The 72089-nt window shown below is 44.3% G+C and overlaps 3 protein-coding genes across 9 annotated transcripts in view; 1 reads left to right on the top strand and 2 right to left on the bottom strand.

The window, feature by feature from the left end:
- Positions 1 to 47748: 47748 nt before the first annotated feature.
- Positions 47749 to 50425, bottom strand: LOC110492209 (E3 ubiquitin/ISG15 ligase TRIM25-like). The gene has a single exon (XM_021566310.2). The coding sequence runs from the start codon at positions 50331 to 50333 to the stop codon at positions 48708 to 48710; it is 1626 nt and encodes a 541-aa protein (XP_021421985.2). The 5' UTR covers positions 50334 to 50425; the 3' UTR covers positions 47749 to 48707.
- A 5371-nt stretch (positions 50426 to 55796) lies between these two features.
- LOC110492208 (twist-related protein 2) lies at positions 55797 to 59654 on the top strand. Its single transcript, XM_021566309.2, has 2 exons — positions 55797 to 56806; positions 59251 to 59654. The coding sequence occupies exon 1, from the start codon at positions 56100 to 56102 to the stop codon at positions 56679 to 56681; it is 582 nt and encodes a 193-aa protein (XP_021421984.1). The 5' UTR covers positions 55797 to 56099; the 3' UTR covers positions 56682 to 56806; positions 59251 to 59654.
- A 3870-nt stretch (positions 59655 to 63524) lies between these two features.
- The window catches only part of LOC110492207 (histone deacetylase 7), a 69068-nt gene continuing 60503 nt past the window's right edge, over positions 63525 to 72089 (bottom strand). For 6 of the 7 annotated variants that reach the window (XM_036947168.1, XM_036947170.1, XM_036947169.1 and 3 more), the window contains exons 22-26: positions 70765 to 70883; positions 68679 to 68812; positions 67495 to 67576; positions 64972 to 65110; positions 63525 to 64824 (exon numbers count right to left, since the gene is read on the bottom strand). In XM_036947168.1, coding sequence (XP_036803063.1) covers positions 64782 to 64824; positions 64972 to 65110; positions 67495 to 67576; positions 68679 to 68812; positions 70765 to 70883 — 517 coding nt within the window. In that variant the 3' untranslated portion in view covers positions 63525 to 64781. The other variant, XM_036947174.1, reaches the window with a different exon arrangement.

The following is a 72089-nucleotide window of genomic DNA, read 5'->3' as shown; positions in this document are numbered from 1 at the left end:
GTTTTTTTCTGTGAGTTTGTGGTGACCTAACATAATCGTTAGTGGTGCTTTCGCTGTAAAGCCTATTTGAAATCGGAGACTGTGGTGGGATTAACAACAAGATTACCTTTAAAACGGTATAAGATACATGTATGTTTGAGGAATTTTAATTATGAGATTTATGTTGTTTTGAATTTGCTGCCCTGCACTTTCACTGGCTGTCGATCCCGTTAACAGGATTGCAGCCCTAAGAAGTTTTTATCAAGCTATATTTTGGCAAGTCGGTTAGGACATCTACTTTGTGCATGACACAAGTCATTTTTTGTTCTTTACAGACAGATTATTTCACTTACAATTCACTGTACCACATTTCCAGTGGGTCAGAAGTTTACATACACTAAGATGACTGTGCCTTTAACCTGTCTAGGACACACGTTCTGCTAACGGAACCCCCCACAACATTCCGCTGAAAAGGCAGCGCGGGAAATTTTTCCCAGCCAAAGATAGAGTCACAAATGCAGAATTAGAGATAAAATTAATCACTAACCTTTGATAATCTTCATCAGATGACACTCATATGACATCATGTTACACAATACATGTATGTTTTGTTCGATAATATGCATATTTATATCCACAAATCTCGATTTACATTGATGCCATGTTCAGAAATGCCTCCAAAATATCTGGAGTAATTACAGAGAGCTACGCCAGATAAAATAAATACTCATCATAAACTTTGACGAAAGATACATGTTTTACATAAAATTAAAGATACACTGGTTCTTAATGCAACCGCTGTGTCAGATTTTTTTTTTCCGTTACGAAAAAAGCATATCATGCAATAATCTAAAACGGCGCTAAGACGTAACAATATTTCTCGGCCATGTTGGAGTCAACAGAAATACGAAATGACATCATAAATATTCCCTTACCTTTGATGATCTTTCATCAGAATGCAGTGCAAGGAGTCCTAGTTCCACAATAAATCGTTGTTTTGTTCCATAATGTCCATTACTAGTGTCCAATTAGCTGCTTTTGCTTGCACGGTTAGTTCACATGTCCAAAAGCTGGCGCTGGTCCAGGCGAACTCGGACGAAAACTTCAAAAAGTTATATTCCAGGTCGAATAAACTGGTCAAACTAAGTAGAGAATCAATCTTCAGGATGTTATTTTCATATATATCCAATAACGTTCCAACCGGAGCATTCGTTTTTGTCTACAGAGTAATGGAACGCAGGCGATATCATGACTACATCTGCGTAACCAGGAAATGGCATTCTGACAGACCACTGACTCATTCCCTCCCATCAAGTCCCACATCACACTAGGGGCTTCATTCCACGTTCTACTGACTGTTGACATCTAGTGGAAGGCGTAGGAAGTGCGAACAGATCCATATCTTGTTTGGATGTGAATAGGCAATGACTTGAAATTCGACCAGCCCCAGAATTTCCACTTCCTGTTTGGAAGTTTGCCTGCCCTATGAGTTCTGTTATACTCACAGACATAATTCAAACTGTTTCAGAAACTTCACAGTGCTTTATATCCAATAGTAATAATAATATGCATATATTAGCATCTAGGACAGAGTAGGATGCAGTTCACTATGGGCACGCAATTCATCAAGTGAAAATGCTGCCCCCTATCCCTAACAGGTTTTAAACAGCTTGGAAAATTCCAGAAAATGATGTCATGGCTTTAGAAGCTTCTCATAGGCTAATTGACATAGTTTGAGTCAATTGGAGGTGTACCTGTGGATGTATTTCAAGGACTACCTTCAAACTCAGTGCCTCTTTGCTTGACATCATGGGAAAATCAAAAGAAATCAGCCAAGATCTCAGAAAAAAACGGTAGACCTCCACAAGTCTGGTTCATACTTGGGAGCAATTTCCAAACGCCTGAAGGTACCACGTTCATCTGAACAAACAATAGTACACATGTATAAACACCATGGGACCACGCAGCCGTCATACCGCTCAGGAAGGACACGCGTTCTGTCTGCTAGAGATGAATGTACTTTGATGCGAAAAGTGCAAATCAATCCCAGAACAACAGCAAAGGACCTTGTGAAGATGCTGGAGGAAACGGGTACATAAGTGTCTACTCTATATCCACAGTAAAACGAGTCCTATTTTGACATAACCTGAAAGGCCGCTCAGCAAGGAAGATGCCACTGCTCCAAAGCCGCCATAAAAAAGCCAGACTACAGTTTGCAACTGCACATGGGGACAAAGATCGTACTTTTTGGAGAAATGTTCTCTTTTCTGATGAAACAGAAATGGAACTGTTTGGCAATAATGACCATCGTTATGTTTGGAGGAAAAAGGGGGAGGCTTGCAAGCCGAAGAACACCATCCCAACTGTGAAGGATGGGGGTGCATTATCATGTTGTGGGGGTGCTTTGCTGCAGGAGGGGCTGGTGCACTTCACAAAATAGATGGCTTCATGAGGAAGGAAAATTATGTGGATATATTCCAAATGGACAATGACCCCAAGCATACTTCCAAAGTTGTGGCAAAATGACTTAAGGAAAGCAAAGTCAAGGTTTTGGAGTGGCCATCACAAAGCCCTGACCTCTGTCCTTGTACCTTCAAAAACGAATATGAACTATCACTTTTAGTACAGGGACACAGTCTTGGAAATTCATGTTTGCGTGCGCTATTAAGACAGGACACGCACCTGCTAAAATTGGTTTCCTATTGAACATTCTTCTTTCCGTAAGAAATGCTATAGTTTGATTACATTTTAGGGTATCTGAGGAGTAAACAGAAACTTATTTTCACATGTTGAAACAAAGTTTCGGGGTAGATTTTCGGGTTCCTTTCTCTACATGTTGAACGTGTGGATTACTCAAATTGATGGCGCCAACTAAACAGACTTTTTGGGATATAAAGAAGGATTTTATCTAACAAAATGACACTACATGTTATAGGTGGGACCCTTTGGATGACAAATCAGAGAAAGATTTTCAAAAAGTCAGTGAATATTTAATCGCTATTTGTGATTTTATGAAACCTGTGCCGGTGGGAAAATATTTTGATTTGCTGCGCCGTCCTCAAACAATCGCATGGCATGCTTTCGCTGTAATAGCTACTGTAAATCGAACAGTGCAGTTAGATGAAGAATTTAACCTTTCAACTGATATAAGACACTTACATGTACCTAAATGTTTAATATCCATAATTTTTATGATTATTTATTTGAATTGAGCGCCCTCCAGTTTCACCGGAAGTTGTCCCGCTAGCGGGACGCCTAGGCTTATTAACAAGAAATTTGAGGAGTGGTGGATTAAACAAGTTTTAACTCCAACCTAAGTGCATGTACTTCCGACTTCAACTGTATGTACAATACTGTTCAAAAGTTTGGGGTTACTTAGAAATGTCCTTGTTTTTGAAAGAAAAGCAAATTTTTGTCAATTAAAATATCAAATTGAACAGAAATACAGTGTAGACATTGTTAATGTTGTAAATGACTATTGTAGATGGAAACGGGCTGATTCTTTATGGAATATCTACATAGGCGTACATAGCCCCATTATCAGCAACCATCACTCCTGTGTTCCAATGGCACGTTGTGTTAGCTAATCAAAGTTTATCATTTTAAAAGGCTAATTGATCATTAGAAAAACCTTTTGCAATTATGTTAGCACAGCTGAAAACTGTTGTTTTGATTAAAGAAGCAATAAAACTGGCCTTCTTTAGACTAGTTGAGTATCTGGAGCATCTGCATTTGTGGGTTCGATTACAGGCTCAAAATGGCTAGAATCAAAGGCCTTGCTTTTGAAACTCGTCAGTCTATTCTTGTTCTGAGAATTGAAGGCTATTCCAGGCGAGAAATTGCCAAGAAACTGAAGATCTTGTATAACTGTGTACTGTGTACTACTCCTTTCAGAACAGCACAAACTGGCGCTAACCAGAATAGAAAGAGGATTGGAAGGCCCGGGTGCACAACTGAGCAAGAGGACAAGTACATTAGAGTGTCTAGTTTGAGAAACAGATGCCTCACAAGTCCTCAACTGGCAGCTTCATTAAATAGTACCCGCAAAACACCAGTCTCAATGTCAACAGTGAAGAGGCGACTCCAGGATGCTGGCCTTGATGTTATTTTAATGGACAAAAAAATGAGCTTTACTATCAAAAACATTAAACTTTTGAAAGGTACTGTATATTATTTTGACTGTTCTAGGGACTGTTCTAGGGACGTAATTATTGCTTGGATAATCGTATTTACTATTATGCATTGATAGATTTTTTTTTCACTCTTTATTCACTCTTTTTTTTCACTCTTAACGCCAGAAAAATAATTATAATTTAATTACCATAGTGAATTATTGTAATGTTTGTTTATGTGTCAATTAATCCCATAAGGGATGGGTTGCCAATTGGCGATTTGACACAAATAAAATTTCATTCATTCATTCATCTGATTAAACAGCATGATCATTACACAGTTGGACCTTGTGCTGGGAACAATAAAAGGCCACTCTAAAATGTGCAGTTTTGTCACGCAACACTATGCCACAGATGTCTCAAGTTTTGAGGGAGCGTGAAATTGGCATGCTGCCTCAAGAATGTCCACCAGAGGAGTTGTCAGTGAATGTAATGTTAATTTTAGGGAATTTGGCATTACGTCCAACCAGCCTCGCAGCCACAGACCACGCCAGCCCAGGACCTCCACATCCGGCTTCGAGACTTGCAGGATCGTCTGAGACCAGCCACCCGGACAACTGATGAAACTGAGGAGTATTTATGTCTGTAATAAAGCCCTTTTGACTACCCAGTCATGTGAAATACATAGATTAGGGCCTCATTTATTTATTGATTTATTTACTGATTTCCTTATATGAACTGTAACTCAGTAAAATTGTTGAAATTGTTGCATGTTTAGCAAAAACCTCATGGGAACCCTTTTAGCATGTTTTGATGTTAAAGTTAGCAGAACATTCACTTAATGTCAAGTAGAATTTATCTTGATCGTGATTACAGTGTTCTCAGAATATACAACATTAATGTTCTAGATGTGCTTTCTGGGATGTTGCAAGAACATTAATGTCTCCAGTAATGAGGGTTATGAGAATATTCCATCAGGCCTTATAACTGTTGCCAAGCCCATCAAGGCCCTGATTGGTGAACCACTGATCCATTCACAGCTCCTTTTGTCTGTTGGCAAGATTAGGGATTATCACACAAACACACAGACACAGAGTGCTTTTAACAGAGTGTTTTTTAATAACATATTTGACACACCATGACATATGATTAAATTGTGGCCACTCCCGAGCGGCGCAGTGGTCTAAGACACTGCATCTCAGTGCAAGTAGCGTCACTACAGTTCAAATCCAGGCTGTTTCACATCTGGCCGTGATTGGGAGTCCCATAGGGCAAAGCACAATTGGCCCAGCGTCGTCCGGGTTTGGCCAGGGTAGGCAGTCATTGTAAATAAGATTTTTTTTAACTGACTTGCCTAGTTAAATAAAGGTTAAATATATATATTTTTTTATATCATTTATACAGTAATTATTATTATCCTCACCTGGGAAATTAACTCACAACCTCTTGGTTCATGGCGTTCAGATCTTCCTGCTACACCACCATGTCTGTGTCAGTTATCAGTTAATTTGACAATTCTTTAACCATTGATTTAATTGACTTATGAAAACATGTAATGGCTTTCTGTATAGTGGTCTAATGTTGGTGGGGCATATTAACCTGTTTTAATGATACTCCTGAATCACTAGATTTTCTTGAGTGTACTTTTAACAGAGCTGAGATTTACTTTCAAGTGCATTCACCTTATTCCTTTCACCTATCAAGTTGTTTCAGATCTAGGGGTGAGCGGTTAGGGATTGTTCTGGACAGGGCCTAACTATACTGGCCCAAGAAGCAAATGCACTGGAGATATCTCTTATTGGGTTTGAGGCCAAAAAGAAGCAGGAAGAGGCGCTGTGCGCGTTTCTCCTTCGGAGGTCCTTTGAGGATGCCAGGGGGGACACCTTCCGGAAGGACGACAGGCGGAGTTCCGCCGGCTAAGTGGGCTACCCCAGGACCAGTCCCAGCACCAGGTTGGACTGGCCTAGTTCCCAGGCACGACGCAAGTGCGCCCGGCACAAGCACCGCCAACCAGGTGCGAGATGGTCCTGCCATGGTGCGGGGAAGGATACAGCCCCTGCGTACCTAGCTCGGGGATGGGGGGTGGCATGGGATCGGGTCCTTCCTTGCCAGCCGGCCTAAACACCCATGTTTACAACAGTACCCCAAACCCAGAGTGGACCGGGCTTCCGGCAAACGTTTGCCCCTAAACACATTGTTTCACTGTTTTTGGATTTCAAGAGTGTTGTGTATTCCGCGTGAGTCCAGTAAAACATGTAATGACAGACATGTCCCCCGAAGGGTGGGGTGCACTGTGCAAGGGTTACTCATTTTGGGGAGTATGGACTGTGCCAATTTGGGGAGTATTGAACTTCTGACGGTGCACTTAGCTCTCAGGCGCCTTCTCCCACGTTTGTCGGGCCAGCATGTGCTGTTCAGATCCGACAACATGACGAAGGTGGCATACATCAACAGACAGGAGGGAACTCGGCCCCCCCCCCCTCCTCACCTTAGCTCACTCCCTGTTGCTGTGAGTGAGTGCGCATTTGCTCTCACTTCAGCAGTGCACGTTTCCGGGCAGTGGATGTTTCCGGTTGCCTCAACCTGGTGCGGATCTGCTGGGTGGTTGCCCAGATATGGCAGCGGTTCGGCAGGGCCGGCGTAGGTCTTTACGCGTTGCGAGAAAACGCGAAGTGTCATCTATTTTTCTTGATTAGAGAACCGAGTTCTCCATTGGGAACGGATGCTCTGGCGCACCAGTGGCCTTGGACCCTCCTTTACGCATTTCCGCCAGTGGTTAGGATTCAGCCCACGTTGGAGAGGCCCGGGAGGGCTTATCATTCATTCTTGTAGCTCCCCTTGGTCCATGCAGCCTCGGTTCGCAGAGATCGTTCACTTCCTAGGCGGGAACTTGTGGCAACTCCCGTTGCGCAGAGACCTGTTGTCCCAGGCACATGGACAGGTTTGGTACGAGGCCAGAGATTTGGTTCCTATGGGCCTGGCCCCTGAGAGGGCTAATCTGATGGCTAGGGTTTTACCTCCAAATGTTATTGCTACCATTCAGTCTGCAAGGGCGCCCTCCACGAGAGGGCTGTATGCCTATAAATGGCAAGCTTTTGTGCCAAGATAAAGGAATTGTTCCTTTTCCGTGCTCTGTGAGGGAAATCCTCATGTTCCTACAGGAGCTTGTCGAGCAGGGCTACGCATTCTCCACGTTAAAAGTGTACATGTCTTAGAGTGTCATGTTGGAATTGAAGGTGCCTCACCGGGGGCTCACCTATTGCGCCCTCATGGAACTTGGCGCTGGTTTTGGAGGCATTGTGTGCGGGCCCGTTTGAGCCTCTGGAGTCGATACTCTCCTCCTCCCTGCTCATGGCTTTGGCTAAACATGTTGGGGAACTCCACGCATTATCCGTAAACCCTTCCTGTACTCAGTTCGACCTGGCATGATGACTTTGCCCCGAAAGTCAAGGTTCCTACAGGTTTTTAAGCTTTTGAGCCATTTCCCTTTTCACTTCCTCCCTTTGCTTCTGAAGAGCAACAGAGGTTACATGCCCTGTGTCAGGTGCAAGATTTATGCACGTATATTGAACAGACCAGGGAAGTCCAGTTATTTGACCAGCTTTTTATCTATTTTGCTAATTCAGTTCGCAGCAGGGTGCTCGCTAAGCAGTGTCTCTCCCACTGGATAGTTGAAGCTATCTCCCTGGCATATAGCAGAAAGGGGCGAGGGTTACCTAACGGTGTACACGCCCACTCCACCAAGGGTCTGGCAGTGTCTTAGGCGTTGTTTAAATGGTTGAATATAGGGGTTATTGTGCTGTGGCGAGTTGAGCATCACCACACACTTTTGTGAGGTTATATCACTTGGATGTCACAGCTGCCAGTGTAGTCCACAGTGTGCTTACTGCTGGGACAGGGGAAAGTCGCTAGGCAGCATGCAGTGTCCGCAATACCCAGACTACTGCATCTGGTGGGGTCAAGTCTGTGTGTTCTGCCATGGGCAGTTTCATTTAGTATCTGTTAGGGTGGGCTTGGCGTGTGATTATATTTCCCCATAGTATGTTGTACTGAAGTTGACTGACTGAAAGAGATCATACCGTTATGACTATTACTACTGTTCCCTGAAGGAGGGAAACGAGGTACAACACCTGTTTGGCCCCGCCCTGCCCGTTCCTGGGCTCGGTGAAGAGCTGTATTAAATTGAAGGAATAAATCCGAGCCTCAAACACATCACCTGTGGAAGGCAAGGCTTCCAGTGAGGCTCGGATTTCATTGGCCTTGTCAGGCGTGATTGTAGATCCTTCAACCGAAATCGATAGTATGTTCCTTCAGTGAACAGTAGTTATAGTCATAACGTTACGTTTACAGGAAGGGGCTCAGAACACACCCCTGGGGGTGCCAGTGTTGGTGATGACCAGTGGGGATGTTTTGCCTTCCAATCTGATGGCATGGGGTATGTGGTTGAGGAAACTGTGGATCCATTTAATGAGACGTGAATAGCCGTGAAGGTTGGTGGGGTTTTCCATCATTCTGTGCCTTTGTATGGTGTTAAATGCTGAGCTGAAGAACACGAAAAGGATCCTGGCTTAGTTCCCAGGGGCCTCCAGATGTTCAAGGAGTATGTGCAGCAGACAGGCCACAACATCATCTGCACCCCTGTTTGTTTAATAAGCAAATTGATGGTGACAACACAGTGCTTCATCAATGAAGCAATATAATAAGATGTGCAGAAAAAAATGACAGAGGCGCCAGAGTCTGCAAGTCTTCTAAAAGGTACACACAGGTTGGTGAGGGCCATTTGCCGCCCAATGCCAATAGATCCTTCCCTTCATTTCAAAAGGACCCTATTCCAAATCAACCAGTCCATTTGACAATGATAGCAGAATGCATGAGGAAACCATTTATTTTTCCTGTGTGTGATTGATAAGGAGGGAGAGAGAGAACAGACATTTTCTTCTCCCTCTCAGAAAAATGTTATCGCAAATCTTGGAGAATGGCCCTGACTCCATTAGCCAATAGCTCAAACACTGCAAGGTAAGCCCATTCCATTTAATGTCTCCCCTTCACATGTTGGAACGCCGATGTAGTGAATCAAGGAGCAGTACTGTAGGCCTGCTGAACAAAGACACGTCACTTAATGACCTCCCGTATGAAGCAGATGGACTTCCTCTAGCCACCTCAGGGAGATAATATGCTTAATTAGCTTTGTCGTTCACTGCCATCTGAGCACTTCACTACCTCGTACTAGAGCTCCTCAGAGTCACTATTAAAAAGGCTATTTAATCTGGGAAAACAGTCAGGCCTGGACCAGTCAGTCTGTGGCCAAGAGTGACAAGGTATATGTCATCATAAAGGTAGTAAGAGTGGTGTATCCTATTCAGCCAACATTGCTTCCACTTACATGAAATCCATTCAGTGTCCATTTCCGTAACTGGCATGCGTTGCCCTTTCAAGTTGAATCTCTCCCTGCCAGCAGCACAAGACAAACAGCATGCTAACTCCCAATGAGCCTTCCTACTGGCCTTACAGGACAGGACTGCCTCTGCTCTACTCTGCTTGGCCTGGGATATTAAAAATCCTCTCCATCGGTGCCTGGCCAGGGCGCTGCTTAGCGCTGCGCATCACAACTTTTATGTATTGGAAATGTCAGGGACACGCTGGGAAAATGATGGGAAATTAAAGATCCGTAAAACCCAGAAAAACAGCTTTTTCCCCTCTAAGGGCAATGTGTTTCTGGTCCCTACCACAATAAAGTGAAAGTATGGGACTACTCTCCTGCACGTGTGATGTGAGAAAGCTCATCACAACAGATGGGCAAAATTTCACCCACCACATTCAGTGAAGAGACTCAAAGAGAATGTTCACGCTTTAACGCCTGTCTTCCCCATTAGTTCGTAACGTTCTGTGTTTTTAAGAGCTTGGTTGTCCTATGGTTATTTTGCAGACAACCTCCCCACAACTTTCTAAGAATGATGCAGGATAGTTGCTTGGATTTGGAACATTCTCAACACATTTAAGGAACTTGACAAAAAACATAATTTTCTTGGCATTTTATTACCTTAACAGACGTTTCCTAAAAGTTCAAACATGGTTACATTTAAATAAAAAAAAATGTAATGTTCTAGGAATGTTTTTGAGCTGGTTTGATATTGGGAATGTTCTCAAATAGTTCAGAGAACATGAACCCTTTTACACTTGTATCCGTATCCGGGTCGTAAATGGCAGATTTGGACACTGATGAGCAACTAAATTGAAATGCAGTGGCTGTACAGTAACATGCTTGTAACGGTCTTCTAGGTGTGAAGGAGAGTCGGACCAAAATGCGGCGTGTAGATTGCGATCCATGTTTATTGTGACTATAGCAACATGAATCCAAATACAAACAGTGCAAAATAATAAACGTAATGAAAACCGAAACAGCCTAAACTGGTGCAAACTAACACTAAGGACAATCACCCACAAACACACAGTGAAACCCAGGCTACCTAAATATGGTTCCCAATCAGAGACAATGACTAACACCTGCCTCTGATTGAGAACCATATCAGGCCGGACATAGAAATAGACAAACAAGACATCCAACATAGAATGCCCACCCAGTTCACGTCCTGACCAACACTAAAACAAGGAAAACACACACGAACGACGGTCAGAACGTGACAGTACCCCCCCTCCAAGGTGCGGACTCCGGACGCACAACTTAAACCTATGGGGGAGGGTGTGGGTGGGCATCTGTCCGCGGTGGCGGCTCTGGCGCTGGACGTGGACCCCACTCCATAACAGTTTTAGTCCACCTCCTTAGCGTCCCTAGATAGGTGACCCTTCTTAATGACAGCTCGGGACAGAGGGTCAGCTCGAGACAGAGGGGCAGCTCGGGACAGAAGTAGCTCGGGACTGATGGGTAGCACAGCACTGAGAGGAAGCTCAGGCAGGTAGTTAGATCCGGCAGATCCTGGCTGGCTGGCGGTTCTGGCAGATCCTGGCCGGCTGGCGGTTCTGGCAGATCCTGGCCGACTGGCAGATCTGGAAGATCCTGGCCGACTGGCAGATCTGGAAGAGTCTGATCGACTGGCAGATCTGGAAGAGTCTGGTCGACTGGCAGATCTGGAAGAGTCTGGTCGACTGGCAGATCTGGAAGAGTCTGGTCGACTGGCAGATCTGGAAGAGTCTGGTCGACTGGCAGATCTGGAAGAGTCTGGTCGACTGGCAGATCTGGAAGAGTCTGGTCGACTGGCAGATCTGGAAGAGTCTGGTCGACTGGCAGATCTGGAAGAGTCTGGTCGACTGGCAGATCTGGAAGAGTCTGGTCGACTGGCAGATCTGGAAGAGTCTGGTCGACTGGCAGATCTGGAAGAGTCTGGTCGACTGGCAGATCTGGAAGAGTCTGGTCGACTGGCAGATCTGGAAGAGTCTGGTCGACTGGCAGATCTGGAAGAGTCTGGTCGACTGGCAGATCTGGCTGCTCCATGCTGACTGGCAGCACTGGCTGCTCCATGCTGACTGGCGGCCCTGGCTGCTCCATGCTGACTGGCGGCCCTGGCTGCTCCATGCTGACTGGCGGCCCTGGCTGCTCCATGCTGACTGGCGGCCCTGGCTGCTCCATGCTGACTGGCGGCCCTGGCTGCTCCATGCTGACTGGCGGCCCTGGCTGCTCCATGCTAACTGGCAGCTCTGGCGGCTCCTTGCAGACTAGCAGCTCTGGCGGCTCCTTGCAGACTAGCAGCTTTGGCGGCATCCTGCAGACAGGCAGCTCTGGCGGCTCCTTGCAGACTGGTAGCTCCTTGCAGACTGGCAGCTCTGGCGGCCCCTGGTTGACTGGCGGCGCTGGCGCTGGGCTGACTGACGGCACTGGCGGCCCCTGGCTGACTGGCGGCACTGGCGGCCCCTGGCTGACTGGCGGCACTGGCGGCCCCTGGCTGACTGGCGGCACTGGCGGCCCCTGGCTGACTGGCGGCACTGGCGGCCCCTGGCAGACGGGCGGCGCTGGCGGCTCCTGGCAGACGGGCGGCGCTGGCGGCGCTGGGCAGACGGGCGGCGCTGGCGGCGCTGGGCAGACGGGCGGCACTGGCGGCGCTGGGCAGACGGGCGGCACTGGCGGCGCTGGGCAGACGGGCGGCACTGGCGGCGCTGGGCAGACGGGCGGCACTGGCGGCGCTGGGCAGACGGGCGGCACTGGCGGCGCTGGGCAGACGGGCGGCACTGGCGGCGTTGGGCAGACGGGAAGCTCCGATGGCGCCGGGCAGACGGGAAGCTCCGGCAGAGGCGCCGGGCAGACGGGAAGCTCCGGCAGAGGCGCCGGGCAGACGGGAAGCTCCGGCAGAGGCGCCGGACAGGCGGGAGGCTCCGGCAGAGGCGCCGGACAGGCGGGAGGCTCCGGCAGAGGCGCCGGACAGGCGGGAGGCTCCGGCAGAGGCGCCGGACAGGCGGGAGGCTCCGGCAGAGGCGCCGGACAGGCGGGAGGCTCCGGCAGAGGCGCCGGACAGGCGGGAGGCTCCGGCAGCGCTGGAGAGGAGGAAGGCTCTGGACGGATGGGCCGGAGAGACAGCCTGGTACGGGGAGCTGCCACCGGAGGGCTGGGGTGTGGAGGTGGTGACGGATAGACCGGGCCGTGCAGGCGCACTGGAGCTCTTGAGCACCGAGCCTGTCCAACCTTACCCGGTTGAATGGTCCCGGTCGCCCTGCCAGTGCGGCGAGGTGGAATAGCCCGCACTGGGCTATGCAGGCGAACCGGGGACACCGTGCGCAAGGCTGGTGCCATGTAAGCCGGCCCAAGGAGACGCACTGGAGACCAGATGCGTAGAGCCGGCTTCATGGCACTTGGCTCGATGCCCACTCTAGCCCGGCCGATACGCGGAGCTGGAATGTACCGCACCGGGCTGTGCACCCGCACTGGGGACACCGTGCGCTCCACAGCATAACACGGTGCCTGCCCGGTCTCTCTAGCCCCCCCGGTAACCACAGGAAGTTGGCTCAGGTCTCCTACCTGGCGTAGCCATACTCCCTGTTAGCCCCCCCCCAAGAAATTTTTGGGGCTGACTCCCGGGCTTCCATCCACGACGCCGCGCTGCCTCCTCGTACCAACGCCTCTCCGCTTTCGCCGCCTCCCGTTCTTCCTTGGGGCGGCGATACTCTCCTGGCTGAGCCCAAGGTCCTTTACCGTCTAATTCGTCCTCCCATGTCCATACCTCCTCGCGCTGCTCCTGCTGCTGCTTTTTCCTTTGCCCATTACCACACCGCTTGGTCCTGTTGTGGTGGGTGATTCTGTCACGGTCTTCTAGGTGTGAAGGAGAGTCGGACCAAAATGCGGCGTGTAGATTGCGATCCATGTTTATTGTGACTATAGCAACATGAATCCAAATACAAACAGTGCAAAATAATAAACGTAATGAAAACCGAAACAGCCTAAACTGGTGCAAACTAACACTAAGGACAATCACCCACAAACACACAGTGAAACCCAGGCTACCTAAATATGGTTCCCAATCAGAGACAATGACTAACACCTGCCTCTGATTGAGAACCATATCAGGCCGGACATAGAAATAGACAAACAAGACATCCAACATAGAATGCCCACCCAGTTCACGTCCTGACCAACACTAAAACAAGGAAAACACACACGAACGATGGTCAGAACGTGACAATGCTATACATGACCTCAGGGTCTCCGCTTCACAGCATTGTATGGGTTTTGACTGACAGACTTTCTGAACTTGAGCACAGCACATAAAAATTCACAGCGGAACACCCATCTGAATTCCACCCTATGCACGCCAAAATTACAATCTGCTTCTCTGAATTGCCTTGTGGAGATCGTATTTATAACGTAGGTAGTCATGTTGACAGTAGAACAAGCCTTCACATGATGCCCACCTGACCCAGATTGTGGTTTATAATGGACCGTTTTTGGATTGTGTGAACAGCAGTAATTGTGTGAGGCGGGAATACAGGTCTGTGTTCCTAACAAAACAACCTCAAGTGTGCTTGCTCTAGTTCCTCAACAGCACAGCTAGGAGAGCTCAAAAAATAACCTCATTTACTAAACAAAAATATTAAAGCAACATGTAAAGTGTTGGTCCCATGTTTCATGAGCTGAAATAAAATATCCCAGAAATGTTCCATACACACAAAAAACGTATTTCCCTGTTAGTGAGCATTTCTCCTTTGCCAAGACAATCCATCCACCTGACAGGTGTGGCTTATCAAGAAGCTGATTAAACAGCATGATCATTATACAGGTGCACCTTTTGCTGGGGACACTCTAAAATGTGCAGTTTTGTCACATGCCACAATGCCACAGATGTCTCAAGTGAACGTGCAATTGGCATGCTGGCGGCAGGAATGTCCACCAGAGAATTGAATATTAGAGAATTTGGCAGTACATCTAACCGGACTCACAACCGCAGACCACACGAGCCCAGGACCTCTACATCTGGCTTCTTCACCTGTGGGATCGTTGGAGACCAGCCACCTGGACAGCTGAGGAAACTGGGTTTGCACAACCAAAGAAATTCTGCATAAATCATCTCAGGGAAGCTCATCATCCTCACTAGGATCTCGACCTGAGTGCAGTTTGGCATTGTGACTGACTTCAGAGGGCAAATACTCACCATCAATGGAGAAGTGTGCTCTGTTTTACCTTTATTAAACTAGGCAAGTCAGTAAAGACCAAATTCTTATTTTCAATAACAGCCTAGGAACAGTGGGTTAACTGCCTTGTTCAGGGAAGAACGACAGATTTGTACCTTGTCAGCTAAGGGATTTGAACTTGTAACCTTTCGGTTACTAGCCCAACGCTCTAACTACTAGGCTACCCTGCTGCCCTCTTCATGGATGAATCCTGGTTTCAACTGTACCGGGCAGATGTCAGACAGCGTGTATGGTGTTGTGTGGGAAAGCACTTTGCTGATGTCAACATTGTGAACAGAGTGCCCCATGGTGACGGTGGGGTTATGGTATGTGCAGGCAATAGCTACAGACAATACAATTGCTTTTTATCGATGACAATTTGAATGCACAGAGACACCATAATGAGATCTTGAGGCTCATTGTCGTGCCATTCATCTGCCGCCATCACCTCATTTGGGCTCTCGAGTAGTGCAGCGGTCTAAGGCACTGCATCTCAGTGCTAGAGGCATCACTACAGACCCTGGTTCAATTCCTGGCTGTATCAGAACTGGCTGTGATTGGGAGTCCCATAGGGTGGTGCACAATTTGCCCAGCCGCGACCCTGATGGCGCACATCCATAAGCTGCCAGGCTGTATAAGTAAGACGGTCATCGATGAGCCGAGGGGGTGGAGGAGCTGCTACAGGGGACTGGAGCAGACAGGGTAGATCCTGAGAGAGGCTGTGAGTTTCAGTTGCACAGCAGAGGGGTTAATGACACAATCAATGAATCGGGGGGGAAAGTTTCTTAGAAGCCACATTCAATGACAGGCACTTCGAAGAGAGCCATACCTTTTGGCCTGGGGTGTAGACTGGAGCTGAGGCACAGAGATGCTTGGCTTGGGACTGGGTCATTGCGGAGGCCACGAAGAAGGGCAGCCTGGGCCTTCCTTCAGGTACGATCTCAATGACGTATATGGTCATGGACAGAGGGGGGTTGGTAACCCAGAGCACACTCCAAAGGTGACATAACTCACGAGGCATTGGTGAGGGTGATGTGGGCATTTTCAAAACAGGGTAGCTGAGCACTCCAGGAGGAAGGGTTAGCAGAAGTCACGCAGCGTAGGGCAGAGGACAAAGCAGACCGGTAGTGGGTTTAGTGGAGGTTTTGTTCCGGGCACAGAACGAGCAGGCTGAGACAAACTCCCAGACATCTCTCTCCATAGTGGGCCACCAAAAGCGCTGACACAGGAAGGCGAGGGTCCGGTTCATACCAGGGTGACAGGTGAGGTGTGTAGAATGGGCCCACTGAACATCATAGCGAACAGAATCTGGAACAAACAGAGAATTTCTAGGACTGTTACCCGGGTCAGGCTGGTTCTCCTGAGCCTGGCGGATACGGGACTCGATCTCCCAGGAGACAGCGACAACGATGCAGGTGGATGGCACAATGGAATCTGGCTCGGAACCAGTGTTGTCGGCAGTGAACTGGCAGGAGACTGCGGCAGGCTTGGTATTCCTAGAACCGGGCAATAAGTGAGTGTGAAATTTAATCTACCGAAGAACAAGGCCCACCTGGCTTGCCGGGAATTCAGACGTTTGGTGGTCTGGATGTAGGACAGGTTTTTGTGGTCGGTCCACGCGATCAAGTGGAGTACAGAGCCCTCCAGCCAGTGAAGCCATTCGTCAAGAGGCAGCTTAATGCCAGGAGTTCCCGGTTACCGATGTCAACATTTCTCTCTGCAGGTGAGAGCTTACGGGAAAAGAATGCACGTGGGTGGAGCTTCTGATCAGAGGGGGAAAGTTAAGACAGAACAGCACCTACCCTGGTATCGGAGGCATCCACCTCCACGATGAACTGGAGTTCTCGGTCTGGCTGAGTGAGGACCGGAGCAGCAGTAAAGCGACGCTTGAGTTCTCAGAATGCTGCCTCTGCCTCAGGGGTCCAGTGGAACGGAGTGGATGTGAGAGGTGCTGCCAGACGGCTGTAGTTACAGATGAAACGTTGGTAAAAATGTGCAAACCCCAGGAAATGCTAGAGCTGCGTCAAGTTAGGCTACTCTGACCGCCATGACTTTGGCAGGGTCCATACATAACTGTCCCTGTGCAATAATATAACCTAGGAAAGACAGAGGCAGCATGGAACTCACCTTTCTCAGCTTTAACAATAAGCGTGTTCTCCCACAGCCGTTGGAGAATGTGTTGCTGATGAGCCTCAGAATCCTTAGAAAAAATCTGAATGTCATCCAAATAGACAAAAATGAAGCATCCAATCACATCCCTCAGCACATCATTGACTGGGTTCTGGTAATCAGCAGGGGTGTTAGTAAGAACAAAAGACATGACCAAATACTCAGTGTCCAAGAGGTGTGTTGAACGACATTTTCCACTCGTCCCCCTCTCTGATACGGACAAGGTGGTAGGCATTCCGGAGGTTGATTTGGTGAACACCGTGGCACCATGGAGGGGGGCAAAAGCAGAACTGATGAGTGGCAAGGTGTTCTTCACAGTACTATGATTCAACCCACGGAAGTCTATACACGGCCTCAGTAACCCATCCTTTTAATTTACAAAGTGTCCTGCAGCCAGGGAATCCTGGATGTACCCCTCCATAGCCTCCTGCCCGGGGCGAGAGAGGTTATACAACCGGGGAGAGGAGCTCCAGGTTGGAGGTCAATGGCACTGTCGCACGGCCGATGAGGCAGCAGCGACAAGGCGTGGTGCTTGTTGAACACAGGAGCTAGATCGTGATACTCGGGAGGAACTGATGACAGGTCCGGAGGTTTTGGAATGGGGCACAGACAAGGCAGGGGCAAGGGCAGACTGAAGACAATTTGAGTGACAAAATGAACTCCACCTTGCCGGCGGTCCAGTTGATCTGTGGATTGTGCAGCTTTAACCATGGATGGCCAAGAACCAGGGGAGAGTGAGGGCAGTCAATTACGTGGAAATTGATCCTTTCCTGGTGGTTTCCAGAGAGACACAGGATGACAGGGACGGTTCTCTCACAGACACAGGCGCGGAGCTGTCCGTTGAGGGAGTTGGCATCGAGGGGTGAATGGAGTGGAACAGTGTCCAGGCCCAACTGGGTAACGACACCATGGTCCAGGAAACTCTCGTCGGCGTCCGAGTCGATGAGGGCAGTCAGAGGAAAAGCCTGGCTCTGCCACACGAGGGTGCTATCAAGCAGGGGTCTGGGGGAGATGGGCAGGCAATTTGGCTCAACAGTATATGCCCCACTACTGTCAAGCCACCTCTTTTGCTGGACACAGGGAACAAGTGGAGACAAAGTGACCAACCTGACCACAGTATAGGCAGCTCCTAGTGCTGATTCGCTGTTGACTCTCCTCTGGAAAGAGACGGGCCAGGGCGAGCTGCATGGGTTCAGGTTCTGGAAGAGACTTGGGAAGGAAGGCAGTCGGTGGAAGGAGAACATGGCAAGGAAGCATATGTTGTTATGGGGCATGCAACCTTTCCTACCCTCTCCCTCCGATGCTCACGGAGACGGTTGTCGATGTGGATGGGGAGAGAGATGCTTTAGCAGTATGCTTAGGGTTATTGTCCTGCTGGAAGGTGAACCTCCATCCCAGTCTCAAAACTCTGGAAGACTGAAACAGGTTTCCCTCAATAATTTCCCTGTATTTAACACCATCCATCATTCCTTTAATTCTGATGAGTTTCCCATTCCCTGCCGATGAAAAACATCCCCACAGCATGATGCTGCCACCACCATGCTTCACTGTGGGGATGGTCCTCTCTGGGTGATGAGAGGTGTTGGTTTTGCGCCAGACATAGCGTTTTCCTTGATGGCCAGAAAGCAACATTTTAGTCTCATCTGACCAGAGTACCTTCTTCCATATGTTTGGGGAGTCTCCCACATGCCTTTTGGCGAACACCAAACATGTTTGCTTATTCTTTTCACAGGCTAGGATCTATTTTTCTCCACTTCCTGTCTGACTGACTTGAAATATATTTTGATGTGGGGCGCCGTCCTCAAACAATCGCATGGCATGCTTTCGCTGTAATGTGTATTGTAAATCGGACAATGCAGTCAGATGAACAAGAATTTAAGCTTTTAAAAGACACTTGTATGTACCTAAATGTTTAATATCTATAATTTTTATGATTATTTATTTGAATTGCGGGCCCTCCATTTTCACCGGAAGTTGTCGACAGGTGTCCCACTGGCTGGACAACTAGCCCTAAGAAGTTTTTTAAGCAATGGCTATTTCTGGCCACTCTTCCATAAAGCTCAGCTCTGTGGAGTGTATGGCTTAAAGGGGTCCTATGGACAGATACTCCAATGGATACTCCTGTGGTGCTTTGCAGTTCCTTCAGGGTTATCTTTGGTCTCTCTGATTAATGCCCTCCTTGCCTGGTCTGTGAGTTTTGGTGGGCGGCACTCTCTTTTTCGGTTTGTTGTGGTGCCATATTCTTTCCATGTTTTAATAATGGATTTAATGGTGCTCCGTGAGATGTTCAAGTTTCTGATATTTCTTTATAAGCCAACCCTGATCTGTACTTCTCCACAACTTTGTCCCAAACCTGTTCGGAGAGCTCCTTAGTCTTCATGGTGTCGCTTGCTTGGTGGTGTCCCTTGCTTAGTGGTGTTGCAGACTCTGGGGCCTTTCAGAACAGGTGTATATATACTGAGATCATGTGAAAGATCATGTGACACTTTGTGACAAATTGCACACAGGTGGACTTTATTTAACTAATTATGTGACTTCTGAAGGTAATTGGTTGCACCAGATCTTATTTGGGGCTTCATAGCAAAGGGGGTGAATACATATGCACTCACCAGTTTTCCTTTTTGAATTTTATGAAACAAGTAATTTTTTTCATTTTCCTTTGGAATATTTTGTGTATTTCATGAAATCCAAATAAAAATCCATTTAAATTACAGGTTAATTACAGGTTGAAATGCAACAAAATAGTAAAAATGCCAAGGGGGATAAATACTTTTGCAAGGCATACACGTGTTTAGAAGATGTTATTGCGGGCGTAGCGAAATGCTTGTGTTTCTAGCTCCAGCAGTGCAGTAATATCTAACAAGTAATATCTAACAATTTCACAACAATACACACAAATCTTAAGTAAAGGAATGGAATTTAGAATACATAAATATTTGAATGAGCAATGTCAGAGCGGCATAGACTAAGATACAGTAGAATAGAATCAAATACAGTATATAAACTCATCAAAAAAAGTCGTCTCACTGTCAACTGCATTTATTTTCAGCAAACTTAACATGTGGAAATATTTGTATGAACATAATAAGATTCAACAACTGATACATAAACTGAACAAGTTCCATAGACATGTGACTAACAAATGGAATAATGTGTCCCTGAACAAAGGGGGGTCAAAACAGATCAGCAGGGACACTGGGAATCTTTCTTTGGTGTTTTTCAGAGTCAGTAGAAAGGCCTCTTTAGTGTCCTAAGTTTTCATAACTGTGACCTTAATTGCCTACCGTCTGTAAGCTGTTAGTGTCTTAACGACCGTTCCACAGGTGCATGTTCATTAGTTGTTAATGGTTCATTGAACAAGCATGGGAAACAGTGTTTAAACCATTTACAATGAAGATCTGTGAAGTTATTTGGATTTTTACGAATTGTCTTTGAAAGACAGGGACGTTTCTTTTTTTGCTGAGTTTACATATGAGATGAGTAATGTAACATTTGTAAACATTATTAAAGTGACTAGTGTTCCATTATTAAAGTGGCCAGTGATTTCAAGTCTATGTGTATAGGGCAGCAGCTTCTTATGTGCTAGTGATGGCTATTTAACAGTCTGATGGCCTTGAGATAGAAGCTGTGATTTAGTCTCTCGGTCCCAGCTTTAATGCACCTGTGCTACAGTGAGGGAGAAAAGTATTTGATCCCCTGCTGATTTTGTACGTATGCCCACTGACAAAAAAAATTTCAGTCTATAATTTTAATGGTAGGGTTATTTGAACAGTGAGAAATGGAATAACAACAAAAAAAATCCAGAAAAACGCAGGTCAAAAATGTTATAAATTGATTTGCATTTTAATGAGGGAAATAAGTTGTTGACCCCCTCTCAATCAGAAAATGTTCTGGCTCCCAGGTGTCTTTTATACACTCTTAAGGGGAGTGCTCCTAATCTCAGTTTGTTACCTGTATAAAAGATACCTGTCCACAGAAGCAATCAATCAGATTCCAAACTCTCCACCATGGCCAAGACCAAAGAGCTCTCAAAGGATGTCAGGGACAAGATTGTAGACCTACACAAGGCTGGAATGGGCTACAAGACCATCACCAAGCAGCTTGGTGAGAAGGTGACAACAGTTGGTGCGATTATTCGCAAGTGGAAGAAACACAAAAGAACTGTCATTCTCACCTCGTGGAGTTGCAATGATCTCAAGGCAGCTGGGACCATAGTCACCGAGAAAACAATTGGTAATACACTACGCAGTGAAGGACTGAAATCCTGCAGCGCCCGCAAGGTCCCCCTGCACAAGAAAGCACATATACATGCCCGTCTGAAGTTTGCCAATGAACATCTGAATGATTCAGAAGACAACTGGGTGAAAGTGTTGTGGTCAGATGAAACCAAAATGGAGCTCTTTGGCATCAACTCAACTCGGCATGTTTGGAGGAGGAGGAATGCTGCCTATGACCCCAAAAACATCATCCCCACCGTCAAACATGGAGGTGGAAACATTATGCTTTGGGGGTGGACGGGGCCATGTACCGTCAAATCTTGGGTGAGAACCTCCTTCCCTCAGCCAGGGCATTGAAAACGGGTCGTGGATGGGTATTCCAGCATGACAATGACCCAAAACACAAGGCCAAGGCAACAAAGGAGTGGCTCAAGAAGAAGCACATTAAGGTCATGGAGTGGCCTTGCCAGTCTCCAGACCTTAATCCCATAGAAAATCTGTGGATGGAGCTGAAGGTTCGAGTTGCCAAATGTCAGCCTCGAAACCTTAATGACTTGGAGAAGATCTGCAAAGAGGAGTGGGACAAAATCCCTCCTGAGATGTGTGCAAACCTGGTGGCCAACTACAAGAAACGTCTGACCTCTGTGATTGCCAACAAGGGTTTTGCCACCAAGTACTAAGTCACGATCAGCTCCTTTGTTTTGTTGACATTGGGGGAGAGGTTATTTTCCTGGCACCACACTCCCATGACCCTCAACTCCTACCTGTTGGCTGTCTTGTCATTGTTGGTAATCAGGCCTTTCGACTGTTCTGTCGTCTGCAAACTTGATGATTGAGTTGGAGGCATGCGTGGCCATGCAGTCATGGGTGAACAGGGAGTACAGGAGGGGGCTGTGCACGCATCCTTGTGGGGGATCAGAGAAGTGGAGGTGTTGTTTCCTTACCTTCACCATCTGGGGGCGATCTGTCAGGTAGTCCAGGACCCAGTTGCACAAGGCGGGGTTCAAACCCAGGGCTTCGAGCTTAATGGTGAGCTTGGAGGGTACTATGGTGTTGAATGCTGAGTTAATGAACAGCATTCTTACATAGGTATTCCTCTTGTCCAGATGGGATAGGGCAGTGTGCGGTGCGATGGCGATTGCATCGTCTGTGGATCTATTGGGGCAGTAAGCAAATTGAAGTGGGTCTAGGGTGTCAGGTAGGTCAGAGGTGCTATTTCTTGAGTACAGGAACAATGGTGTACATCTTGAAGCATGTGAGGACAGCAGACTGGGATAGGGAGAGATTGAATATATCCGTAAACACTCCAGCCAGCTGGTCTGCGCATGCTCTGAGGATGCGGCCAGGGATGTCATCTGGGCCGGCAGCCTTGCGAGGGTTAACATGCTTAAATGTCTTACTCACGTCGGAGGAGAGCCCGCAGTCATTGGTAGCGGGCCGCGTCGGTGGCACTGTGTTATCCTCAAAGCAGGCGAAGAAGGTGTTTAGCTTGTCTGGAAGCAAGACGTTGATTCCCGCAACGTGGTTGGTTGTCCTTTTGTAGTCCGTGATTGTCTGTAGACCCTGCCACATACATCTTGTGTCTGAGCCATTTAATTACGACTCTACTTTGTCTCTATACTGATGTTTTGCCTGTTTGATTGCCTTACAGAGGGAATAACTATACTATTTGCATTCTGGAATATTCCCAGTCACCTTGCCATGGTTAAATGCGGTGGTTCGCGCTTTCAGTTTTGTGCAAATGCTGCCATCTATCAAGGAGAAGATGTGCTTAATTAGCTTTGTTGTTCACTGCCATCTGAGCACTTCACTACCTGGTACTAGAGCTCCTCAGAGTCACTGTTAAAAAGGCTATTTAACCTGGGAAAACAGTCAGGCCCAGACCAGTCAGTCTGTGGCCAAGAGTGACAAGGTATCTGTCATCATAAAGGTAGTAAGAGTGGTGTATCCTATTCAGCCAACATTGCTTGCACTTACATTAAATCCTTCCTGTGCTGTGTCTGTTTTCCTAACATTTGCCGTGGCTCTATGGGAGGAAGGTGTTGCCCTATCAAATTCCTGACACAGTTCACATGTCGCATCTCATCCTGCCAGCAGCGCCAGACAAATAGCATGCTAACTCCCCAGGAGCTTCCCTACTGGATCTACAGGACAAGACTGCCTCTGTTCTGCTCTTCTTTGGATATTGAAGGTCCTCTTCGCCGGCGCCTGGCCAGGCCACTACTGCTTAGCGCTGCGCACCACAAATGTTATGTCTTGGAAATGTCAGGGACATGCAGGGAAAATGATGGGAAATTAAAAGTCTTAAAAGCCACAAAAACACATCTCTTTCCCTCTCTAACAGCAATTTGTTCCTGGTCACCACCATAATAAAGTGAAAAGATGAGACTACTGGGTGCATTTGTGATTCGAGGAAGGCTCATCACAACAGATGGACAAAAGTTCACACAAGAGAAAATGGAAAAATATGCACATCCAACTAAGCACATTCATTAAAGAGGCTCACAGACAATGTTCTCGTTTTAACGCCTGGCTTTATAATTAAGTCAAGAAACAATCCCCATATATATTTTCATTGATTTCTGTTTCGGAACAATTGTGAGCATTAAGTCAGGGTCAGTGGTGTGTAACATAGCATTACAGTGTGTGTGTGCATGTAAAGATAATAGTCTCATACCCTCTTCTCCACATGTTCCAACTGCTCCTTGAAAAAAGTGCCCAGTGCTTTCATCTCTGCCTCTTTCTTCTCCAACTGTTTAGCCTGAAAGAGAGGAAAACCAGAGATTGGAACAGGTTCAGGGAACAGACCCGAACCGAAAGCTAGAAAATAACAATATTTTTGGAGAACATAATCTTAACCCGGGAAAGACAGTGATCTATTCTGTTCCAGAACAGAACCGTAATTTGAAAAGCATGGGAACCGGTTAGTAACGTTATTTTACCATCCGGTCATGTTTTCCCAGTCCCACAAAAAACACAAAGTGACTATGCAAAGCTCTCACTCTGTCACTCAGAAACGTATTCTAATGTCTGCCTGCCAGTTGAAAATCTTTGCCAGTGTGTGTCTGTGTGTGTAGACCCTTCCCCCTCCAAAACATAGTCTACTGTAGCTGACGTTACAAGCATGATTCAGAAATTAGGGAGAGATCTTTAATTAGAAAATAATGTTTTTTCAATGCTAGTTAAGGATACTATAGTCATGTTTTGCATTGGATTTATTAACTACAAAAATATAAGATGTGTTTTAATTGTAATTCTGGTGCTGCTCTGCACAGAGAAGCTTGTTAAGCCAACCCTCTGAAGTTCAAAGACATTCAAAGTTCCTTTATAGAAGCTGCTTCTCTGCAGGTATAATTCTGTGGGCCTAATTAAGATAATGCATGTCATAACAACAAGATGTCCATAGCTTCAAGCCAAGCCTCCTCCTCCACCCGCTCTCGCTCTCAATACCCACAAAATTTCAGTTGCATCTCGAGCCCTACACTTGTCTGTCCAATGCATGTGAAACCTTGCTCCATAGCAAACTGCTATATCCTCGCTGATTGGTGAAGTACTTTAATCAAACAAAATTTGATTTCAGAGGTTTCAAAAAGAACAGAAAGGAACGATATAAACCATGACTTTTTGGGGTTATATAAACCATAACTTTTTGGGGTTATATAAACCATAACTTTTTGGGGTTATATAAACCATGACTTTTTGGGGTTACATAAACCATGACCTTTTGGGGTTATATAAACCATGACCTTTTGGGGTTATATAAACCATTACATTTTGGGGTTATATAAACCATTACATTTTGGGGTTATATAACCTTTTGGGGTTATATAACCTTTTGGGGTTATATAAACCATTACATTTTGGGGTTATATAAACCATTACATTTTGGGGTTATATAAACCATTACCTTTTGGGGGTTGGAACTGGTTCATAACTTTATTTTGCTGGTCGGAAGAGTGGAACGAAAAAAGAAAAAAAAAAGAATGGTTCTGTTCAGACGAAAAGATTGGAAAATAATTTAGGTTCCACACACACACACACACACACACACACACACACACACACACACACATACACACACACACACACACACACACACACACACACACACACACACACACACACACACACACACACACACACACACACACACACACACACACACATAGCGGTCAGCGGTGAATAGTAAGACTACCCTGTACAAGGCCACAGTCAGACTGCAAAAACAATGGTGGAGTCCCAAAACAAGCAGAGAAGGCAAAGCATTGAAAATGACGATGATTATGATGATGAGGGTATCATTCAGGAACACATCAAAACCTCCATAACAACAAAAATGACAAACAAATACAAACAAGACAAACATGCAAACTGACATGCATGCTGGAGTCCTCGTCCATGAGACTGTGCTCCTGCTCCTTTCTCTCTGGCTGTGTGCTGTCGTGTGTCCACTCCTGTAGGTCTACTGTGTTGTGGTAATAACTGTAATAACTGTAGCCTGCCATATACCATAGAGACACTAGTGTCTGTGAGAGAGGGAGAAGAGGAAGAGGAGAGATAGTTCTGCAAGAGAGGTAGATTTAGTAGAGTAGGATGAGGAAGAAGAGAATAGTGTCCGTCTGTAGGAGCGTTAGCTTACTAGTGAGTGAAGAGATTAAGAGCTGAGTTGAGAGGTGGGACAAAGAGCAACAGACGTCACTGAGGACAGCTGGTGTCCCCAAATTGTCTGGAGACAACTGAGGAGACGGCCATGGAGGATGGGCACAGGCTGACGAGACACACAGAGAGATAACACAGCAGGGATGCACTTAAAGACACACAACAAACACACAGACGCACACAAACACACTCTCTCGAACCCCGTTGGCTGTGCTCAATGTGCATGGCGGACGCTAGCGGTAATGCGAGGGCTTCCTACAGCACTGAGCCGAGAGTGTCACATGTAACAGCCAGACAACAGAACGCAACAAAGCGCAACCCCAAATTACACCCAGACGAAAATTACCCCCTTTTCCTCCAGTCTCCCGTGTCTCTCACACAGAAAATAACCTCCATCCCTACGCAGATCATATGTCATTTTCGAGCTAGATAGCTCTGTACCGCGGAGGCAGAGTGGCCTGCCTGCATGCACACATTCAGCCTTAATGTAGGGAAACAACAACACTGTAGTTGGAGTAGACAAAACCGGGAGGAAAAGAGAGGGATATTAACAGAACATCAAGCTGTGATTACCCAGGCATCCACATCTTCAACACGCTAGTAAGGTCAGAGATTGAGAGAGTGAGGGAAGGGAAGAGAGATAGAGAGACAGATGGAGAGACTGAGTGAGAGGATGGGGGGGGGGGGTGAGATGAAAAAGGATGCAAAGAAAAGGAAAAGAGAGCAGCTCTGTTGATCATTGTGAGGCAGAGCGGGTAAAGGAGGAGGTTATTGAGAGGCAGAGCGGGTAAAGGAGGAGGTTATTGAGAGGCAGAGCGGGTAAAGGAGGAGGTTATTGAGAGGCAGAGCGGGTAAAGGAGGAGGTTATTGAGAGGCAGAACGGGTAAAGGAGGGGGTGGGTTATTGAGAGGCAGAGCGGGTAAAGGAGGGGGTTATTGAGAGGCAGAGCGGGTAAAGGAGGAGGTTATTGAGAGGCAGAGCGGGTAAAGGAGGAGGTTATTGAGAGGCAGAGCGGGTAAAGGAGGAGGTTATTGAGAGGCAGAGCGGGTAAAGGAGGGGGTGGGTTATTGAGAGGCAGAGCGGGTAAAGGAGGGGGTGGGTTATTGAGAGGCAGAGCGGGTAAAGGAGGGGGTGGGTTATTGAGAGGCAGAGCGGGTAAAGGAGGGGGTTATTGAGAGGCAGAGCGGGTAAAGGAGGGGGTTATTGAGAGGCAGAGCGGGTAAAGGAGGGGGTTATTGAGAGGCAGAGCGGGTAAAGGAGGGGGTTATTGAGAGGCAGAGCGGGTAAAGGAGGGGGTTATTGAGAGGCAGAGCGGGTAAAGGAGGGGGTTATTGAGAGGCAGAGCGGGTAAAGGAGGGGGTTATTGAGAGGCAGATCGGGTAAAGGAGGGGGTTATTGAGAGGCAGAGCGGGTAAAGGAGGGGGTTATTGAGAGGCAGAGCGGGTAAAGGAGGGGGTTATTGAGAGGCAGAGCGGGTAAAGGAGGGGGTGGGTTATTGAGAGGCAGAGCGGGTAAAGGAGGGGGTTATTGAAAGGCAGAGCGGGTAAAGGAGGGGGTTATTGAGAGGCAGAACAGGTAAAGGAGGAGGTTATTGAGAGGCAGAGCAGGTAAAGGAGGGGGTTATTGAGAGGCAGAGCAGGTAAAGGAGGGGGTTATTGAGAGGCAGAGCGGGTAAAGGAGGGGGTTATTGAGAGGCAGAGCGGGTAAAGGAGGGGGGGTTATTGAGAGGCAGAGCGGGTAAAGGAGGGGGTTATTGAGAGGCAGAGCGGGTAAAGGAGGGGGTTATTGAGAGGCAGAGCGGGTAAAGGAGGGGGTTATTGAGAGGCAGAGCAGGTAAAGGAGGGGGTTATTGAGAGGCAGAGCGGGTAAAGGAGGGGGTTATTGAGAGGCAGAGCGGGTAAAGGAGGGGGTTATTGAGAGGCAGAGCGGGTAAGGAGGGGGTTATTGAGAGGCAGAGCGGGTAAAGGAGGGGTTATTGAGAGGCAGAGCGGGTAAAGGAGGGGGGGGTTATTGAGAGGCAGAGCAGGTAAAGGAGGGGGTTATTGAGAGGCAGAGCGTGTAAAGGAGGGGGTTATTGAGAGGCAGAGCGGGTAAAGGAGGGGGGGTTATTGAGAGGCAGAGCGGGTAAAGGAGGAGGTTATTGAGAGGCAGAGCGGGTAAAGGAGGGGGTTATTGAGAGGCAGAGCGGGTAAAGGAGGGGGGGGTTATTGAGAGGCAGAGCGGGTAAAGGAGGAGGTTATTGAGAGGCAGAGCGGGTAAAGGAGGGGGTTATTGAGAGGCAGAGCGGGTAAAGGAGGGGGGGGTTATTGAGAGGCAGAGCGGGTAAAGGAGGAGGTTATTGAGAGGCAGAGCGGGTAAAGGAGGGGGGGGTTATTGAGAGGCAGAGCGGGTAAAGGAGGAGGTTATTGAGAGGCAGAGCGGGTAAAGGAGGGGGGGGTTATTGAGAGGCAGAGCGGGTAAAGGAGGAGGTTATTGAGAGGCAGAGCGGGTAAAGGAGGGGGTTATTGAGAGGTAGAGCGGGTAAAGGAGGGGGTTATTGAGAGGCAGAGCGGGTAAAGGAGGGGGTTATTGAGAGGCAGAGCAGGTAAAGGAGGGGGTTATTGAGAGGCAGAGCGGGTAAAGGAGGGGGTTATTGAGAGGCAGAGCGGGTAAAGGAGGGGGTTATTGAGAGGCAGAGCCGGTAAAGGAGGGGGTTATTGAGAGGCAGAGCGGGTAAAGGAGGGGGTTATTGAGAGGCAGAGCAGGTAAAGGAGGGGGTTATTGAGAGGCAGAGCAGGTAAAGGAGGGGGGTTATTGAGAGGCAGAGCAGGTAAAGGAGGGTTTTTTTGAGAGGCAGAGCAGGTAATGGAGGGGTTCAAGCGAGAAGCAGAGAGATGATTCGTTGTCATTATAAAAGCTGCTTATTGGTTTAAAAAACACAGAACTGGTGTGATAAATAGGCTGCAGGATGGGAGGGGTGGTAATTTGATTTCATAAAGAGTGCTGCACGTGTGAAAAAGCTCAAGTTTGGGAATGCCAAACTGAGAATGCCTCAGTGCTGCATAGAAGCTAGACAGTACAGAGAGCCAAGGAGAGGATGGTTTCCACTGTCTGAGATAGAGGCTGTGGGCTAGGGTCACAGAAGTCAACCAGGGCCCAAAGTTTATAGAGCTTTCAGTGTACTGTTCTTCAAACAGGGTTCCTAATCAAGCCAGCACGTGCATAGAAATACAATGCATTTACCTAGCTTGTGTCATTGCTAAGTGCTTAACCTGCCCTTTCCTGTGTGAGACGGTCTGTGACACGATTTAAAGACCCCTCAAGTCTCCAGTCGGCAGTAGGTGTGTCTGTTCCATTATAGCCTCTCCCCTCTAGACTCACAGCCAATCAGCCAGCCAGCCCAGCAGTAAAGATGACCGCAACTCCAGTCTAAATTACAGGCATTACAATCACAGTAGAATCGCCTGAGGAAAATCTCCCTATTAGTCCCTGGTGTTCAGGACTGGGCGACAGCAGAGCAGAGGAACGCACTGCTCCACCAGAGGAGAGAGGCATTATCTCTGAAACACTGCTGTTGTGTTATACTCTTGATGTCTGCATGTTTGACGTACTGTCTGCAAGTCTTATTCATGTTGTCGAGTAAGATCTACTCCTGGCCTACATATCTAGCCATGCACATGTCACACTATATAATACAGCAAATAGTCATGATGTGATGAGTTTTAGTGCACAATCTCAATGGGTAGTTATAGCAAGTTGCTAAGGAACAGCATCTTCCCTATAGCTAACTCACAAACATGCAACCTGACAGCCTTACACTCGGACACGCAGACATGCATGCAGACACACCATCACTAATACTAATGAGTGAAACCCTGAATCGAACCAATGGACCAGCAGCACTGTAGTAGCGCTATAACGCCCGGACTTAATCCCCTTTTCTCCCTGACCACACACAGACCTTGTCATTTTTTAATTCATCCTCTTTAATTCGCCGCAGAGACAAAGGCAATCTGATGGGCTCTCTCCTTCACCACAGAGCCTCCTCTGGGGATCTGGAGCCGGCAGATAATACTCAGCCAAGCATGAATTACAGAGATAAGTCTTGAAATGAGGCTTGCTGGGCGCTGGTTTTCTCATAAATAAGGCCGTCCACGCCTCGTTATCTGTTGGGCTGCAACTCAGTAAACAGGCCGGATGGGATGGATGCAGGGAAACAGGCCGACCCAGGCACGCTGAGAGAGAGGCTGATTCTAGAACCATGTGGTGGAACTGGAACTGAAGACCAGACCTAATGAATGAGAGGAAACTGATGAGGAACACAAAGCAGAACTAGGCTTACACAGAACCAAAGAACCAGACAGACAACCTGTTATCAATGGTGAGATGAGAGATATAGGCTAGCTTTACTCAAATCAATTGTGCACAATGCAAATACAATACATGCATATGAATCATGTCAATATTGAACACAGACCAAGCTAGATGAGAAGAGACACTTGTTGTTGTAACAGACCACTCCGAATCAGAGCATTGTGACAGCTGAATTCCTCATTGCCCTCATCTAGCTTACATCCAGTATCTCAGCATCACAGTGCAGTACAGTTATTATAACACATGAAAGCGCTGTCGTCCCGTACTGAGTTTCTATCCGATAGCAGCAGTCTCAGCCCTGCCTGGGTTCCCTCCCTCTGCTCTTCTGTTTATTTACTCTGATGTATTTATTTAATACATAGCTCCCAGCTATGCAATAAATTAGCAGTTAATAATCAAACTGATTACCCACAGTGGGAACTGTCTGGGGAGAAGGAGAATATGGGCCACTGGCTTTCCTCTCCTCTCTTCTACCATTAATAACTCTACAGCAGTGATCCTGGGTGGAACACCACTCCAGTTCTTATTCAAGGGGAGCCCAGCTGTCCTGACAGCAAGGATGTGAAATAACAAGGAGCAAAGGAGAGGGACACTCATACACACATATTTCAAACTCATATTAACACACACACACACACACACACACACACACACACACACACATACAAAATATAGGCCTAGACTCATATACTGTATGTAAACAAATTATTTTCAATACCTTTCACATCCTCCAATAAGATGACGTCTCATTATGCATCTCATTATGCATCTTTCAGACCACGGTTATCAGTCAAATCCATTACTACTGACTGAACAAAACACAGACAGTATGGCCAATAGCGTTGGGCGGTATCCATATGTTCATACTGTCATACCGTTTCCGTACCATACCTGGGTATACGGTATTACCGGAAGTACACACAAGTGGCTCTATTTAAAAATGTTTTTACAAAAACTGACGCACATAACAATTTAAGCAACAGGGATCTTGATGTCTCTGCTGTAACCAAGAAGCTTGATCTTGACATTTACCCACTTAGCTAGCAAGTTAGCGAACCACATGCATAGCTGGAGCCCTGAGCTGGATATCATTTATTTGACAGATCTTTGACGTCTTAAAGTTATACTTAACTTGTTCTGTCTGTACTCTTTGTTTTCGATCACCTGATGCAGCTTTATCCAACTGACTAATTCTCTTTCACTCCACGAGTTCCTCCTGCACATCTCTGAGAGGAGAGCACTGAGCAGCGGATGTGTTGCTTGCCGTGGTGTGCCTGTTCAGAGTGTGAGGGATAAAATCTCTCTGTCTCCTCCACCTGCTGTTACGTCTGCAATTACTGGCATTCTGGGCTGCTTGTGAGAGGCAGCTAGCGGAGCCTTAATAGCTTTACATGCAGAAAGATGTCAGCTCTGAGATTACAATTACCGATAGAGCTGGGTTATCTGTGCAAGCCCTGTTTACTCTGCTGTTCACTCTCTCCGCACAGCCCCGATTACTGCTGCTACTACTATCTCTCTGATAAACCAGAGAGAGAAAGAGAGAGATGGAGAGGGGGAGAGAGAGAGGGAGAGAGAAAATTAGAGAGAGAAAGAGTACAATACCAGACAAGAGTGCAAAGGGTAGGTATTAATTGAATCACCCTAAGAGGTGTGAGCACCCTACAACAAAACGCTAAAAAATATACAAATATACTATCTAACGTTGATGTTCTGTAGCATCCATACTGAGCAGTCCATCAGCAAGTAGTTTGTGCGTGAACAGAATTGTAGTGATGGTGCTTCAGAGGGCTGCATGGGATAACCCTCAATACAGAGCATCTGAAGACATGATAACGTGGCTCTGTCTGCTATCTCAGAGAAGAACCCAGGGCTACCCAATCGTTCACACATGACAGGTCACGACAACGAAAGGACGGCCAAAAGTGTCACCTGGGACTTTTGCCAGTGGACGTCCCCTCATTGTGGTCTGATCGATTTCATATGAACCCTCAACTGGCACGTTCTTAAAGTGTTGCACCACAGAAGACTCTTCACTACTCATTTGCTTCAACCATTAACACCTTTTTTATATGAAAGCGAGCAAAAAAGTTGAAATGCTAACAATATAGCTGGATTTGTATGCATCTGAGCCACAGTAATGAAGCATGCTGCCATATGCCTAAGTAGAGTGGATCTTTCTAGAAGAGCTGAGCACACAGCTGTTGCAATTTCGAGGAAAACCAATAAAGGGATGTAGTCTGAGTGTGTAAGACGCTAGTTTTTTAGAGACACTTGGCTCCACATTGAGGAAATGTGAGTAATGTAAACGGAAACGTAAGAATTTCCAATCAAACTAAACATCTGTTGGATCACACAGCAGCTTGCCACTTTAAATCCCTTATCCATCTTCACTAGAGGACGCTTACTATGATCACGGTAGTGCAGTGTGCCACTCTACCATTCATATTATAATGGAGGTAAATGGCTTAGGCTGCTGCTGGACTGAAATCCTTATGAAAATGTGAGCGATTAGGGCCTATTAGATTATCTGGGGTGATATCATAACATTTGTCTCTAGCTTTCCTAGGAGAGGGAAATTACACACTTACAGTACAGTAGGGTAGGTAGAAGAGTAGCCTACTGTAGGTCTTCATGCAGCACGAAGATGGACCCAGAGCTGGGATACAGAACACTTCTACTGCCATCCAGTGTTGAGATGAGGAAGTGTCTTAAGGACATCTTGGCTGGCTGGGATAAGGAGCACTGGCTGAAGTTAACCTTGTCATACATTGACATCAGCAGGTTAACTACATGCTAATGTTGTGGTAACCAAGTTCACAGCCACTAAAATGACATTATTCTGAAAACATAAAAGACATGCATCTGATACCCTGAACCTAAACATAGCCAAAAATGATTTGCTGTAAGAGAGAGGGGTAAGATATAGAGCCATGCAAATACGGATTGTTTACATGTGTATTCATGTTGTATTTACTGAGGATTCACTGTGATTAATGTAGATAGTCGCAATGTGCAAACAGCCCTGAGAAATCGTAGATGGCATTTGGTGTGAAACAGTATCAGAGGCGAAGCTGGGAGGCTGCTAATGAAATGAGTTTTTTAATTGTACAGACAGGGAGGGGGTATGCTAATATGACTTATCACCTATTTTTGCCGACATACTGCAAAAGGGCATTAATACATTTTAAAATACAAAATCCCTTCAGCCCTTTTTCTTCCCTCTTTCTCTCTGAAATTAATCTTCTGAAGAATTAACAAGGACTATTCATAGGGCACAGAACAGCAAGGGCCTTGGCAGGAGGAGAGAGGGATGAGGAGATGAAGAGGAGGAGGAGGGGGGTGTCCAGCGGTTTAGTTGGATGAAGACAAAAGGCTGAAGCGAGGGATGAAATTAAAGGAGGGCCCTGACGCTCCACTTCACATCCTCTAGTGATTTGGCTTGAAGTGACCCCGGCTGTCGCACGGCGCCAACCCCGAGAAAGACAAGAGAAAAGCTTTTATCACCTTCCCTCTGCTAATAACATTGCTATTCTCTTACCCCGTCTGACAAAGGTCACAGGAGGGGCTGGACAATGAGCATAATAGTGCACTAATGAATTGAGTTGATGCAGAGAGAGACCTTTGGAGAAATACCAGGGTTTGTCAGAGATAGTGAATCACTGAGACACAGGAGGGGAGGTATTGGTTAGACCAGCTGGTCCATGGTCAAATACTGAAGCATCACTAACACCAACAATAGTCAACCCAGGAAATTAGCCTAGTAGTCAAATGATGCTTCATTACTTCCTTATCCTAATCATTGATTTTATGTGTACGGGCCCTTTAATCAGTAGCAGTTAGGGATGCAGAGTGGTGTGGTAATGGGTTGCCAGAACTCCAGTTTATCCTGCTCACTGACTGGATCTCTATGGAGCTGAGGCCATTCACAGAGACACTCAAGCACATGCAGGGCCTATGAAAGCAGGGCAGGGCTCCAGTTAATCCTGGATGAATACCCAACCACCGCATAGTATCAAACCATAAAACCAGACTCTGAAGCGTAGCTTCCATCCCCTCAGTGACGTCTAGGGCCAGCCGACATCAACATCTCTACGGTAAAGCAAACTAAAAAGACCATTGGTACCGTATTCAATTAGGACACTCCATGCAAATCATGGCCCCTTTCACATCTGAGGAGGGTGATGGAGGACGGTCTACTAATACAGCTGCAGATCAACCAAGGTTAAGGGTCGACATGGTTACAATCACTGACATTAGTGTCCTGACTAATCAGGAGGCAGGGAGGGGACGGACTTGAGGGAGATGGGGGGGTGAACTGCAATTACCAGTTACCCCTCCTCTCACATCAGAGGCCCGGGCTCTGGTGGCTCATTGAGCATTCCCCACACGCTCCCTCTCCAAAGAATTTCTATTAGTGTCCGGCGTGTGTCTGAGCGAAGATAAGAGCCTCCACAACACGTCTCTTTGCAGGCTTACTGAAAGGGGCTACGTGTAAAACACACGCTCCCCTCCTATCTAAAGCCCCAAGAAACTCTCTTGAGTTCAATTTACCGCTCACACACAAGATAACACAGCCCTGTGGGTGATGAGTGAGGGAGGGGAGGGGTTAGGGGAGGAATACAATCCATCAAGAATTGGAAGAGTGGTGTGTGGGGGTGGGTTATTATTATTTATTTTATTTTAATTTTTGTAATTTTAATTTTTACCCCTTTTTCTCCCCAATTTTGTGGTATCCAATTGTTTTTTTTAGTAGCTACTATCTTGTCTCATCGCTACAACTCCTGTACGGGCTCTGGAGAGACGAAGGTTGAAAGTCATGCGTCCTCCAATACACAACCCAACCAAGCCGCACTGCTTCTTAACACAGCGCGCATCTAACCCGGAAGCCAGCCGCACCAATGTGTCGGAGGAAACACTGTGCACCTGGTTAGCACGCACTGCACCCGGCCCGCCAGGAGTCGCTGGTGCGCGATGAGACAAGGACATCCCTACCGGCCAAGCCCTCCCTAACCCGGACGATGCTAGGCCAATTGTGCGTCGCCCCACGGACCTCCCGGTCGCGGCCGGTTACGACAGAGCCTGGGCGCGAACCAAGAGTCTCTGATGGCACAGCTGGCGCCCTTAACCACTGCGCCACCCGGGAGGCCCTGGGTTATTATTATTATGATGAAAATTATTAGTCCAATCAAAATTAAGCAATTTTAGCTCTGGGTTGTTCCATGAAAAGAGTGCCTCTTACATCCTTTTGATATTTTAAGTAGAAATTGTACACCAATATTGCATGTTAAAAGTCTGTTATATTAAATGAAGTCCTCTTAAGAGAGAATTCAATATATCTGGCTTGCTAAAGTGACAAAATACACTCTGTGACATCAAGGAAGATCTAAAGCCACTTGATCATTTATTTCATGTGATTTGTGAATCATTAACGCCCGTCCCTCATTTTAAGGACAACCCTGCAGTGTTGAGGAAGCTACTCTGAAAATATAGTTTACCAAGCTAACAATTACTTCACACTGGAAAAAGTTCAGCTGTAAGATTCATAAAGGATAGTGCTTGTGTCACTGCTAAAATGATAACGCATATTGTAAACCTTTCTATTAGTAGTATTTCCCAAGGATCTCAAAACAGCCCAGGTGGTTCCACTCCACAAGAAGAACAGTAAAACAAACTACAGGCCTGTGTCGATCCTAAGTATCCTATCCAAAGTTGTTGAGAGATTTGTTTTTAAATTGAGGGATACCTTCCTGAGCATAAAACTTCTTTATGAACTACAATCTGGCTTTAGAACCGCTCATTCCACTGATACTTGCCTTATCCACATTTTTGACCACATTAAGCAGGAAAGTGAGAAGGGGAACTATACAGGCATGGTCATGTTAGAATTGCAGAAAGATTTTGACACTGTGGACCATGATATTCTCTTGATGAAACTGAAATGCATGGGTCTAAATTATGTAGCAGGGAATTGGTTTAGGTCTTATCTGATCAACAGAACACAAGTATGTAATGTTGGTGATGTTCTGTCAGAGGCCAAAGAAATACCCTGTGGAGTACCGCAGGGATCCAATTTAGGGCCTCTCTTATATACGTTAATGATATGCCAGATACAGTAAAGTGCAAACTCTTGCTTTATGCTGATGACTCAGCCATACTGGTATCAGGGAAGGATACAGTTTACATAGAGGAGACCCTGAGTAAGGAATTGCATTTTGTTAGAAATTGGTTGTTTGACAACAAATTGTCACTACATTTGGGAAAAACTTAATTGATTTGTTTGTTTTGGTTTGTTTGTTAATTGATTTGTTTGTTTGGAACAAAACATAGATTGCTTAGTGCTGACAAGATAACGGTAAACTGTGCAGGCAAGGAGATTGAATCTAAAACAAGTGTATCTTATCTTGGTGTGTCCCTAGATCAATCCATTTCTGGAGACCTGATTGCTGCTAAAATTCTTTCTAAAATGGCAAACAAATAGAATTTTTGTAACACTAGATATTTTAACATTAAAGTTAAGAAACTGCTTGTCTCAACTTTGATTCAGTGTCATTTTGATTATGCCTGCTCTGCTTGGTATAGTGGACTATCACAAAAGCTGAAAAAGAGAATGCAGGTCATGCAAAATAATGTTATCAGGTATATACTGAATGTTCCCCCTAGGACCCACATAGGGGTACAGGAGTTACGGGAGGTTGGCTTGTTGCCTTTGGAGTCCAGAGTGGACCAACTTAAACTTAATCATATGTTTGACATCTTAAATGATTGTGTCCCAGGTTACATGAAAAAGCACATTGATACAGTGCCTTGCGAAAGTATTCGACCCCCTTCAACTTTGCGACCTTTTGCCACATTTCAGGCTTCAAACATGAAGATATAAAACTGTATTTTTTTGTGAAGAATCAACAACAAGTGGGACACAATCATGAAGTGGAACGACATTTATTGGATATTTCAAACTTTTTTAACAAATCAAAAACTGAAAAATTGGGCGTGCAAAATTATTCAGCCCCCTTAAGTTAATACTTTGTAGCGCCACCTTTTGCTGCGATTACAGCTGTAAGTCGCTTGGGGTATGTCTCTATCAGTTTTGCACATCGAGAGACTGACATTTTTTCCCATTCCTCCTTGCAAAACAGCTCGAGCTCAGTGAGGTTGGATGGAGAGCATTTGTGAACAGCAGTTTTCAGTTCTTTCCACAGATTCTCGATTGGATTCAGGTCTGGACTTTGACTTGGCCATTCTAACACCTGGATATGTTTATTTTTGAACCATTCCATTGTAGATTTTGCTTTATGTTTTGGATCATTGTCTTGTTGGAAGACAAATCTCCGTCCCAGTCTCAGGTCTTTTGCAGACTCCATCAGGTTTTCTTCCAGAATGGTCCTGTATTTGGCTCCATCCATCTTCCCATCAATTTTAACCATCTTCCCTGTCCCTGCTGAAGAAAAGCAGGCCCAAACCATGATGCTGCCACCACCATGTTTGACAGTGGGGATGGTGTGTTCAGCTGTGTTGCTTTTACGCCAAACATAACGTTTTGCATTGTTGCCAAAAAGTTCAATTTTGGTTTCATCTGACCAGAGCACCTTCTTTCACATGTTTGGTGTGTCTCCCAGGTGGCTTGTGGCAAACTTTAAACGACACTTTTTATGGATATCTTTAAGAAATGGCTTTCTTCTTGCCACTCTTCCATAAAGGCCAGATTTGTGCAATATACTTTGACTGATTGTTGTCCTATGGACAGAGTCTCTCACCTCAGCTGTAGATCTCTGCAGTTCATCCAGAGTGATCATGGGACTCTTGGCTGCATCTCTGATCAGTCTTCTCCTTGTATGAGCTGAAAGTTTAGAGGGACGGCCAGGTCTTGGTAGATTTGCAGTGGTCTGATACTCCTTCCATTTCAATATTATCGCTTGCACAGTGCTCCTTGGGATGTTTAAAGCTTGGGAAATCTTTTTGTATCCAAATCCGGCTTTAAACTTCTTCACAGCAGTATCTCGGACCTGCCTGGTGTGTTCCTTGTTCTTCATGATGCTCTCTGCGCTTTTAACGGACCTCTGAGACTATCACAGTGCAGGTGCATTTATACGGAGACTTGATTACACACAGGTGGATTGTATTTATCATCATTAGTCATTTAGGTCAACATTGGATCATTCAGAGATCCTCACTGAACTTCTGGAGAGAGTTTGCTGCACTGAAAGTAAAGGGGCTGAATAATTTTGCACGCCCAATTTTTCACTTTTTGATTTGTTAAAAAAGTTTGGAATATCCAATAAATGTCGTTCCACTTCATGATTGTGTCCCACTTGTTGTTGATTCTTCACAAAAAAATACAGTTTTATATCTTTATGTTTGAAGCCTGAAATGTGGCAAAAGGTCGCAAAGTTCAAGGGGGCCGAATACTTTCGCAAGGCACTGTATATGGTCTATAACCAACACAGTCACAATACCAGAGCTAGTGTTGTGTCTTGTAAAATCCCAAGAGTAAACAGTACTGCGAGGAGCACGTTTTTCTATATAGGCATTTGCCTATGGAATAGCCTTCCCTTGGAGATCAAGCAAATAAAAAGTTAAAATAGCTTTAAAAAGCAGGACATGTTCAATAAAAAAAGCTCTAAAAATATACTTTACTTAGCTAAAGTTACCTTGAAAAAGTAGTTGACTACATCCAGACTACTTCGTGAAAAATTTGCAGCAGTGGAATAAGTACCCAATTGTCATACTTGAGTAAAAGTAAAGATCCCTTCACCGAAAACGAATCAAGTAAAAGTGAAAGTCACCCGGTAGAATACTACTTGAGTAACAGTCAACGTTTTTGGTTTAAAATATACTTTAGTATCAAATGTAAATGTAATTGCTCAAATATACTTAAGTACAAAAGTAAAAGTATAAATGATTTCAAATTCTTAATATTAAGCAAACCAGACCGCACCATTTCTAGTTTTTTTTATTCACTGTAGGTATAACCAGGGGCACACTCCAACACTCAGACGTCATTTACAAATAAAGCATGTGTGTTTTGTGAGTCTGCCAGATCAGAGGTAGTAGGGATGACCAGGGAAGTTCTCTTGATAAGTGTGTGAATTTGACAATATTGTCATGCTAAGCATTCAAAATGTAACGAGTACATTTGGGTGTCAGGGGAAAAGAATGGAGTAAAAAGTACATCATTTTCTTTAGGAATGTAGTGAAGTAAAAGTTGTCAAAAATATAAATAGTAAAGTAAATTACAAATACCCCCAAAAACAACTTAAGTAGAAGTTTAAAGTATTTTTACCTAAATACTTTACACCACTGAAAATGTGCATATGTAAATCTGAAATGTCATAGACCACAAATTGCTAGACAGATCACTTTGGGGTCAAATGTTAACAGCAGTGCTTGACTTGGGCAGGAGCTCACCAGAGCTGAGTACTGACACCTCAAATGTTCTACTGCTTGAGCTCCTGTTCCTCTTTTAGAATATTATCTCAAATCTATTGTGTATAAACAGTACTGGCACCCAAAATGAGTACCGGCAACTATTTTAGTCCAAGTCAAGCACTGATTAACAAAATGTGTAATTTAGCCTATTAAACACAAAAAATATGTTTAAAGTGAAAATTAGGCAGGTGTAATGCCAAAAAATAAAGAACATGACTGCCTACTTCAATTATATTTTATAAAAAGCAGTGTGTAGTTCCAGTAGTTAGCTACACCACTACATGGCAAGAAAGTAATTAACTACTGAAAACACTACCTAGATTTGATTTTAGTTCAACTACCAACATGGGCAGGATATCAATCCTGATGACATGGTCTTTAACCCCTTAGATATTAATAAAGCGAACTATAAATATAATGATTGTGTTGATCCAGATATACAATTCCTCGAATTGACCAGAAATAAGTATATCGCTTGGGATGACTATAATGTTAAGCAATTTAACAAACCTGTATAGCAGTTTTAACTCATTTCAAGACAAGCTTATTTTCTACCTTTCACTTAAACGGTTGCAGTCTTCCTAAAAATCATGACCGACTTGTTCATTATCAGTCTTCTCTCAGTCATTAATTTTCCATTGTGCCCTTTCAGAAAGATGTTTGACTGAAGAGACAAGCATGCTTTATGACATGTCTCCTTATAATACTGTTCACCACTGTAGAACATCCAGAATGTGAGGAGGAGTGTCCATTTTTCTTCAGAAACGTTTTGGATTATTTGTAAGAGATGACCTCTCACTTACGTCTAATAACATTGATGTTAAATCTCTTTTCATAGAAATTCCCTCCTGGAAATGTTTTGGTGGTAAAAAAAGCGGTAATTGGATGCATCTATCGGCCACCCAATTCTGACACTGGTAGTTTCATTGATATCCTTGCATCAACCTTGGATTTAATTAATAATGAAGATAAAATTAGTTTTCTATTGGGTGATTCCAACATAAACGTATTTAAAAGTGAGAACCACTCTGACATCTGACCTTTTGAATACTTTAACCTCCAGCTATCTGTATCCCCTCATCTATAAGACCACAAGACTGACCAGTTCATCTGTATCCCCTCATCTATAAGACCACAAGACTGACCAGTTCATCTGTATCCCCTCATCTATAAGACCACAGACTGACCAGTACATCTGTATCTCCTCATCTATAAGACCACAAGACTGACCAGTTCATCTGTATCCCCTCATCTATTAGACCACAGACTGACCAGTACATCTGTATCCCCTCATCTATAAGACCACAAGACTGACCAGTTCATCTGTATCCCCTCATCTATAAGACCACAAGACTGACCAGTTCATCTGTATCCCTTATTGATAATATCTTTATGAATTCTTTGAATGATGTGGCTAATACAGGTTTGCGTTATACTGACATTTCTGATCACTTTCCAATTTTCCACTTCTCTTTGGAAGCTGGAAATGAACAGATGGGAATGATTAGTAGCATTAAATGTAGAATATTTAACAAAAGTAATTGTGAGAGCTTTAAGATGTTGATTGATGTTTAATGGGAAAATGTTTATAATCAGGCCGAATTATCGCCCAATGTTGTAAGGCGAGAAGTCAGGCGCAGGAGAGCAAAGACTGGGTTACAACGGCGCAGTTTAATGATAAAAATCACTAAGGAACAAAAAACATACAATGGGACAAAACCCCAGACATAACGTGCACAAGCACTTACAAAAAAACAATACCAGACAAGGACATGTGGAGAACAGAGGGTTAAATACACAACATGTAATTGATGGAATTGAAACTAGGTGTGTGGGAAGACAAGACAAGACAAATGGAAAATGACAGGTGGATCGGCGATGGCTAGAAGACCGGTGACGACGAACGTCGCCCAAACAAGAACGTCGCCCAAACAAGGAGGGACCGACTTCGGAGGAAGTTGTGACAAATATCTGTAACTTGTTTTTCTAAAATCCTAGAAAAGTTAGTGTATAAGAGAATGTTGAAATATTTAAATCAACACTGTCTTCTTTATGAGCACCAACATCGTTCTCGTAAAAACTACTCCACAGATATGTTTATTTTGCAACTTGTGGATAAAATCTTTAAAGCCCTGAACAACAATGAATACGCTCCTGGCATCTTTTTAGATTTATCCAAAGCTTTTGACACGGTTGATCATAGAATAGTACTTTCTAAATTGCATTATTACGGTTTTCATGATTATACATATAATTGGTTATTTAGTTATGTTTATGACAGAGAACAATGTGTTTACCAATTAGACAATGTGATACCAATTAGATTTTATCACACAATAATTTTGATTCACTAATTAATGAATCCAACTCAGTTATGGTTCCAGACAAACAAATTATCTTAAAATGTTAAAAAATCTAACTTTATTGTATTCACTCATAAGAATAAGAAATATTGTAAATAAAATTGACAGAATCTCAATTGGTGGGAATGAAATGAAACAAGTCCCATCCACTATATTCCTCAGAGTTCTAACTGATGAAAAGCTTTCCCAGAAAGATCATATTCATTTTGTCTGCAGCAAAGTTATGAAATCTGTTGGTATCAGAAAGATGAGTGGTTTGGTTCACCAGGCTTGAGTCCTAACCCTATACTATAGCACAATTTACCCATATCTCATTTACTGTAATATTCTCTGGGCCAGTACATATTCCTCCTACCTACACAAATTACTCATCATACAAAATACATTTGCAAGACTAGCCACCTCCTCTACCTGGCTCCATCTGAACCATTGTTTAAGAAACTCAGTATCTTGTCTATTCACTACATTAAACTACATTAATGTACACCAATAATACACTGTCATCTACAAATACTCATACCTCCCAGACAGTTTACCTAAATCCTTCAATGGATTGTTAATTCTGAAATCCATCTATATAACACACGACTGCAATAACCTTCACCCTCCTCACATCAATTATCAGATACAGAGGTGCCATACTCTGGAATTCTTATCTTCACCTCATCATCCTTCAATAACTTCACGTGAAGACTGGGGTTCAGTTTGATGAACCAAACTACCCGATAATCCCCTCCATAATCAAACATGTTTTTTCTTGTTAACTGAACATATATTATGTACAATTATAATTAATGTGCTTTTTAAAACTTAGCTGTACTTTTTTGTTTTTCGCTTCTTTACTTTGGCGCGAATAAAACAAATATATAACCAATAAAACCAATCTACTGCAAAATGTAGTTAAATAACTTGTTGAAATACATGTAGTACACTACTTCCCAACACTGCAACCTTGTTACATGAACTGAACTCTTGTTTTAAATTGGTGAAACTATTCCTTTTTTCCCCATTGAACATCTAATAGTCAAATCACAGTGCAAAAGCAGGTGAGCTGGTTCTAGTCTTTCCAGTCTTTTAGTCAAAAGAATGCATTTCATCCGCAATCTAGTGTTTCAAGACTGTAATATGACTCAACCTATAGTATCACCTGCAGCACTGGAACAATGTCCACTGTCACACCCCACAGCAATGCATTTCGGTGTAAACTGTGCTAGTCCAAACATTCCTCAAGGGGGCAGCAAATACCACATGTATGACCTGGAAGAGTGCAGAAACAGAGGGTGGTGAACAACCAGAATAGAGCATGGACAAAAGGATAGACAATCACAATGCAAGACCATCGTCCAAAACATGTTCATATTCTTAACATTCAGATAGGAATAATGTTCACACACCTTGTCTTATAGTACCTGTGAAGTGAGAAATAGTACACTTAATACCAACAAATTTGTTTTACTTGCATACACTAGTGCTCGTTTCCTCTGCAAAATGCATGTTTGGGGCTGATTAAACCAACATTACGGTCATGGAACTGGGCTGTGGATGGAGAGAGGGAGGGGGACCTGCAAACAACAACATTAATCACACAAAATAGTTATTATTGGACAATTATCAGCATATTATTATACAGTATTATGCTGTGCAGTACATCCTACTAGGTATCTTTCTGTGGAGGGTGGTGGTGAGTCTGCTGCTTGGTTGACAGGACCTGCACCCTTCATCCTCTGAACACAACATAGGTTTGTTTTGAGGCGAACTTAGCTCCCAAAACCAGGAGCCCCTAAGTTTTTTTTCTCTATAAACAACTTATCAGTGGCCTCTACTTGTTGACAATTTATGAAGTGTTTCTAAAGGGTTGTTACGTCGGGAGAGTGATGGGTGTGGAGTCAGACGCAGAGAGCAGAAGGTAAACGGGAAAAACGCTTTAATGTCCTCCGCAACAGTAACAGGTACAAAATAGGGTGACAACAACAACCCAAAACCACTGTTACAAATACCGGACAGCGAAAACCCCAAATGAACAATACACCACTAACGTACAATAACAACAAGTCCGCACAAACACCAGCGGGCTAAACAAACTTAAATAACACCCATCCCAAAACCCCAACAAGGAACAGGTGAAAACAATTAGACCAAAACAATCGAAAAGGAAAAAGGGATCGGTGGCAGCTAATAGACCGGCGACGACGACCGCCGAGCGCCACCCGAGCAGGAAGGAGAGCCACCTTCAGTGGCAGCTAATAGACCGGCGACGACGACCGCCGAGCGCCACCCGAGCAGGAAGGAGAGCCACCTTCAGTGGCAGCTAATAGACCGGCGACGACGACCGCCGAGCGCCACCCGAGCAGGAAGGAGAGCCACCTTCAGTGGCATCTAATAGACCGGCGACGACGACCGCCGAGCGCCACCCGAGCAGGAAGGAGAGCCATCTTCAGTGGCAGCTAATAGACCGGCGACGACGACCGCCGAGCGCCACCCGAGCAGGAAGGAGAGCCACCTTCAGTGGCAGCTAATAGACCGGCGACGACAACCGCCGAGCGCCACCCGAGCAGGAAGGAGAGCCACCTTCAGTGGCAGCTAATAGACCGGCGACGACGACCGCCGAGCGCCACCCGAGCAGGAAGGAGAGCCACCTTCAGTGGCAGCTAATAGACCGGCGACGACGACCGCCGAGCGCCACCCGAGCAGGAAGGAGCGCCACCTTCAGTGGCAGCTAATAGACCGGCGACGACGACCGCCGAGCGCCACCCGAGCAGGAAGGAGAGCCACCTTCGGTGGCAGCTAATAGACCGGCGACGACGAGCGCCGAGCGCCACCCGAGCAGGAAGGGGAGCCACCTTCGGTAGTATTCGTGACAAGGGCTTATAAGTAGTTACACGTCACATCATTTTTCAGAATGTGTTATAACTGTTTAGCCTAACTGATTTATAAACAATCTATACATTAATTAGACTTCTACTAACAGCCTATAAGACACTTAAACTCTTTATAACTTGGCGGTATAGTTGACGATATTGGCCAATCTATCCTTGCCCGAAAAACCCAAAGAATTGCAGAGTCAAAGTTGAACTTGATTTTATCACATACAGTACATTATTTTGTGATATTTCGACACAATGTGACAGCAGATCAATATCAAAATATTGCCACAATGTTACAAGATGCAATGTTCCGTTTTGTTTTTAACTCCCTTTCCTCTTGTAACGGATGTCGTCTGGAGATAGAGAGGAGGACCAAGGTGCAGCGTGGTAAGTGTTCATGTCTTTTTAATAAACAAACTGAACACTGGAACAAAACAATAAACGATGTGAACAAAACTTAACAGTACCGTGTGGCCCAAACACTCACACGGAAACAAATACCCACAAACCAAAAGTGAAACCCAGGCTACCTAAGTATGATTCTCAATCAGGGACAACAATTGACAGCTGCCTCTGATTGAGAACCATACTAGGCCGAACTCAAAAACCAACACAGAAAAACAAACATAGACTGCCCACCCCAACTCACGCCCTGACCATACTAAAACAAAGACAAAAACAAAGGAACTAAGGTCAGAACGTGACACCTCTACTATTCATTTTCCTAGCTTCCTTTCTTCATTTCCTTTCCTCCTATCCTTTCTGTGCTTCCTTTTCTCCTTTCCTGTTCCCTTGCATAATTTCCTTTCCTCATATCCTAGCACCCTTTCTTCCTTCCTTTGCCATCTCCCTTTCCTCCTTTCCATTCCTCTTTCATCCTTATCTACTGTAGCTCCTCTACCTTTACTAGCTCCCTTTTCTTAGCCATTAGGGTTCTTGATATTAATATCAAGTGTACATGTAGCAGTGTGATGTTGTTCCCCTAGATTATGAATAAAGTTGCACACAAGGACCAGTTTGAATAGGCCAGGCCTCATTCACAATCCAAGTATCCTGCTCACCGGCTGGAATTTCTAGCCATGAAATGGGCCATTCATGATAAATTCAGCCATTGGCTGCGAGGGCATAAGTTTACTGTGTGGACCGACAACAATCCACTCAAATATATTCTTACAAAGCCGAGACTTGATGCATGCGAGCAGAGATGGGTTGCAAAGCTGGCACCCCTTGATTTTGATATCCAGTACATACCAGCGCCCAATAATCTCGTTGCTGATGCTTTGAGCAGAGAGCCATTTGTCCGCTCCAAAGTTCTGCACCGACTGACAACAATTCCACATGATGTCATGCCGGAGGAAGCCAGGTCTTCGAATGGATGACATTCAAGACATGTTCCGCCTCTCCTGTGAGCAGCCCGAGTCTGGCTGTAGAACATCTATGGCTCCTGGGAGTGAGTTGAGTAGAGCTGGGGACGATGTCAGTGGGTTGGTTTCCTGTGAAGAGGTGTCTGCTGTCCTCCATGCCCACCGCCGATGGGATGATGGTGTCACAGTGAGGGCTGTTTCACATGTGCAGCATCTTGAGAAGTTGATGTCCATGGGTCAGAGCCCTTGACCTGTCCTTACGCACAAGGAGCTGTATGATAACCAGTCACTGGATCCTGTCATCAGCAGAGTCATGTTCTTTGTAGATAGAGGCTGGCGCCCATCTAGGAGAGAGCGAGTCCTTGAAGCTAAAGAAACAGTTCATACTCTAAGACAGTGGGGAAAACTCACCACACGGTTAGGGATTCTGTATCGTGTCTCAAAACACCCAGTGAGTAACAAGAAAATATTCCAGTATTTCATACCTGTGTCTTTGAGAGGTCTTGTGTTGAAGGGAGTTCATGATGATGCTGGTCATCAGGGTCAGCAGCGCACATTGTGGCTCACGAGACAGGGGTTTTACTGGGAATCTATGGAAAAGGATGTCAAGGAATGCGTGGCCCACTGTAAGAGATGTGTGTTGAGTAAAGCACCTATTTTTAGGGGGAGGGTGAGGTATAAGTTAATAGGGATTTATTTTTTAAATGTTTTTAATGGTAGTACAGAATTGGACAGATCATGATTGATTGTACATTCCAGCACAGTAGGTGGCGACGTGCACCTGAAACCTTTGTTTGCAGACCGCCATGATATCAACGAAGAAGAACGGCTGGATAAGCAGGTTGGTCGGGAAGAGAGAAGCAATGTCATATCACGTGTCATCACTGCTCCATCATAAGGAGAATGTCTGCTCTGCTTCTCGGAAATCATTAGTGAGGATGTGGACATTTAGTCAACCATAGATTAAAAACAAATCAGATTTTATTGTGGTAGGTTCCCTACATTGTAGCCGCATTAGCACAATCAATCACCTGTCCCTTTGCTAAAGATAATTTTTTGACTGCATTAAGTCATATATTAAAGTTAGAAAGTTAGTGTGAGAAATGTTTTTTTAAACCAGTTTGTCAAGGTTCATCTATTGTTCTTGAAGAGGCACTATGGGAGTAGTCTGGGTAGCAGTCGGCTTCACTATCATTCCCCTTCTTGCCACTCCTTGTCATGCTAAACAACTTTCGCATATGACACAGTACAAGGAGTGGAATGTTATCTAACTAGACAGTAGCTAGGCGGCAGGTGTCCTAGAGATTAGAGCGTTGGGCCAGTAGATCGAATCCCCGAGCTGACAAGGTAAAAATCTGTCGTTCTGCCCCTGAACAAGGCAGTTTAACCCACTGTTCCTAGGCCACCATTGTAAATAATAATTTGTTCTTAACTGACTTGCCTAGTTAAATAAAGAAAACAGGCTACTATGGGAGCACAGCTTTTGAAACAACTGTCGAACTATTTAGACCATCCTATCAACCAATCAGGGTTGTGTATGTAAATATCTTCAAATGTGTTTCCTAACGCCCACATGATGAGACTGACCATTTCAAGAGCCAAAGGAGGCTCAGAGACATACATTACTTTCATTAAATAAGCACACACTGTGATTTATTTGACTTACAGTAGTGATTTGAAAAACAGGTACACAAATATAATCTGCTTAAATAGACAGTGCATCAACAATAATTGGAACACAATACCACCACATCAATAAAGATGTATTTAGTGACGGAGAATACCATTCACAAGGTTTTAGAGCTTTTGCCAAAAAATGATCTTTGGTGTCTGGTTACAACAGAACATTGCCTTAAACTAAAATGAACTGTGGACCTACATCCTGTTGCTCATTTTTATTTATACAGGTTAAATATTTCATAGTATTAGCTCCTGAAAGTAGGTTGTTGGGCCAATGCACAAGTTTGTGTGCATGTAGGATGCAAAGACATGGAATTTTGACAACAAACGAAGGACTGTGCAGATTCAGCAATACAAGCCTTGAATCAAAGACAACAAATCAGCAAAGCACAACAGCAATATAACTGTTTATTCTGTACATTATGATTCCAAAGTGGACTGATTTTCAAATAAAATTACAACGCACACATTTCTTGACATGTTGTCAACAACTGTCAAATTTGGAAATAAAGTAGCTGATATTCACATGTACTATGGCACATTATTTGTGCACTATATCAGCTCTAAAACACCTAAATAGCATAACACCACATAGATATGGCTATTTACTGAATTTAGCCATGCACCAAACTCAATCAGAAGCCGGCATTCCTTTCATTGTGAATAACAAGATACATCTATACTGACAATGACTGATGATGTACTGTGCAACAAAAAGGAGCAACTAAAGGACTAGCATGGAACACATTTTTGAATATTCATAGATGTTTTCAAACAGAGATTTAGATTTATCCATTTTACCCATATATTTATCCGTAATAATCATAATAATCAGTAAGGTATTTCTTTGGTTAGTCAGAAGCAAAGGCATTTCAAGCCCAGGTGGATTAAGTGGTAGGCTGAGGGAGGGTTACACTCCACTCTGTAGCGTGATCCAGGACTGTTCTCTGGTGGAGAGGATGCTGAACGCAGGATACACAGCCTCTCTGAACACAGCCCTGAACGTGTGCAGATGTTCCCGACGGTCCTTGGTGCTGTGGAAGATCAGTGTTCCCCCCTCATAGTCCAGAGCCACCTCCACCCTCAGTGGCTGATTGGCCATCTCCGCCAGCGCCACGTTTGAGGAGGCATGGCACGCCGTCAGCTTCTTGTTCTTCCACTGCAGACGCCAGGAGGCCGGGTTATGCCCCAGCCGGCTGTGGTCACCCTTCCTGGGCATGCTCTTGTAGCACAATCCCACTGACCACATGCTCTGGTCGCCCACCTCCACCACCCAGATGTGCTCCCCACTGGTGAAGCCCTGGGAGCACAGGACCTGGGGTGCGGTACTGAACCTCTCTGGGTTATCAGCGTAGGCCTGCTTGGTACCGCTGTACTTGACTGTCTGCAGGTCGTTGGAGAGCAGCAGGCTGGTGTGGGCTGTGCTGAGGTTAAAGGTCAGCTCCAGAGGGTTTAGCAGGACGTGGAGAGACTGGAGGAGCCGAGCCATCTCTGCCCTGAAGTCCTCCATCCTCAGGCTGGCCTGGAGCCGTTTGGGGTTCAGAGGGACCTTGTTGGGCACTCTGGCCACGGTACCCGTCACGACCTCCCTGAGCTGGGGCTCAATTAGCAGGAACCTGTTGATGAACAGACACTTCTCTGTCTCTGTGAGGGCCTCAGTGGTGCGCTGGTGGGCCTCCATCAGCTGCTGCTTCTGTTCTTCTAGAAGCCCCAGGTCACTCTGCCAGCTCTCCCTCTGACGGCCTCTCTCCTTTTCCAGCAGCAGGCTCATCCTGTCCTTGTACCTGCTCACCAGGCCGGCCATGCTGTCCATCAAATCCACAGACTTGGACAGCAGCTTGTTTCCCACAGCCTCAGAGGTGCCCTGGTCCTCAGCAGCCCTCTGTAGCAGGGTCTCTGTCAGCTGCAGCCTGTTGGCCACCGCCTTGCTCTGAATCTCCAGGGCCCGCCTCATTTCCTCCTCGGCTGCCTCGAACGTCAGGACATCATGATTCTGGTGGGTGCCCTCAATGAAGCAGTTGGCGCAGAGAGAGGTCATGTCGCTGGCGCAGAAGTACTCCAGCAGGCGTCCGTGGATGGCACAACCTCTCTGGCCCAGCTCAGTCTGGGGCTCCACCAAGTCATGGGTCCTGAAGGACCCTCTCTCAGTGTGGTGCTGCAGGTGCCTGGCACACAGGGACACCTCACACTTTAGGCAGGTCTTGATGGCCAGTGTCTCTAAGTCCAGGCAGTGGTCACAGCGCACCTTCAGCGGCTCTCTCTTCAGGTGGTCTGCTGGCGCAACGGCCTTGTAGCCTTCTATGATGCCGCAGAGCTTGAAGTTCCTTTGCAGTGTCTCTGTACCGCCGTACTCTTCTCTGCACTCAGGGCATTGAGGCAGGCTCTTCTCTCCACCGCTGACATCTGTAGCCTTCTGAATGCAGGCCAGGCAGTAGTTATGGCCACAGGGCAGATACACAGGATCCGTGTAGAGCTGCAGGCAGATAGGGCAGCTGAGCTCATGTTCTAACAGCTCCTTTGGTTTAGACAGAGGCATGGTCCTTCCTTATTCACTTTAATTCTCCACACTGGACTCTACACACACTGAAGAGACAGAGGGAATGAGAGCAAGTCAAGGAAGTAAGCTTTGATATCTGCTGGTAAAGCAAAGTTGAAATGTGTGCTGAGCAACATTCCGAGAGGTTATTGTCCCAAGATTCCTGCCATTAGGGGCAGTCCTTGACAGAAAGCTGCCAGTACACATTGTTATTAAAATGTGTTCTGAATCCAATAACCAAAAGTCTTTAAAAAAATATAACTCAGTCACAATGATTGAAACCCCTCCGTCACATTGAGGAAACTGCAATGTGAGATGGGGGAACTCAGTATTGTACATACTGTATAAACACGTGTAGCATCGTACTGTGTTTACTGTAAACACCTCACTCTAAAAAATGTTTGTTTAGTTTTATGTTTGTACAGAGGTTACAAGGTTTAATTGAGGTCGATAAGAAGAGGTCTCTATTTTTTGTTTATTTATTTAGCATGCTAAAAATAAGCAAACCTCAAATTCAGTGCAGGGTTCAAGACTAAACAGGGAAGTAAAAAAAGGTCAAAAGTCCAGCAAGTTCAAGTTTGTTTATTTGTCATATACACATGACATACAGGGGCTTGTCAGTTGGCCCTCCTGGTGGCCCTCCTGGTGGCCCTCCTGGTGAAAAATTACATACATCATTACAAAAAACATGGCCTAGATAACAAACAACAAACAGACTGATGAAACAAATTAAACATTAGGCCTATCTTTTTTAGTATATTCATATCATGGAATTGTGCCGTTGAAATGTTTCTGCACAAAATGACAACAATAAACAGACTAGTTTTCATGCATTGTATCTTGGATATTGACAGTATGTCAGGGAGAGTATCAAAAATACATCCCAGGATCACTATCCATCCACCCATCCACTCCTAATCCACTGTTAGAGGGACTTTGGCGTCCTCTGCTGGATGTCTGGACCGGGACTTGACTTTGACTGTGCTACAGTGGTTTGAAGAGAATAGTGCGCCGCTATAATGGCAGTTGTAATTGAGTTGAGTTGTAATTTATAAATGGTCATTTAGGTAGTAAGAGACTGATAGTTTACTGTAAGAACAAAGGAAAAACCTGATTTGCGAGGGCATGTGCCATTTCGCAGTGCATATTAAAACTCCAATGGCACCACATGTACCAAACTCCTGGTAATAAGCTGGGCTTTGAAGTGTCTCCACAGGTACCAAGCTCCTGGTAATAAGCTGGGCTTTGAAGTGGCTCCCCAGGTACCAAGCTCCTGGTAATAAGCTGGGCTTTGAAGTGGCTCCACAGGTACCAAGCTCCTGGTAATAAGCTGGGCTTTGAAGTGTCTCCACAGGTACCAAACTCCTGGTAGTAAGCTGGGCTTTGAAGTGGCTCCACAGGTACCAAACTCCTGGTAGTAAGCTGGGCTTTGAAGTGGCTCCACAGGTACCAAACTCCTGGTAGTAAGCTGGGCTTTGAAGTGGCTCCACAGGTACCAAACTCCTGGTAGTAAGCTGGGCTTTGAAGTGGCTCCACAGGTACCAAACTCCTGGTAATAAGCCGGGCTTTGAAGTGGCTCCACAGGTACCAAGCTCCTGGTAATAAGCCGGGCTTTGAAGTGGCACCACAGGTACCAAACTCCTGGTAGTAAGCTGGGCTTTGAAGTGGCTCCACAGGTACCAAACTCCTGGTAGTAAGCTGGGCTTTGAAGTGGCACCACAGGTACCAAACTCCTGGTAGTAAGCCGGGCTTTGAAGTGGCACCACAGGTACCAAACTCCTGGTAGTAAGCCGTTTTTTTGAAGTGGCACCACAGGTACCAAACTCCTGGTAGTAAGCTGGGCTTTGAAGTGGCTCCACAGGTACCAAACTCCTGGTAGTAAGCTGGGCTTTGAAGTGGCACCACTTTCTTTATTAATTTTATTGCGCCCCCTTCTCCAAAATGACAGAGAGAGAGAGAGAGAGAGAGAGAAAGAGATTGGTCGGAAATCCTTGGAAAGAATCAGTAAGACCTGCATATTTTTTTGGTTTATTAACTTTATCCATAAAAGTGGATTCTAAAGCCCCCATCTTGGAACAGTAAAGAAACAGATGTTTTTTCTAACATTAAGAGGGATTTTACAAAAGCCAACTTCAAGTTCCTCAAATGTGGAACATATCCCACAGATATTCAAGCAACATCAATTATAAAGAACACACCACTTTTATTCTTACTACCTGTACATACTGATACTGTACATGCTGTTTGCTATACAGTAGTTCACTTAACACAGTACTACCTTTTAGGCTTCTACTTCTATCAAACATGTATTTACATTTCCTAAGGTATCACGAGAATGCAGGCAATTAACTGTCTGTCATTTTGAAACTTTTAGATATGTTAAGGAGCCAATGAAATTTCAGTAGTTCAGAAACACAGACAATAAAGCTTGTTCACTGCAACTGTCTGTTATCCAAGCCGTGCCCATTCCTGCTCTAACCATAACATTAGTGGATACCCCTCTGACCCTGACCTGTGTCCAATCTATATCACCTCTGCCCCTGCTGCACCCGCTCAGCATACCCAAACTTTAGACGTGCAGCCCCCTTCCCCCTCAAAGCCTGCCCACAGGAAGTGTCTCTTTACTGGAGGAAATGGAGGCCAGATGTGGGGGTGTCCCACAGCTTTGGGCAGTGGGGTGAACAGTGCCTCTGTCACAGGAGGGAGGGGATAGTGTCCCTGTTAGAATTTGTGCAATTCATCACTTTGTTAGCTTCTATTAAATCTTAGTGGGTTACACTTTGGAGATCTCTGCTTCACGACTGCTCATTTCTTTTGTTGAATTCGATGTAGACTGAGGTCACAGCTAAAGCATGATACATTCCTGTGGATGTCAGCCATGCTATAATATAGACATGCTCCCTCACTCACAGCAGTTCCACTGTGTCTTACTCTGATACGCTAGCTGTGAGCTGCTTCAGTCCATTTACAAGTAGATTTAGCAGAACTGGTGGGTTCAGAACTATTTCCAGTCAAGTTGTCTTTTCCAGCATTTTTGGTTTTGATGGTCACAGTTTTGATGTCTTTTCATTGTTTGGTGTGTTGACCACCGCAAAGAAAAGAGAGAGAGAGAGAGAGAGAGAGTAAAAAAGAGAAAATAGTGGCCGAAACATTATGTCACATCCCTGACGAGGAAATGAAATGTGCAACATCAATCAGGCAGAGTAGAGATCAAAGAGGGCCCTACACCCTCCATCTGGTTCTGTTTGGGGAGACTTTTCTCTCCCTGCCTCTCTCCTTCGTTCGTTCCCTTTTTCTTCTCTGAGCGTGGGTCCTTCTTGTTTTTCCTGTCAGGCATTCCACCATGTTACAGAGACAATGACATAGTGACACGCGAGGTAGAACCAGCCAGAGGACGACATCTGCCTGTTCTTAAACACCTCTCCTTTTATACCTGAACTGGAGATTATTCACTGTTTCTCTGATTGAATAAAGGTATCAGGTATAGTCATGCCCTGTCATCACATCTATACATCAAATGATGAAGTAATGTTTGTGTTACTGGGATGTTGGTGTATATGTGCATGTCTGTCTATGCATGTGGTGCATGTGTGTGTGTGTGTAAGGGCATGTAGGTGTGTATGTGTGTGTGTGCATATGCGCCAGGGTGTGTATATAACCTCATCACGGGATAATATATTTTGCCGTCTCTCTCAGTGGAAATATTTAGGCTAAGTCCTCGTTTGAGCGTGCAGTTCAAACAGGAGAAGTAAGATTTCTTCCCTTTTCCAGACGTCGGCTATCTCTGGGGGGGGGGGGGGGGGGGGCTTCCATACAACACAAGCCATTGTGAGCACGCTTGGCCCCTCTCTAGAAATGTGCTGTGTATATGTGTGTTTATATCGACCCTGGTATCAATTTTCCATTATTCCATTAGCTCTGAGATATTTATTTTTACGGTGAGGGTGTTCAATGGGATTGTGATTTATAAATAGTTTGATCATTCACAGGCGTCTTGATGACTCCGGAAAGGACACACAAGCTGATTTGTTTAAAGAGCTACATTTGGAATGGACCTTTACATTCCTGAATGGTACACACAACATAATGAATGCATTCTGCCTCCTAACAATGACACCCAATTGTCCAGATGCTGTGCATCTACACCCTTTGAAGGTAATGTTGTTTGTTTATACTAGGCTTAGACATTGACCAGTGTTGGGTATACATTCAGGAGGTCAGTTTCCTGATGACACCAATGGAATGATTAAAAATCCACAGCCTTTACCGCCCGTCTGGGCTGGACAGTGGAAGTCTGACACATGTTAATGATGTATTTATAGGTTAGACAGTAGTAGGTGTTTGTTTATTGTAAGTATCTAGACAAGAAGAAGTTTCTTCAGAGAATAACCCAAACCTCATACTAAATGCACTCAAGTGATTTAATGTCTTAACATTGCATCTGTAGTGCGACACAATTCAATATTCCTGATGTATATTAAGTGCACTTTTAAGTTGGAGGGCGTTCTTTGAACTGTTTTGGACTGAAAATCAAACAATAGTTTTTGTTCTTTGTTGTGAATATGTGCCATATTTGAGAACCTACTGATGGTGGTAGAACTGAAGGCTGTGTTCTTGTTCTGGCACAGAGGATGAAACAAAGGTTCCCAAAGGCACCCATTGGATTCAGAACCTCTCATTCTTTCCTTTGCTTGAGCTAATTTTGCTATTAGACTTCACTGCTACTCTGGTATGCAAGTTTCCCCTTTAGCCTACTGCTCAGAACACTGCGCCAAGACTCCAGTAAAATAAAACCAATCTGAAAAGACTGTCGCTGATGCTTGTTCTGATTTACAAAACGAATGAAACTGTGGAACTGAATCCAGTGAAACTGTGCCTTTGTTGTATACTTCATCCAGAGTATGGGCAGATGATTCGGTTATGTAGGCTACAGACGAAAGATAACAATAACCTAGTACCATAGTATATATCCACCTAAAACTACTGACATCTTTCATTATTCGAAGAAAACTGGGCACACTGATGAGGAGTTATAGTATATCATGTATTGACTTGATTTAAAACGGTAAAGGGAAGCACTTTTGAAGCCTCTCTCTTTTGACTTTCAAGTATTTCCTACGTTCCAAAATCCCAAAGAATTGATGATGGTGTTGAGTTGTGGAGACTTTAGAAGGGAAAAAGGGTGTGGGGGAGGGGAGGGGAACGACTTGTTTTGAAAGAAATCTGGAACCTATAAACTTGGACAACTTCTACGAGGAAAAAAAACGCCAGAATATCCCCATCTGATTGGTCAACCCACGTGCCTTTGTCTCCGCCTCAGCCCTTTACCCTTACCAATCACCAAACGCATTCTCTTCCTGTTATGCTTGGCCTGGCTCTGCCTTAGAACCCAGCTGAGCCAATCTGTGGAACAGATGGGTGGGACTTACAAGTTCCATCCTCTTTCTTCTTTAAAAAGCCAGATGCAGGTTGGCTGCTGTCTTACATTGATCTAGGATACTAGATGCAACTGCTGTTCTGAATGTAGCGAGCAGATAGTAGTATTAGATTGTTGTGATGCCTAGGTGTAGACAACATATGGATTTCCAATACTGAGAATTGATTATTTTTCCATTCGCTTTCTCTTGCTAGCAGACCTGACAGATCACTTCGGGTACTTCTATATACAGGCTTGCCAGAAAAGAGAGAAACTAAAGGGGGCATAGCACATAAGAGGGCCTTAAGGAGAGTGTAGCTGTAGAAACAGGGTTAGGTAGATAGACTGCCATGAGAGAGGATCCGTCAAGCTGTGGTGAATACCCTGAGGGAGGGGTGGTGTCCAGCGAGGAGGAGCCAGACTGTGCTCCAATCAAATACCCTGTGGTGCTGGTAACACCAGGGGCCGGCGGGCGCAAGAGTGTCTCCAGGAAAGACAACATTTCATCGCCAACAGAGGACAACAAGTCATCGACAGGAGGGCCTCCCAGTCTGATCCCATCAGGACCCAAGAGGCCTAAGAAGAGTCCCCAGCCCTCCCTGTCTCCTCTCCCCATCCCAGGCCAGCCCCTGGAGGACCCTCAGCACCAACGGGTGATCGCCAATGTACGGGAGCGCCAAAGGACGCAGTCCCTGAACGACGCCTTTGCCTCGCTGCGTAAGATCATCCCCACGCTCCCCTCAGACAAGCTGAGCAAGATCCAGATCCTAAAGCTGGCCTCGCGTTACATTGACTTCCTCTACCAGGTCCTGCAGAGCGACGAGATGGATGCCAAGCTAGCCAGCTGTAACTACCTAGCCCACGAGAGACTCAGCTATGCATTCTCGGTGTGGAGGATGGAGGGGGCCTGGTCCATGTCCGCTACCCACTAGCCCTGTCACCTACCTCTCTAACACCCCCTCACTCCTCTCCTGCCCCAGCCAATCTCCCATGACCTCTGACCCCTGCTCTCTGACCCTCATCCTCACAGCATCTAACTCTTATCATTCTACACCAGGTATGCACACCGACTGCCGAGATACAAACCATACAATACATACTCAATATTATCTTTCCAAAGCAAAATCTCACTGTTTTATATTGCATGCAAAGAAGTACTAATTGAACTGATCTGCTGAAGGCGATCAGATATTAACATAGGACAACACCTGGTGTTTCATTAGAGTATTGAATGCCATGCTGGACATTTGTCAGAATGAAACGCAGTAACTACTACCAAGTAAGTGAATCACAAGGGAGGGTCATAGGACAGCACATCTTAGGTTACCACAATTCTCTTTTTACATTCAAGGTATACAATAACTATTCTACAAGATCAGTTAATATTGAACATGTATATAAAATAGTAGCTTGATGTATCCCATGATTATCATCAGGACTATGGACCTAATAGGAGGATGTAGAGCTGTTATTTCATACATTTTGTAACAAATAGTGTTGAACTCTGACAAATCGCTCCATTACATTAGGTATCTTCTTTTTATTATCTACACACATACAAATTTAATTTTGACCAGAAATCATGAACATAATCATATGCAACTTCTTCACAGACTTGATGTTATTATCCCATAGTCTCATACATAACTCATTGTATCCCATAGTCTCATACATAACTCATTGTATCCCATAGTCTCATACATAACTCATTGTATCCCATAGTCTCATACATTACTCATTGTATCCCATAGTCTCATACATAACTCATTGTATCCCATAGTCTCATTGTATCCCATAGTCTCATACATTACTCATTGGATCCCATAGTCTCATACATAACTCATTGTATCCCATAGTCTCATTGTATCCCATAGTCTCATACATAACTCATTGTATCCCATAGTCTCATACATAACTCATTGTATCCCATAGCCTCATACATAACTCATTGTATCCCATAGTCTCATATATTTCCTAGACACTGATCTATTCATAACAATCTACATTAGAAGCCAAATTCTTGTGGAAAAAAGTAATATTACAAGTTTCACTTTCCAACAAAAAAACAATTCCATTTATTTATTTTGGTGCAAAAACTTTCCTTTGAAATACTTTCCTTTCATTTTGGCTTAAACTTGCTACGTTGCACGAAAATTAGATTGTTTTTGTTGAGCCTTGTCAAGAACTAACTGGTTGTGAGAAACCATGCAGCAGTTAGCTATCAAGGGAGAAGTGATGGCTGTCTTACTGCATTCCCACAAACCACAGAGTTTGATGAAAGTGGTGTCATTGATTCGTCCAGTTCCACCGATCCATGTTGAAGACGGCTGTCAGACGCCTCATCAGTGGCTGTGCCTCCCTTCACCAGTAGCCACACATTTGACCTTTGCCATTTGAAACCACTGCTTTACCCACTTCATTCCCAATGCAGGAAAAACCCCGGAACATATCATTAAACTGTCCACAAGATGTACCATTACCATGCTTCTGAGGGAAGTAATATTCATAGTACATTCAGCACAGTGAGTTCCTACAACCTAGCCCACGTTGACAAGTTATTTTCTGTGACATTCACAAATAATACTGTCCTCTAGATATTGCGTTTGAGGTGAATGAAAGCTACATACCCTTTAAATCGCTTACTTAATACCATGTGAAATGAAAGTGGCCTGTATAGGCGGCTAGATATGAGAAATGCATTCTCAGACAGTGTTTGTTGGGATGGTCATTGTTATGGTTCAGTCTTCAAGCTGACTTTGAAGGAAGACATTCTTCGCTCCTTTCTCGTTAGGGTCCTGCAGTATTCTCCAGTTAGTCTGCTGAGCTCTTTCTGTTCATCTTTGTATTCATATACATGTGAATACAGTATGCACATGTTCTCCCTGCTGTTCCGTGTGGTTGCTTTGTTATGTGTGTTTGTATGCCACATACATTTTTTAGGCATCAATGTTTATCCGTGTCTTTCAAGATGGCCGCTATAGCTCACCAGTTGTTGCACCGCTGTCAGATGGCTTCCTTATTAATTAAGGAGATCAAATACACATGGGTGTTTTAGCCTGCGTTGGTCTCGTCGCTAAACTTATTGCCACACACTTTGGCTTTCGATTGACCGTCTGTTCTAAGTTTATACTTATATTTGAGGTTACTTTTGTCTTTTATATGCATGTTTATTGATATTATCCAGTTACATTTAATAGAGATACCACATTTTACAAGGACATGGTCAACAAAACACCCAGCACTGACCTCCAAACAAAACAGGGGCAGGGAAAATGGACATAAACAGCTTAATACTAAAGGGAGTTTTTATGCCCATGACTTTTTCCCCTGGGAGTTGAACCAGTTTAACTGTTAGAGAGTAGAGGGATTTTGTTAGGCATCATGGACTAATCATTTGTGCTTTCTTCAACACAAAAGTAAATGGCATATTTTTCATGACGTAACACTTGCAGAATGTTTGAAGCACGTAGCACTTACAGAATCTTGTGTCTGTCTCCCCAGCACCGTACCAAGGCGACTGAGAAGCCTCCACCTGTTGGTCTGCAATCCCTTTGTTTACTGGTTTGGAACTACACCTCTGGACCAACTAAATCAAAGATATGAGCCTGCCCTCACTCTGGAGAGGTACTGTAGAGAGACTCAGCTTCCTCGAGCCCACACAGAATCTATGGGACAATGATTCAGAGCTACTAGCAGGTCTAGAAGAGGGACAACTATAGAGTTTTAGGACCTGGAAATTGCAACTTGTGACTTGGAAACAATTTGGTAAACAAATGTAAGTTGCAGTTATTCATGGGAATATTCCTATTGTACATGTAGTACAGAACTGTTTGTAAACCAACATACAATTCCTCATTAAAAGGGAATCAGTTGGTGTAAGATAATAAAATGAGTACTTGAGCATCTTTGAAGCATATTTCTCAGCCCCATCTTATTACCAATCTCACCTTAAAGCATACTGCGACTACACCAGAATGGACAAGTCCACCATCAGCACCCAAAATGAATGGCCAAACATTTGGAGATGGATGATGACACAATAACATTTCTAAACGCCAAATGCATAAGAAATACAGCGGTTATCCTTCTTTGAGTTTGTGTGTTAAAGTACCTGGGTTAGCAGATGATCCACGTGTTATCCTGTCAGCATAAATTAGTACTCTATAGCACAGACTTCCTTAATGAGGGCCAAGTGTCTGCTCAGGCAGACCAGGGTATAATTGCCCATAAAGCTGTTGTTCTTTTGGGGGAAATAAGGCCTCTAAAATATTTATTGGTTGTCTGGTTGGAAAGAAATCCTATGATATGCCCAACCACAGAAGCACATGTGGATACATGTATTAGTGGACCAGGAAAGTACACCGTATATCCAACATGTTGTCACAACAACAATTCTGTACACACAAAAATGACCATTACAAAATTTAATTAAGAGAAAAACAGTACAAAATAGACATCCTTTCTATACATATATAGGAAATATGTAGGAAAAAATTAACACAAGGTAAATAAAAAGTATGAAAAAAAGACTGTTATTCTTACCTCCAGTTAGTGAATTCTACCAATACTTGACTCAAGGCACATGTGTGATCTCTTTTGGTCGTGAGTATCTATTTACAGTGACTTTAAGAAAGAGAGCATAAAAATGACAATATTAAAGGAAATCAAGAGGAGTGGCCCACTTGTCACTAAGACAATAAGAGTGTTGCCCATAGGCCCCTGGAAGTCTTTACAGGAGAGGTCATGTACAGTATCCAACACACTTTGTCTAACATTACTTCTTAGACAACAGATACCCACTGGTGTACTACGAGGCAGAGAGCACAGGCACCGTTCTACGAGAATATGAATAATGGTGGTTACTTCTATTTCTTTTTATACAAGTCTTTGAGGGGATCTTACAGGCAAACATTGCCCAGAGTCTTGAAAACAACCACCCCAAAACAAATAGTTAGTACAAACAATAATGAATATTGAAAACTGGCAATGGCCTCATACACACATATACAGATTTGGATTTTATTTGACCCAGTTTGCTACAGTACAAAAGTAGTCCTGCAGCAAACAGGAAAAGTGAATTATGTGTATTATAATTAATGGACAGTATTGTAGAGATTGATATGTTTTTTTTTTATTTTTTTTAAAGTGGACTTTTTTTTTAGACCTCAAATACACTACAAGGTTTAAATTTCCTGCATTTCAGGAAAGTTCTCCGGCAACAGGGTGATCAAATTACAATCCTACATCTGTAGCCATCCACAGTGGTTGGTACAGAGTATAGTAAGAAATGACTATAAGACTTGTTAGCATGGTTATCGTTATCTCTCTCTCAACGACAACTAGGGGAGAAGATAAACCTATGGTTAGAGAAAAATGTTTAGTTAAGACAAGACTGACGTGTATCACCAGCGTACATGCCCCTGTACTGGCGCACCAGCAGAGAGAGTATGTTCCTGAAAAAATATGCCTTGTAAATGCCTTCTTTCTGCAGTGGTTAGTCAGAAGTGGATGCTCTCTCTCACTCTTCTCTTTGATTTTCAACAGAGAAAACACAGTAATACACATTAATAGAGAGCTCATGATACATTTAGACATTTAGCCACATTCCATAGAAGTATGGGGTCATACACAAAATAATATTGTGAATCTGAAAACAAATGTAAATTTCTCAATTTGATGGAGTTTTTTTTTTCATCCACTGAAGAACCTCTAAAAACAAGTGCAATCTAGATGAAATGCTCATTAATAAGACAAACTACATAACCCCAGAATGAATATAGAAAATGAAACAGTGGAATGTGCTACACATTTCAATTCAAAACAAAAACAATCTACACTGGACATCATGAACACACAAAAAAGGTCTCAGGACATGTTAACAAACTACAGATACAGTATATCTGAAAATCTATAATCAGCATGATGTCAAGTACTGCATCATACATACAACTGGAGTACAAGAGAGACTTCCTACACAAGGCCTAAGGGAGAAGTATGCACCATCATAGTAAAGCCACATCTCCATCAGTGGAGGCTCCTCAGAGGAGGAAGGGGAGGACCATCCTCAGTGAATATCATACAATTGAATGAATTATATAAAACTATACTATTCACGTCACCAAATAATGAATTAAAACACACTGTTTTGCAATGAATGTCTACAGTAGCCTCAACAGCACTCTGTAGGGTAGCACCATGGTGTAGCACCATGGTCCATCCTCCTCTGGGTACATTGACTTGTCCTCCAACCTATCTGAGCTCTTGCAGCATGAACTGACATGTCCACCCAAACAAAGGATCAGAGAATTAATTTAGTAGTGAACGCATAAGCTACAGCTAGCTAGCACTGCAGTGCATAACATGTGGCGAGTAGTTAACTCAAAGAGAGAAAGACACTAGTTGAACAGTTTTGAACAAATTAATTTCTTCCAAAATATAGGAGAAGCAAGAGAGTCATTTTTTTCACTTTCACTTACTTAGCTAGCCTATGCAGCTATCTAGTTTAGCCTGCTTAAATACTCTTCTCTGACAGAGGGATGCTATGTTAGCTAGCTGGCTATGACTATCCAACAAAACACTGGAACTCTTCCAAGTCAAGGTAAGATTTTGGTTTTACAAATGTATTTCCCCCGGGGCCCGCCGGTGCAGGTGCTAAACTGGGTTTACTGACGTATTAGTTATATTAGCTGACGTTGACTATGACGTTACTTTAGCTAATATGATGACAGCGATGTAGGCTGTGTGTAGCGGTTATGATAAAGTTTTTTTTTGCCCGGTCACATTCAGCTGATGTGTTGTGCATTGAAGTCCACAAGCGAAAGGTGAGAGGAGGAGAGCGCATAGAAGCGAGAAGGAATACAACATGGCTACTATGAAAGTGAACTGTATTTACGCGTGATCAGGGGTGTATTCATTCTGCTGTAAAACGTTTCTTAAACGGAAGCAAACAGAACGAAATGGGGATAAACATACCTGAATTTGTCCAATAGAAACTTGTTTGCAACTGTTAGACTAATGATTACACCCTAGATGCAGGCAAGAGTGTGCAAGGTGATATTGAATGTGTCACTGTGTGTCCATGTGTCACGGTCTGTCACCTCAAATGCTTCTCTCGACCTGTGTGCACCTACGTTGTAAACTTTCATTCATAGGTTAGGTTGTAGCAACATGATGGGTATAGGTAACATTTGAGTATCATGAAGTAGCCTAAACCTATCGCTGTTACAGTGAACTGTGTGAATGGAAAAGGAATGACAGTCATCCAATACGCTGTAATAGAAATAAGGCCATGCTCATAAAAAAATAAATCGTCCTCCCTCATTTTAAATGGCACCGACCGCCACTGACCTCCATAGTGCTAACAGTAATAGTATTTTGGTTGGTCCACGAAACAAACAGAGAAACACCATAAAGAAGGTTTTCACAAAAAATAATACACTCAGTTTAACTGTTATTCAACTCTGCTTGATATTACTGTCCATGGATAATATCAAGGGAACTGAACTGTCAAATGAATGTACACAGTAAATGTCTATCCACAGGTCAAAAGTCTGGTCCTGCAAAAACAAACATCAACGTACAGTAACACCGTAACCACACTGGTCCATCTGCAGTAATACAGTCCCACTGCATGTTGAAGAGCGGTTTCTTTGGGAGATCTCCATGAAGTGCATTAGAGCCTTTGACTAGCATCATAAACAATACAATGGCATAGGAATGAACATATAACTAGTATTCCCTTCCAAACAGTGGTAGGTCTTCAGCTCTTCATAAGATTCATTGGTTTGATTGTTCCTGTTCATCCTGTTTGTATACTATATATCCTCGAGACAGGAGGTATAATTTTGGTCCTCATCATGTCAGTGGTAAGACATAAAGGGAAATAGCGTGCATGTCTACCATGCCTTTCTGAGTGTGTGTGTCCCTGCCAACAATATATAAAGACACTTGTCTATGAACAGCAGTGGAAAGTATTCATAATACAATCTGGCCAAACAGGATTTTTTTTGAAAATGCACTTCGTATGAATACTCAATGTTTATACATGCCGGTAGAAATGTAGAATGCATAAGTCTTTTTTTTAGAATGTGAGTGGATTTTAGAGGACAACAATATCTTCCAATCTTCAAAGTTTAACAGATAATTAAATAATCTAGAACTTGAGTTTCCCAGAGGTTTGGAATTTTCAACGGTTCACATTATGGAATGCACAGTGCAAAAACAAAAACAACAGATAAAACCACAGTCATCCTTATCTTCATTTTCTTCTTATTTTTTTTTTTTTTTTTTAGTGGTTAAACTATTAATGACATCATCGAGGACCGACTGAGCCATTCAACAGTTGCCAGGTGCTGGCCGGTCCCCTCCAGGCTATCGCTCTCTCCCTCTGTCCGTCCAGGGCCTTCCTCAGACTGACTGGGTTCTGCTCTGCTCACTGACACAACAACAGACACCCACAGACCTGGTGCTAAGAAGTCCCTCCTTCAGGGCCACATCTTCCTTTCGTCTCTATGGCCTGTATTATTCACAGACACTGGGGAAATAAGACTGTGGATGGGAAGTATTTCTTTACTGTAAGTGCCTCCATCAGACCTTTAGGTCTGTAGTTGTTTTAAAGGCCAAAGAGTGGTCAATATGACGGCACACGGCTGGTATGGACGTGTCCTTCTGAATACACACAATAAAAATGACTCTGTCTAGCTAGGGCTAGACCACGGACAGAGTCAAATAATCAGCTGTTTGAGAGAACATCTTTTACCTCACATATACACTGACAGGTCTTTGGTGTGGCTGAGCAGGCTACATTAGTTCCACTGTGTTGAGTTCACTCTTTGCTGTGTTAAGTTGCACTGCATACAGTCTTAGGAGAATGGACGGTGGTCTTTGAGGCACTGTGTGGCTTTAAGGTCTCATTGGTTAAGGCAGAGTTCCACAGTCTACACTCTTCCCCCTCGTCGTGTGACAGGGCAGGATCTCCACGGCTATTGGGACGTCCTGAAGGAGAGGTCTCTGAGGTCAACAGTCAGCATCTTTCACATGGAATTGTCGTCATGCTCCATAGGCTCGTCGGGGAGGCTGGGGGGCAAACACATAGAGAAGATGGTTAGGAAAAGCATCATATTTGTATAGTACTGTACAGGGGAGTCTGCCCTTTACTCTGAGAGTGTTAAGGAGTGTTTGAGAGCGTTTAGTAGTGTTTGGGTACATGTGCTCCTGTCGTACCTCTTGCTGGTCAGGACCCCCACAGAGAGAGAGGCCAGAGCATTGACCGCATCAGTCTCCTCACAGTCTCTTCTCTGAGCACCCAGGAAGGACAGTCCCACGGAGCTACTGAATGTCTTCAGGGACTGCCAATACTGACCTGAAAAACAGACAGAGAATATTTTGGGCTATACAGTAGGAGAGAGTGGGGTAATTGAGCCAATGGCCATTGGAGTAAGTTGAGCAAATTGAAGTGTTTTCTAATGCAAGGCATTATCGCTGGGTTATCAGGTAACAACATGGCCTATGTTAAAAGTGTTAAAGAAAGTACAAAGTGTTTGTTGGGTGTTAAGCCATGCTTAAAATTATTTAAAAAATGTAAAGTGATTGATCTGTGTTTGGGAAATAAAGATAGACATGGTTTTAAAAGGTAGCGGTAATATTTCATTCAGTAGGGGCTTAACTTACCCCATATGTAAGGCATGTCAAGAGACCACTTTTTTGGGACAAGATATGTTTTCAAAACTATATATTTTTTTACATATATTCAGACAGTGCCTTTCAAAAGTATTCATCCCCCTTGGCGTTTCTCCTATTTTGTTGCATTACAACCTGTAATTTAATGGATTTTTATTTGGATTTCATGTAATCCACATACACAAAATAGTCCAAATTGGTGAAGTGAAATTAAAAAAATTACTTGTTTAAGGAAAATCAACTACAACAACAAAAAAAGGGAAAAGTGCTGGGTGCCTATGTATTCACCCCCTATGAAGCCCCAAAATAAGATCTGGTGCAACCAATTACCTTCAGAAGTCACATCATTAGTTAGTTAAAGTAAACCTGTGTGTCACATGATCTCAGTATATATACACCTGGTCTGAAAGGCCCCAGAGTCTGCAACACTATTAAGCAAGGGACACCACCAAGCAAGCGGCACCATGAAGACCAAGGAGCTCTCCAAACACGTCAGTGGAGAAGTACAGATCAGGGATGGCTTATAAAAAATATCAGAATCTTTGAACATCCCACGGAGAACCATTAAATCCATTATTAAAAAATTGAAAGAATATGGCACCACAACAAACCTGCCAAGAGAGGGCCACCCACCAAAACCCACAGACCAGGCAAGGAGGGCATTAATCAGAGAGGCAACAAAGAGACCAAAGATAACCCTGAAGGAGATGCAAAGCTCCACAGCGGAGATTGGAGTATCTGTCCATAGGACCACTTTAAGCCGTACACTCTACAGAGCTGGGCTATACAGAAGAATGGACAGAAAAAATCCATTGCTTAAAGAAAAAAAAATAAGCAAACATGTTTGGCGCAAACCCAACACCTCTCGTCACCCCGAGAACACCATACCCACAGTGAAGCATGGTGGTGGCAGCATCAAGCTGTGGGGATGTTTTTCGTCGGCAGGAACTGGGAAACTGGTCAGAATTGAAGGAATGTTGGATGGCGCTAAATACAGGGAAATTCTAGAGGGAAATTCTAGAGGGAAATACAGGGAAATTCCATCTTCCAGAGATTTGAGACTGAAATGGAGGTTCACCTTCCAGCAGGACAATGACCCTAAGCATACTACTAAAGCAACACTTGAGTGGTTTAAGGAGAAACATCTAAATGTCTTGGAATGGCCTAGTCATAGCCCAGACCTCAATCCAATTGAGAATCTGTGGTATGACTTAAAGATTGCTGTACACAAGCGGAACCCATCAAACTTCAAGGAACTGGAGCAGTTTTGCCTTGAAGAATGGGCAAAAATCCTTAGATTGGCTAGATGTGCCAAGCTTATAGGGACATACCCCAAGAGACTTGTAGCTGTAATTGCTGCAAAAGGTGGCTCTACAAATGATTGACATTGGGGGGTGAATAGTTATGCATGCTCAAGTTTTCAGTCTTATTTCTTGTTTGTTTCAGAATAAAAAATATTTTGCATGTTTTAAGTGGTAGGCATGCTGTGTAAATCAAATGATACAACCCCCCCAAAAATCTATTTTAATTCCAGGTTAAAAGGCAACAAAATAGGAAGAATGCCAAGGGGGGTGAATACTTTCGCAAGCCACTGTATACACAACATCTTGAAATATATGTAGATATCTTTGTTAAAAGAATACTATATTTCCCTTGACGCAGTGAAGCTGAATGTAAAACATGGCTCAACTTACCCCACTCTGCCCTACATTATGTGTGTTTATTCTGTGTGTTTATTTTGCCTAAACCAGAGCCAGTAAGCACACACACTTGAATGAGCAGTGAGCACTTTGGCTGCAGTCAGAAGGTTGAATCGTCCAACTGATATAAAAGCTAGTCCTTCATACTGTATGGGCCCATATGGCGAAAGATCAATATCGTTAATAGCCTTGTAGCCTAATGTATTAAATCATTCTGTGTACTCAGGAAGTCTACATTTCACAATAATTAGGATCAGACCAGAATAAAGGGATAGACAAAAATAGAATAGAGAGACAGAGGGAAAATAGGGACAGTGGTGTACTGTATGAGAAAGAGACATAAGGAGTAGAATGACTGTTTACCCACCATGTATCTGTATGACTCTCTGTAGCGAGCAAACACTGTTAGCATTGGGCTTCTGCAGCAGCACCTCCTCTGACAGAGGCTCCTGTATGGACAATAGTGGGAGAGGAAACCATCAGGCCACTAATCAACAACATCCTCCTTTCCAGCCCTCAATATCTTTCCTCTTATTTACAGTGCATTTGGAAAGTATTCAGACCCCTTGACTTTTTCCACATTATGTTATGTTACAGACTCATTCTAAAATGTATTAAAGTATTTTTATTCCTCATTAATCTACACACAATACCCCATAATGACAAAGCAAAAAACTTTTTTTTTGCACAAAAATAAATAAATAACTGAAACATATTTACATAAGTATTCAGACCCTTTACTCAGTACTTTGTTGAAGCACCATTGGCAGCGATTACAGCCTCAAGTCTTTTTGGGTATGATGCTACAAGCTTGGCACACCTGTATCTAGGGAGTTTCTCCCATTCTTCTCTGCAGATCCCCTCAAGCTCTGTCAGGTTGGATGGGGAGCGTCGCTGCACAACTATTATCAGGTCTCTCTAGAGATATTTGATCGGGTTCACGTCCGGGCTCTGGCTGGGTCACTCAAGGACATTTACAGACTTTGCCCCAGTCTGAGGTCCTGAGCGGTCTGGAGCAGGTTTCCATCAAGGATCTCTCTATACTTTGCTCTGTTCATCTTTCCCTGAATCCTGACTAGTCTCCCAGTCACTGCGCTGAAAAACATCCCCACAGCATGATGCTGCCACCACCATGCTTCACCGTAGGGATGGTGTCAGGTTTCCTCCAGACGTGATGCTTGGCATTCAGGCCAAAGAGTTCAATCTTGGTTTCATCAGACCAGAAAATCTTGTTTCTCATGGTCAGAGTCCTTTATGTGCCTTTTGGCAAACTTCAAGCAGGCTGTCATGTGCCAATTCATTGATTTTACCACAGGTGGACTCCAATCAAGTTATAGAAACATCTCAAGGATGATCAATGGAAACAGGATGCCCCTGAGCTCATTTTTGAGTCTCATCGCAAAGGGTCTGAATACTTATTTAAATAAGGTATTTCTAAAACCCTGTTTTCGCTTTGTAATTATGGGCTATTGTGTGTAGATAGATAAGGAAAAAATGGGGTTTAAAAGTAGTTCATATACTGCTTTAATGCACCTTAAACCAGTCTCTCACCTCAATGCCCAGGAGAGCGCTGACGCAGGCCTCGGAGGCGTCGCAGATGGCCGTGAGGTCGTGACCTCCCTCCAGGGCCATGATCACCCGGCCTCCAGCCAGACCCATCAGCTGCCGGGTCAGGAACCCAAAACCTGATGGACACATCAACAACTACACAGTCAATAAACTAGCCTAAATCATGTTCAATGAGGCATGTGTGCCAACTCCTTTTCTAGACTGACAACATGGCCATATACAGTACCTTCAGAACGTATTCACACCCCTTGACTTCTTTCACATGTTGTTGTGTTACAGCCTGAATTTAAAATGGATTATATTGAGATTTTGTGTCACTGGCCTACACACAACACCCCATAATGTCAAAGTGGAGTTTTATACTAATTAAAATGAAAACCTGAAATGCCTTGAGTCAATATGTATTCAACCCCTTTGTTATGGTAAGCATAAACACGTTCAGGGGTAGATATTTGCTTAACAAGCCACATAATACATTTAATGGACTCACTGTGTGCAATAATAGTGTTTAACATGATTACCTCCTCTCTGTACCCCACACATACAGCTATTTGTAAGGTCCCTCAGAAGAGCGTTGAATTTCAAACACAGATTCAACCACAAATACCAGGGAGGTTTTCCAATGCCTCGCAAAGATGGGTAGATGGGTAAAAATACAAAAAGCAGACATTGAATATCTCTTGGAGCATAACGAAGTTATTAATTACACGTTAGATGCTGTATCAATACACCCATTTACTACAAAGATACAAATAGAACAATATAATCAAAGTAAATGTACATGCGCCGAATACAACATAAAATATTTACTAAATAAACTAAAGTAAAACATTTAAAAAGTAACAATAAAATAACAATAATGAGGCATCCTTCCTAACTCAATTTCAAGAGGGGAAGGAAACCGCTCAGGGATTTCACCATGATGTCAATGGTGACTTTAAAACAATTAGAGTTTAATGGCTGTGATAGGAGAAAACTAAGGATCAACAACATTTCAATTACTGTAGAATACGAACCTAAATGACAGAGTGAAAATAAGGAAGCCTGTACAGAATACGAATATTCCAAAACATGCATCCTGTTTGCAATAAGGCACTAAAGTAAAACTGCACAAATTGTGGGAAAGAAATGACCTGTATGTCCTGAATACGAAGCGTTACGTTTGGGGAAAATCCAACACAACACATCACTAAGTACCACTCTTCATATTTTCAAGAATGGTGGTGGCTGCATCATGTTATAGGTATGTTTGTCATCAGCAAGGTCTAGGGAGTTTTTCAGGATAAAAAGAAACGGAATAGAGCTAAGCACAGGCACAATCCTAAAGGAAAACCTGGTTCAATCTGTTTTCCAATAGACACTGGGAGACAAATTCACCTTTCAGCAGGACAATAACCTAAAACACAAGGAGTTGCTTACCAAGAGGATATGTTATGTTCCTGAGTGGCCTAGTTACATTTTAGACTAACATCGCCTTGAAAATCTATGGCAAGACATGAAAAAACAACACTTGACAGAGCTTGAAGATTTTTTTTTTTATACTGTACAATCCAGGTGTACAAAGCTCTTAGAAACTTACCCAGAAAGACAGCTGTAATCACTGCCAAAGGTGATTCTAACATGTATTGACTCAGGGGTGTGAATACTTATGAGACATCTGTATTTCATTTTCAATACATTTGCAAAAATGTCTATAAACATGTTTTCACTTTGTCATTATGTGGTATGTTGTGTAGATAGGTGAGATAAAAAAAAAATCTATGTAATCCATTTTGAATTCAGGCTGTAAAAAAAATGAAATGTGGAATAAGCCAATGAGTATGAATACTTTGTGAAGTATTGTACTACAGTGCCTGTACCAATCTTAATGACATTTACAGCACAGATTCATATAAATCAATAAAGACACACATTTACAACAGTGATGCAACCAGGTCAGTGTGTACGAGGTCAAGGCTTATAAATGTCTTACCTTCTATTTATCAAGAACTAACCAGCAAAGCTCTGAAACCACTGTACAAGCTAGCTCATGGTCTAACGTGTACTGTTTGAGGAAAGCCTTGCTTACATTTGCCGGTGACCTTGTAACCCCCTAGAGGTGCAGGATGTCCCTCTGCTGCATCGAACCCTGAGGAGACCAGGATCACGTCAGGGGAGAACTCCTGAGCTATGGGCATCACCACCGTCCTGCAGGGAGGAACAACAGCATTCCAACAACACCTCGACAATATTTACTCCACAAACAGCCCTGTCTGGCTGTTAATTACAGTGAAGAGAGCAGGGTTGAGGTCGAGCTGCAGGGGCCTCCTGTTGTTTTCTGGACTGGCGTCAGCCACCTCTCTCTGTTAAGAGAGTCAACCAGCACAGCACAGAGCTGAGCAGAGCCACTAGCTAGCGAGGGAGCTAACGCAGGCATCTCTGCTGCCGCCCGAGTTCAAAGCCTCCATAAGCACGTCTGGTTCCCATTTGGAGCTTGTCACTCTCCTCACGTCACTGACAGCCTGCCATCTGGGATCCATTTGGGTTCATTATCCTGCGTTTGGATTCCTCCAGCCCAGACCCCCCCCACTCCCCACCACACTAACCAACCCTGCCTCCCCTGCAGACCAATAAAACCTCCCCTACTCCCCTGTGAGCCCAGCTATAGACAGACTACAGGGAGAACAAGAGAGAGAGAGAGAGAGAGAGGGCTCATTAAAGATCAATCAGAGCAAGGGAAGGGGAGAGGTAGGGAGAAGAGGAGAACAGGAATGAGACAGAGGAGACAAGGAGGTGGTGGGGGTGCATTCCTTACCCCTGGAGTTTAGAGAAACTGACTGAGAACATTTCACCAACAAACTTGTTAGACATTTTAAATCTGTGTGGGACAGACATGTGTGGCAACAAAATGGTGTCTTTTCAGATTCAAACAGAGGCTTTATTATTAAGTCCAAGGGTGGTGTACTACTGTGTGGAAAAGAGAGTTGTAATAGGAATATTAAACCCTGGTTTCTTATTACGTTGAAGTTCAAAACTTTTGTTGAAACTTTTCCAGTACTATGTTGTCATTCTCATTTTGTTACGCTGGCTTAGAGGTGGGGCCCACCCACCACTGTCTGTGGTCGCCACAGTTTCCTACGGTTGCCACCAGACAGCCGACCTAACCAAAATACAGAAACTTCATTAGAACCTGAACCACCCACCGGTGGCAATTAAGTGCTATGGAGGAAGTGGCAGTGAAATGTCTGTTTAATACAACAACCACCAAACCTGGAGACAATTTAATCTCACACATAAAACATTGAAAATTGGGACCGTACACATGCACTTCAAATGACTCCGATTCAGAAATGCGTCAAGAGTTTTTGCACTTTTGCAAATTACAGTCAATTCTGTATGAGGGGAGAAGGGGTC

This window comes from Oncorhynchus mykiss, chromosome 16, assembly GCF_013265735.2.
Source record: "Oncorhynchus mykiss isolate Arlee chromosome 16, USDA_OmykA_1.1, whole genome shotgun sequence".
Lineage (NCBI taxonomy): Eukaryota > Metazoa > Chordata > Actinopteri > Salmoniformes > Salmonidae > Oncorhynchus > Oncorhynchus mykiss.
This window is presented reverse-complemented; position numbering and strand designations above follow the sequence as displayed.

What these genes read in the sequence shown, in the direction of transcription:
- LOC110492209 (XM_021566310.2), bottom strand. Translation starts at nt 50,333, where the DNA reads ATGCCTCTGTCTAAACCAAAGGAGCTGTTAGAACATGAGCTCAGCTGC.
- LOC110492208 (XM_021566309.2), top strand. Translation starts at nt 56,100, where the DNA reads ATGAGAGAGGATCCGTCAAGCTGTGGTGAATACCCTGAGGGAGGGGTG.